At 42.3% G+C, this 71,604-nt stretch overlaps 4 protein-coding genes across 5 annotated transcripts; 2 read left to right on the top strand and 2 right to left on the bottom strand.

Annotated features, from left to right (window-relative positions):
* The first annotated feature begins 5,261 nt into the window (after nt 1-5,261).
* LOC144525014 (fibroblast growth factor 4-like) lies at nt 5,262-14,113 on the top strand. The gene is made up of 3 exons (XM_078261514.1): nt 5,262-5,547; nt 7,884-7,987; nt 13,937-14,113. The coding sequence occupies exons 1-3, from the start codon at nt 5,262-5,264 to the stop codon at nt 14,111-14,113; spliced, it is 567 nt and encodes a 188-aa protein (XP_078117640.1).
* Nucleotides 14,114-18,756: 4,643 nt separating this feature from the next.
* ugl (ureidoglycolate lyase) lies at nt 18,757-37,675 on the bottom strand. Its single transcript, XM_078260414.1, has 15 exons — nt 37,670-37,675; nt 35,717-35,845; nt 35,412-35,630; nt 33,479-33,569; nt 33,066-33,142; nt 28,928-29,038; nt 28,437-28,496; nt 25,473-25,629; nt 24,506-24,704; nt 23,847-23,925; nt 23,670-23,762; nt 22,120-22,192; nt 21,974-22,041; nt 21,148-21,272; nt 18,757-18,928 (listed from the first exon to the last, which is right to left on the bottom strand). Exons 1-15 carry the CDS (start codon nt 37,673-37,675, stop codon nt 18,757-18,759), a joined length of 1,659 nt encoding a protein of 552 aa, XP_078116540.1.
* A 935-nt stretch (nt 37,676-38,610) lies between these two features.
* Nucleotides 38,611-55,420, top strand: hars (histidyl-tRNA synthetase). Of its 2 annotated transcripts, XM_078261012.1 has the most exons (14): nt 38,688-38,779; nt 40,923-41,288; nt 42,708-42,797; nt 45,179-45,298; nt 47,698-47,793; nt 48,230-48,355; nt 48,475-48,582; nt 48,681-48,779; nt 49,800-49,893; nt 52,272-52,399; nt 52,496-52,768; nt 52,949-53,065; nt 53,473-53,619; nt 54,859-55,420. In XM_078261012.1, exons 2-14 carry the CDS (start codon nt 41,184-41,186, stop codon nt 54,916-54,918), a joined length of 1,563 nt encoding a protein of 520 aa, XP_078117138.1. In that variant the 5' UTR covers nt 38,688-38,779; nt 40,923-41,183; the 3' UTR covers nt 54,919-55,420. The 2 variants fall into 2 exon arrangements, with proteins under 2 accessions (XP_078117139.1, XP_078117138.1); XM_078261013.1 differs by lacking the exon at nt 40,923-41,288 and having other exon boundaries at nt 38,611-38,779.
* A 2,721-nt stretch (nt 55,421-58,141) lies between these two features.
* Nucleotides 58,142-66,181, bottom strand: dnd1 (DND microRNA-mediated repression inhibitor 1). Its single transcript, XM_078261014.1, has 5 exons — nt 66,158-66,181; nt 63,306-63,411; nt 60,853-61,178; nt 59,270-59,402; nt 58,142-58,680 (listed from the first exon to the last, which is right to left on the bottom strand). The coding sequence occupies exons 1-5, from the start codon at nt 66,176-66,178 to the stop codon at nt 58,142-58,144; spliced, it is 1,125 nt and encodes a 374-aa protein (XP_078117140.1). The 5' UTR covers nt 66,179-66,181.
* Between the last annotated feature and the right edge of the window lie 5,423 nt (nt 66,182-71,604).

Genomic DNA, 71,604 nt, shown 5'->3' with positions numbered 1-71,604 from the left:
GGTAAAAACTAATATAAAATGATTAAACCATCATCATTCAGTATATATGTTTCAAATATAGTAATACATTTAATTATCTATTTGTTTTTACTTGTTTTTGGCAGTAAAAGTTAAATATCCCCATTGACCAAAAAGTAAACATCCATATTGACCGACCACCCCCCTGTATCTGCATGAAATGGTTTGGTCCTGCCTTAGAGCACTCAGTGACGGTGTTAAGTTGCAGTCAGTAGATGCGCCAGAACTACAGTGACCACAATGTTGCCAAGTAACGTTAAATCAAAATCTGGTTTTCAAAAAAGGAAAGAGAGGAAAGACAAAGGAAAGTGTGTCAAACTGTCAAACTGTAACCCAGTTTTTCACCAAGAAAGGTGGGTAGTCTATAGTCTGTGAGTGGTATTACCCTGTTGGCTTAATGTCCATAGTGAAATAAGCTAGCTAGCTACAGACTAGTGTTAGCCTACATTTAATCACCATTTAATCAGTGCAGGGAAACGTTTAGCAAGATATTCATATTAAATCATTGTCCCTGCCCCTTTAACAGACTTAACAACAGATGAGTCAGCAGCACCCCAGTCTCCCCCTATCTGTGCCCCTCCCTGTCCCAGTGAAGAAGGTGACCAACATTGTGTCCAATGACATGCCAGTTAGCATCATAGCAGGGGATTTTCTCTGTCTCTCTTGCTATTTTTACCATTACAAAAAAGAAAATAGTTATTAATGACAGAAATTCATACACATTAATAACAATTATTTTCTCCTCTTACCTGAGCCTGCATGTAAGATAATGACAAAATTAACTGTATTGAACTACAAGAAGCAAGACATTTGCAAGCCTTTAATTAGAGTTATGTAAAGCTTTTGATGGGACAGTTAGGTCCTAGAGATGTGGTGACAACAGCTGGGGGGCCCAATTAGATTTTTTGTCATGGGGCCCAAAATTCCTGGCGGCGCCACTGCCTCCACCCACCACCAGTTGTTTCATATCACTGTAGGATTCGTATTATCAAGCAAAGTCTGCTGCAAGCCATCTACATGTTTGTATTACCCTGACTTTAAATCCACTGCTCGTTCATTTGGTATCTTCATGGTCTGGGAAGCACATAATGCAGCAGTGATAAAAAGGCATAATTAGATGGGAGTATATACGGTAGTAGGCGTCTGAGAGATCTGCTTTTAATGTCTAGATGAGAGTGAGTTATATAGTTAAAAATATCACAGGGTTTTGTGGAATAAAGGAAGTGATAAAATACTGTAATTTGAATGGGGCACAGCATTTATCATTCATTTCTATATCTCTATAATATCTATGATACATTCTACTTTTCCAGTAGAAGGCTCTCACTCTATGCTAGTTCTGCCGCTGCTGGGCATCGCACAAATAACTCAAGCATAAAGACACATTGTAAACAACAATGTGATTCATACCAACAAATGTTGGCCTATTTAGTCTGCACATACGCACATTAATACAGCAGCAGTGGAGGGCTGATGTCATGTGACACGTGGTGCGTCATAGCACTGCTCATGTAGGGCTTATGCATGGCCCAGAGATAGAGAGACAGTGGCAAATGATAGATCATGTGTGTACACATGTGAAGGACTAGCCCCCCCACCGGGAGAAAACACCATAGTAGCTGTGACGCGGGTAAACATTTATCAACATTTGCTCTGACATCAAACCTCGTCAACAGAGATCCCCCGAGCTATGTGGGAGAAACTGTGACTCTGGCAGGCCTGAGAAACCTGCTGATCTGGGTTCATGGATGGAACAGTGGATAACGTAGTTTTCCTTGGAATTAATTAACAGTTTTTCTCATTCTCTCCATCTTCGTCTTTTCCTTCTGAACAAGGCAGTAACCCTAATAGCGAGGCAAACTACCTCCCTTTCCGGTGGACCAACATGGGACCATTTCTGAAAAAATATGTACTGTACTGAACAGAGAGGGACAAATAATGAATTGAGCCATGAATTATATTGTTCATCAATTTAAAATAATTTTGCAAGTCAAGAAAGTATAGAGTATAGTTGCACTTTCTACCGTGATAAATCTGCAATAAAGGCTTCTAAACCAAAAACTCCAAAATCAAACATGTTGCAACAGAAATTTTATCCGCATTTGGGGAGAAAATGATTGGGAAAAAACATTGACAACCAAGAATGTATGTTTAATATATAAACTGCAGTAACCTCTGTTGAATGCATGGATGTACGGTGTTGAAGCCAACAGTTGACCAGGAAAACAGAGTACTCAACTTGAATGTATGTTGCTTAAAAGTTATAAGTAAGTTGATAAAATGTTATGTTTGCTATTGCCAACCATTCCGGTTTCTGGGGGTGTTTCCACAGGTTGCAGAGAGAGTAGTCTCACATTGCCAGACCTTCCTCCACAGCGCTGTGGAGGAAGGTCTGGCTAGTCCACACAGCATTCCGGGAAATGAGAAAAACGTGCTCTGGTTTCTTTAAACCAATCACAATCGTCTTGGACGGGGCTAAGCGCCAGACGGAGCAAAATAGCCTCGTGAAGGAACTTGTTTTGGTGGAACGTTCAAAAGTTGTTTTAGTCGTGCAACAGAAAACTCAGATTGGACAGATAGTCTAGCTAGCTGTCTGGATTTACCCTGCAGAGATATGAGGAGCAGTTAACCATAGTCCTCGTAAATCCACCAGAGTTTAGAACGCCAACACAAAGAGAGAGGAGTTTGACGGACATCCGGCCGAAAAGAGATCTCACATCTGGCGGATTTTCCGGCGGCACCGGAGCAATCCCGGAAGTAGAATGTCGTGGATATAGAATACAGAGAGAGTGGTAAAAGCTACCTGCATCCTCCGTAACTTTTGGGAGACGAAGAGAGACGGTGACGTTGCCCCCCTCTCCGCTGTCGAACAGCGTGGCGTCCAGCATCTGGAACGTGTTGGGAGGGAAATCTTTATAACCTATTTCTCCTTCAAGACAGCATCATTCACACATCACTCATGAGCTTTAAAGTGAGGCTTCTGTTTTCTGTTTTTCTTTTTTTTTCTTTTTGTTGTTGATGAAAATATTAATCAAATTGAGAATGTAAATTGCCATTCATAGTCTTCCAAACGTGAAGCACACACGTTGGTGACTTCACGGACCACGGAAACGAAAGCGCTAGAAGAGAAGTCATCGGACTCAAAGTCAATAGTTGCATCCTTAAATGACTTGAGGAACACAACCACTGTTTCCAAAGTGCAAGAATCAGAAAGGAATTCGTTGCCACAGTAGTTATACTACGTGGAATTTGCCTTGGTGATTGGTGCATACATACACAAACAAACACTAATTAAACATTAATAAGATTAAATAATAAATACAGAAACAGAGACAAATATATACATGGTACATTATATTCTGCATGGTCCCGATACTTAGCTAGTCTCTTACATCTGTGGCCGCCATCGCTGTGTCCTGTGTTTCACTGAGCATCCAACATGTAGCTACTGGTTAGATACTAAAACATTCTTATTCTTCTTTGTTTTTCACATAACAGCTATTGGATACAAATAGAGCTCAACGGTGCGTTTTTAACAACTCTGGTTCTGGAAGTGTTTTTCCCCATTGATTTGTTCCACTGACATTTCAAAAATTGCTTAGGGACCGTTCGGTATTTATGGAATGGACCACCAGAGGAAAATAGGGGAGGGTCATGTGTTTTTATTCTTTGTTAAAAAAAATTTTTTTTAGTCTAGGGGTCACCCAACTTCTGTATTCATGAGAAAAGCAAAATTTCAAAGTGGCTTGTTTGGTGTGTATTTATCCATGTAGCTCCATGTAGCTCTCTCAGTCTCGGCTCTTATCGCTAGCAGATGGGTCCCTCCCTGTTTAGTCAGCCAGACCTGTAGCTTAGAGACCGTGGAATTTCCCAAACTGAATAAATCCCGCTTGCACATATAAGCACAAAACTGCTTTGCTAGCTCAATCGTGTTGTACTAAGACATCTGATGAAAAAATACTTGTATTCCTTAGCATGATTGCCATACTGTTTAGTTCAAAAACATCCAAAACACCGTACAAAAACATAGCTGACCAGACGCAAGCTTTTATTTTGAAAAGCCGAATCTCGCGCCGCGGACAGCACCAGCCAGCAGCCGAGAAGGCATGAGATGGGAGGTATATCCATTTTGGAGGGTCATCCAAAATGTATTGCTGGTGAAGGGAGGGTTAGGTCTATTTTGACTAAAGGTCCCAAAACTCCTCCGGTGGCCCCTTAAATAAATAACGAACAGTCTCTTATATAAAAAGTTTTAAGCCTGGAAACAAGCCAACCAGCTATAAGAGGAATCGTGACCATAACACATTTGAGTTGGCGCAAAAAAAACGTTTTCAAAATGTCAAAAAAGTAAAAAGTATAACACTGTGTACAATAACTTCATATACTTCAATGGTAGAAGCTCGCTGTAGTAGGTCGGGGTTTCGCGCATACGGAAAAATGCTAAACCTTTTCATGGTAACAGCGAGATGGACCAATCAGAGATGTTGCTGTTACGCTTAGGATTGTGGGTAGTGTATGTATCTCCATAAGATCGCAAATAAAACATGCCAGAACTTTTCCCAGATCAGCAACTTTGACCATAATTGCCTTATTTAAATTTTCCATTGGCTGTTCATTATCTTAACCTTAAATAATTGTAAATGACTTGTTATATTAAACAGTCATATTTTTATACCTATTGTAGAGATCCATGTCCTCCCTACCTAAGATGTCAGCCTTGGTTGCAACATGTTTTTTTTTCCCTTTGTTTTTTAAGGTTTACAGATGTGCCTACAACTCTAAAACACCTTTCATGGATGCTGATACTTCACTGCTCTGTGTTTCTGTGTACTTGCGTGTTCCCTTTTGTTTTCTGTCACTATGTGTTTTATGTATTTCTCAGTTTGTGTGCTTCTACAGCATCTGTGACTCACAGACAAACAGGACAGCAGGTGGTGTGTGATGTAATATGGGGCACATATAAGTCTGCTGTCTGTCTGCTGGATCTACCTGAGGAGGAAACTGGAGACAACTCACTGGCAAACTGGACCCCTAATGGGTTCAGCTTTTAGAGATGTCTAAATATGCACAATGAAACTTTTCTCTTGGCTTTAAAGAGTGCAGAAGTTGAGACCTTTTCTTCATGGGTTTTCTCTGAGAGACTGAAGCCACAACGATTTTTATGACCAATTTTGTTCAAAGTGAACATTTGATTGGTCTTAGTAATACCCAACAGTAGTGTATCTGCGATTAGTGAGCAGAGGATGTCATCGCCAGGATCCAAGCTCCCTCTGCTGCTCTATGGCATCCTCCTGTGCAGCTCCTTTGCTCCGCTGCCAGTCATCAGCAGTAAGAGACGGAGCATAGGGAGTGGCGGGCCAGTGGCTCGGGATGGCTCCTGGGACAAGAGGGAGGAGACAGCTAGAGACGGAGAATACCTGCTGGGGATAAAGAGACTGAGAAGGCTTTACTGTAACGTGGGCATTGGCTTCCACATTCAGGTCTTACCGAACGGCAAGATCAAAGGCGTGCATAATGAAAACAGATACAGTAAGTCATTTTGCCTTTCAAATAAATGTACAAATGTAACCAAGACTTGAGTAAGTAGATTGGGGCCATTGGGTCCAGTGGTTCCTGTACGGATTGTTCAAATGCTTTTTCATTAGCAAATATGTGCTTATTTTAACAATTAAATGCAAAGCATGTCCAATAATATCTGGTCAGTTTATGTGAATAGATAATATGGAATTTACTTGGGCATTACTGGAAAATGTGGAGCAACGATTCCTAAATGTAAAATATCCTGTGTGTGTGTGTGTGTGTGTGTGTGTGTGTGTGTGTGTGTGTGTGTGTGTGTGTGTGTGTGTGTGTGTGTGTGTGTATGTGTGTGTGTGTGTGTGTGTGTTGGACTTCTGTCCAACTTGATGCCGGCTTGCTGTGATGTCATATATAACTTCACAAGATAGAGGCAGCGGCAGTTTTTGGGCATGATGGGAAACGTCTGGATTTCTAGCTCATTAGCTCAGCTGTTTAGCCGGAAACATGACAATAGAATCTTCTTCATGTTCTGTTTCTTTGAAAATATTTAGATATACTCTGTGAACAGATCGTATATTCTGTGCTAGATAACTTGTATGACCTTGTGGAGGCTGATTACATTCATTCCAAATGTAGCCTTTGATAACAGAACCTGAAGGATTTTACTCTTGTAACATAATAACACAAAATATCTGCTAACAGGTACATGAGGAGTTAGAAAATAACCTCTTTATGGACACTCTAACTGTACCTGACCGAAGGAATGAATGATGAAATATATTTTACTTCATTTTACCTAAATCTGCATTATTATTTTTATAAGACTCTTATATTTCCCTCCCATTCTGAGTGACTTCCTGCCAGAGACCCAGCGCTCTGGTTACACCGATGATGTGATTACGACTTGTGATAAGTGATGCATTTCTTCTAATTACAATTCAAGCAATTATTCAGTTGGAATGCTGACATGATAAGCCAACAACTCATCCCTGCTGACTATAATCAGCCACTCTACACAGCATTTCAAATCCAGACTAGAGGTCGGACAGAAGCTATACATTGATGTTAAGCAATTTCAGATCAATGTTTTCAGACTAAGTCCCGGACTCACACAGACTACCTTTATCTGTGGGAAGGCCAGCTGCTGGCCGTGACTAGCCCTAACATCTCTGCTTTCTCTGTTCTTGGGGATCAATCCAGTCTTACCTCTGTTTGGCTGCCTGTCAGCAGCTAAAAACTGTAGCGGTGTAACTAGTCTGACATTGCCAGACCTTCCTCCACAACGCTGCGGAGGAGGTTCTGGCTAGTGCACACAGCACTCCGGTATAGGATACAAACGTGCTCTGGTTTATTGGCATTTCTTTAAACCAATCACAATCATCTTGGGCGGCACTACGCGCCAGACGGAGCCACGGTGCCTCTGCAAAATAGCCTCGGGGAAGGAACTTGTTTTTGGTGGAACGTGTATGTTCAAAGGTTGTTTTAGTCGTGCAACGGAAAACTCAGATTGGACAGATAGTCTAGCTAGCTGTCTGGATTTACCCTGCAGAGATCTGAGGAGCAGTTAACCATAGTCCTCAGAAATCCACCGGAGTTTAGAACGCCAACACAAAGAAAGAGAAAGAAATGAGTGACATCAGGCGGAATTTCCGGCGCCATCAAAGCAATCCCGGAAGAGGACCGTCGCGTATATAGACTGCGGTGTAGCAGTCAGAGTTTAGTAATGTGGTTCTACTGTAATACCAGATAGAGCCACATGGTGGTGTCCTCTGTTTTTCATGTGACTAAAGCTAAGAGCTGTGGCCTTCAGTGTAAACTAACTCCTAGGACTTCTAGCTCTCTGCACCTGCAGCAGCCTAGACATCTGTCTTCAGTTCATAGCGACACATAAAGCCTTGATCAATCATTACAGATATAGCCTACCATTAATGGGTTCATGACATATAATGTGTGATTTCAACAGCAGCTGTCTGTTGAGAATATGCTTCCCTAAGCTAGCCAGAAGAAGTTAGTGTGTTACATTTGATGAAATGGAAGCGTGTCTGTCAAGAGAAGCTTCTCAGAACTCTTTCCATGTGGATTGGCCTTTAGTGTGTAAATGTGTTCTGTTTAGTTCAAAGTGCAACACATGAATCAGCCACCGTCTGTTGCCTGCATGTTGCCTGCATGCCAACATGCCTGCAGTTTAAATACCTGAAAGATAAATGTGCTTTAAAACAAAAACATGAAGTGCATCACTTATGCAATCTGAGGATACATGAACATTATTCAGGGGTTCAGGGGTTATTCAGTCCCATTTAGTTTGAATTTCCCTTTATGCTGCTGATCATTTCCATGTTTCATCCCAGGCCTTCTAGAAATGTCCCCCGTGGAGAGAGGAGTGCTGACTCTTTTTGGAGTGAGAAGCGGCCTCTTCATCGCCATGAGCGACAAAGGGAAACTCTACGGCTCGGTAAGAAGGGATCAGGCCTCGTTCATTTGTTACAAGATGTGTGACCTGAACTGAAAGTGGCAGCATTCTTTGCACAGATGTCTTCCATAAGCAGTGTATTGATATGGTGTAAAGTCAAACAGCATCATCTCCATGCTGGGATGTGTGAGGGTCTCTGGTTTCTACACATCTGAATGCTGTAACCTGGATGTTAACTGAGGTTTGGAAAGATTCCTTAAGGTAGTTGAGTCCCCTGTCTGCGAACAAAGTAAAAAAAGCTCATCTCGGACCTGAGCTTCAACTAGCTGAACCTAAGGGCTTGATTCTGTTAGTGGCACTGTAAGTAGTAATGGGGGATGATGTGGACCAGAAGCTAAACTAACAACCTGCATGCACAGGTATAGACCTTTTTCACGGCAGACATGTTGACATGTGATAGCAGGAAAAGCACAGGTGTATTCAAAACCATTAATGATCGCTGCATTCCACTTAGCAGAGGCCCTGGTATTGTGCATGCTGACTCACTGAGATATCTTACTGGGACACTTGATGGAATTGAGCCATCGTTAAGATTATCAATCTCAGCTGTGCTTTTCCTACTATGACAAGTCAAAATGTCTGCTGTGAAAAAGGTCCAATACAAAATAATGTTTAAAAATGTAAATAAAGCATTTTAATCAGACACTTCAACCAGGAATTAAAGAAAATCTGTCTGTACTGATCTATTAATGAAAGAGTGATTCTTCTCACTTAATGTCCACAGCTGCTTTACGTGTGTGTGTGTGTGTGTGTGTGTGTGTGTGTGTGTGTGTGTGTGTGTGTGTGTGTGTGTGTGTGTGTGCGTGTGCGTGTGAGAAAACCTCTCTCAGTTCATGAAATCCCTGCAGCTACGTGAAGCATCAGCTTAGACACATCTGTCCACTGTGTGTATCAGGATTAAAACATCAGATTACACTATTCTGTTGCTCATGTGGGAGATATTGCATTATGATGGGAGATATGACCTCCATTCAAACCTTTCTGGCAATAATGATAACGTTTTGTGGCTTTTTATGGCCTTTAATTGACAGGATAGCTTTAAGGACAGGAAAGGGGAGAGAGAGGGGGTATGATAGGCAGCAAAGGGCCGCGGGTTGGACTTGAACCCATGGCCACGGCAAAGGACTACTGGGTGAGCTAGAGGTCGCCTCACAAAAGTTAAGTTACGATGCAAACTTTGCAATGTCACATTAATTACAATATGATGCCATCCGATTCAATATGAGATCAAGTAGAATTGTGACTTATAAAATGTCATCTAAAATAGCAAAGAAAAGAGTATTGTTGCTAAAGTAAAGCATAATTGTTACTGTTACACTTATTCAGCCTCTTTTTCATCTTATCACTATTATTAATACACTTCCCTAAATGTATCCAGATCTCAGAAGCCCCTCCAGCAGCACACTTGGCAGATAGGTTCAAAGTCTCACTCACTTGTCAGACAAGAACTGCATGCCACAGAAACTAAACAGATCAGACAATTCTGATCACAAGATTTGCCGCCAATTTATGTTATGATGCGGCTTATTTTCTGAAAATCTTCAGAAATCAAGTTTGCTATACTGTAATCAAATGTGATGTATATGTTGCTCAGGGATCCACAAGTTCAAAGAGTTTACATCTCATACTAAAGATCTGTTTCTGATTTAAAATGCTTTACATTGATATCGTACCGCAGCATCCTCCAGCTTGTCACACTGGGAAACACCTGACGAGATGTCTCAATGAGCAGTAACAGTATTATTAAGGTGTCCGTTAGTGATGGTGTGATTTGAATACACTGTTACCTGTGTAGACATGCAAGTGTAGATGTGAGGTGTCAGAGATCTGTGCACGGCGCCTTGACGATACAGAACAGACCAACAACTTTGGCAAGGCGCAACATGAGCCGTCGTCCAACAGTCATCTAACGATTACACGCCTAATGTGAACACTTTGAAACAGCCTCACGCAGCCGTCTGCCTCGTACATCCAGAATCCAGAACATCTAGACCACATGTCTCAAACTCAAGGCCCGGGGGCCGAAACCAGCCCTTCGCAGACTCTGATTTGGCCCGTGTTACAATGTAGGTTCGCAATAAATGTTGGCCCCCTTGTTGTTCACCAAACCAAACAGACAGGAAACTGTTTTCAGACTGTTATTATGCGACACTCAGAGCAGAATTTGGCAGATTTGCCGACTTTGAGAACCAAAGAGATTGCATATTCAGTCTGTGAAACACGTAAAAAAATTTAATCATCATTTTGCTTGATTTGCTAAACTCTATGATAGCTAAGGAACTCTTTGGTGACTTTTTAGGGCTTTATGTCAACCGAAGTGTGACAAAAGTCAAAAAGAATGGAAAAAAAGCAACAAAAAGTTGCAAAAACAACAAATTAATAAAAATAAAAAAAATCACAAAAACGTCTGAGAAAGCCACAAAAAAGTCGGAAAAAGCTACAAAAATGACGACAACATGCAGTATACAGTCAAAGATATTTTACTTTTTTCGATGTCTGCATGTCAATAAACCACACAGAATATTTGTCTTTTTTTCCGGAGTTTATCATAAGACTCTCTCTCCTGACAGAGAATTCGCCCTTTTTGGATGGTCAGAGGACTCTTTAATCTTGCCTCTACGCATTCAAACAGCTTTACTGATGGGCATGGTTCTGGCAAAAAAAACAATTCATTCTTAAGGACTGGAAAACATCAAATCCACCATTCAGAAACTGGCCACCTGAACTTGTTTCAGTGATCCACCTGGAGAAACTGCGTTCTAAGTATTCAAAACATTAGCATAAATGGGAAGAATCCTTACTTATGCAAGTAAGTATGCACTGATTTGGTCTGTGCCGGTCTTTGTTTGTTTTTTGTATGCATACTACTGGACATCTTTGGGTTTTGGTTTCTTTGGCTTGGAGTTAAGATGAGTTGGGCATACTTGTACCTCTCCCCCCCTTGTGTTTATCTGTGTCTGTCGGGACCCGACGGTACCCAACGGGCCAGGTTCGGCCAGATATTTAGAAATGATGTTGGGGTTCGGGTCAGGCTCGGTCACATCAGCGCGATAAGGCATTGAACATTTTAAATTTATAAAAGCTTATTATGTAGGTGCGCCCCTGTGTTAACGTGCGCTTGTTCCCCCGTGTGCGCTGATACGCTCATCTGTTGACATTTCTGAATGCCTTCCTACAGTTGCTTAATAAAAGCGGGCTTTCCACACAAAGCGTTTGTACATGTGTATTAGTATGAGAAAAAAAATGAGATTTTAACGGTGTCAGGCTCAGGCCAGGCTCGGACAGAAAAATGCGGCCCGTTCCGCACTCTAGTCTGTACGCGTGTATGTGAGTGTGCTTTTTTGTTTCGTTTGTATTTTGGGTGTTTTTTGGATTTTTATATATTTTGTTCATATGTTGTCCTTATGATCAGATTATAGACACTGAACTGTTTATGTGTTATATCTAACACACCCTTACTCCACATCACAGAGAACATTTTAAAATAACTGTTGTTTTGTTTTTTTATTTGCTTGGAAATAAACAACCCATAACTGTTCAAATTAATTTCAAATAACTAATAACAATAACAAATAATTAAACTGAGATGAAACTAATAATAATTCAAATACAATGCTCAGAAATGGGACCTAAAAGTATGAGAACTATTAATATCCAGATGACGCAGATCCCCGGTGTCCGCTGCTTCTGTCTGATTTTATTCCATGTCTCAGTGATGGTACGTGGTTTCCTCTGGCCCCGAGCCACAGGTGTAATGTTTTATTTGGTAACATTGGAGTGATCAGCTCCAGTTAAAGTTGTTGTGAATGCTACCTGAGGCTAATGCAGTCATAATCCAAACACCAGCTAGTCATCCAACAGTTAGTCATCCACTTACTCATCTAACAGCAGGCCTGTAGGTAGGTGGTTGGTTAGGGGGGGGGGATAAATTGACCTTTGGCTGAAGCTGCTCACAGACCTCTGTGAGGGAGCCTGCCAAGCCACTGCGGGGTTTTTCCCTCCTTATATTAGTATATACTAGTATTATAAGTAGAGAATGTCCGATACCATTTTTTGCTTCCCCATACCGAGTACCGATCCAATACCAGTGTGTCACATATTTTATTATGTTTTAACAGCTGTATATTACTATCCCTGTATGGATGTGATATGATTGCCTGGCTCAGGTTAAACTCTTTGTGAAACATGAACAAACACAAACAATGAATGCCATAGAACTTTCTTTTATAATCCAGTTTAACAGTCAGTGATAACAGAAAAAACCCAATAAATAAACAAATTTAAAGTAGATCTTCTTCAGTATGAAACGGTTAGTTCTTGTTGGACAATGTATGGGTTACACTATTGTGTTGTGGCTGCTGTAATATGTTTTCTTTATTCTTTATTTTGTGCAGAGTAGAGTATGTTGTGTGTGGACATTGAGAGCGGAAGCTGTGGATGAAATAACTTTTGTATTGGTGTCATGTAATTCTGTGTGGGATGGGGCCACTTGACGTGGCATGACACGTAATTAAAAAAATCTTAACATGGCAAAATTTCGTTGTATCGGATCGGTGCATTAGCTCGGTGCATATCGATACCGATACCAGCATTTCAGGCAGTATCAGAGGGTTTTCAGATACTGGTATCAGTATAGGAACAACTCTAAGTATAAGTATCTATGGTGAGGGTGACACAACGAGGACAGCTCCTAACCCTGATGCCATTTGTCCACAAAGCTAAGATAGCTGACTGTGTGTAGAACTGAAATGCTTCTCCGTAGGACAGGGTGGCCTGCTGTCGCCTTCTCTAACCTGCATGTGTCCGCTTACAGCTGCTGCAACCATGAGACAAACTCCTGATTTTAACAAGATCCCTTTCCTTTTTTTTTTTTTTTTAATCTTTTTCATGTCATGAAGTCCTTTTCTCTTTATTACTACAAACATGATTTAGTTTAAACAAGGAAATGGAAACTGAGAAAATTGGACAATTGGGGGGAAAAAAACATCTAATTTTAACAAGAAACTAGTAATATTTGTCATGGTGGATGCACCACCTACACAATACCACAACAGTGTCCATATCGTCTGGTGTAGGCGGGTACATTGTATTGTCTGTTGCAACCCTTAAATATATGGGGGGGTGGGGGGGGTCATGGGCATATTATTGTAGCAATATTATTTCCAAATGTGTGTGTCAATCTGTACTCAGATCAATATATGCACTAAAAAAACTGAATGTAAATGGCCTTTTATTATAGCTGGAAAAACAGATGTTGATGAAGGAAAAACTGCCACGTGCCTTAAAGGATCAGTGTTTGTGAATTATGATTCTGATGTGTCATCAGGAAAGGTGGAAGTTGTTGTCTTACAAACCATCCCAAACAATGGCCACATTCCAGAAACTGAAACAATGATTAGTATTGAGTTGATAAACGATCATTTTGTTTTATGAATTAAAATATGTAGAAAAGGTCCAGAGAAGAGCTACTGAATTAATCCCAGGAATGAAACATATGTTGTATGAAGAAAGATTGAGAAAACTAAGCTTACCGACTCTTGTATACAGAAGATACAGAGATACAGAGGATGATTTTAGGTTAGGATGATTTAGGATGATTGAGGTGTATAAGCTTATATATATATATATATATATATATATGAGCTTCCAGAAGAAGTTGTGCGTCAGTTAACTCTTTCAAGAATAGGGTGTATACATAGTGTCTTTTAAAAGAAAAAAAGATGTAATGTACAATTATAAAGCTGGTTTGTAATTTATGTAACTTATTTATGAAATGTAAGTCATTTTTAATCATGAACGGAATGTGCTTTCAAATTTGTTGATAGCATTTTTGGTTTTGTGTTGATTGAGTCTGGAACAGAGGATTTTATATCCTGTACCAGAAAATGTTCAATACATTTCAATACATTTTCCTCGTCTTCCTCTCCTCAGGGCCACTACAACGATGAATGCAAGTTCAAGGAGAATCTCTTGGCCAACAACTATAACGCGTATGAATCAGCTGCCTACCCCGGCATGTACATCGGCCTCAGCAAGACCGGCAAGACCAAAAGAGGCAACCGGGTCACACCCACCATGACCATGACACACTTCCTTCCCAGGATATGAATTTTAAGATCAAAACTCTCAGCAGTACAGAAGAAAGCCAAGGCCACGGTGTTCTCCTTCTACAACTAACACAACGCAACACAAACTGCTGCACTTTCAAACGATTTTGCCCAATCACGAGCTAACCGACGCTGTAGGCAACGTTTGCACCGACCACAGAACAGTCATGTGGCTTCAACATGGCTGTGAATGAAGACTCCAATGGCCAGAATACAAATCAGTATGAGTGTTAACATTGTTATCAGTAAAAATAGACTCTATACAAATATTCAGGGGGCAGCACATGGAGTTTGGGACGGTTCCAGGAAATGTGGATTCATGCTGCAGGTGCTCGACTGAAATAATCAGAGCCCAAATCATTATTATCGTATTTGAGTTGTTTCCATTACCTGTCTCAGGTAGCTGAGGTGGTAGCCATATAAAGCACCCAGCAAGCAGGGAACGTTCCCACCACATTGGCTAACGTTACCCACAAGTGCTAATAACGTTTTAAAGGAAACGTTGTAATCTAATGTTCAGAGAACGTTTAAAGACCAGTTCAGACCAAAGATTCGCGACAGGACGAAACTGTTTAGAACGTTGCAGGGAAAAGTTGCAGCGGTCTGAACCGGCCCATCTCAAATCGACTCAAGCCAGCTGATAGTGTCGCTGCGACTCAGCTGGTCGAGTCTCCAGCGGCTGGTTTTAGAACATAAGAGACGTCAATAGCCAATAGAGAAGTCAGATGGTAAAATCAGCTATAAAGTATAGAAATTAAATGATCCATAATCCATTTTATTTTAATGTTACAAACAGCTGGGCGACATTGTAGAGTTTTAGACGGAGCCTCATCGACCGCCCGAATGCACGGTAACGTTATATTGTCAAGCGAGATAGAGAGTGACTGAAGAACGTTAGAACAAAGCCGTGAATCAGAGAAATAAAACGTCTCTTGTAGTAAGCGTCTCAATATCACTAACGTTATCCACATTCATATTTAGACAAAACAAATGATATATGCAGCTACAAGTCGAAAGTTAGAACGGAAATAGGAAGAGTCGTTGCTATGGAGATGTCTCTTCTTGTCTCATTGGTGTGAACTGGCAGGTTTCAGAACACTGCAGACGGGCTCGTTGCAAGTAGTTGCAAGTTTCAACTCGTTTCGTCGCAAATCTTTGGTCTGTACTGGCCTTAAAGGATGTTAGGCATTAACATTTTAAAAAAGTTTTCACCAAACATTTTTAGAATGTTTTTATAGAATGTTATCCTACCTTTAAAAAAAAGAAGATTCTGGGAACCAAAAGAAAACTTCCCACTAAAAACATTACGAGAACAGTGCATGATAACATTCTCAGAACGTTCTTGGAACAAAACAATTCTAGCTGGCCATTTAACTATCAGGTTAGTAAGTAAGTATTATTTTATTTGCACAGATCATTTAGAGCTAATGGTGAGACTCTTTATGAGACATTATCTTTATTCATCACCACCTTTATACATTAATAAACCTACACAGCCCTATTTATCAGCTGTCTATCTCACATGTGTCTGACTGAACCAATATGGTTGTTATTTAGCTGGATACCCAGGTGGGATCATGGGCTCATGTTCACTTGCATTTCATGTGTGTAACTGCAACCAGAAGTCTTTTTTAGGCTTAAAACTTAAAGTTATTGTGTTCTGGGCTTTGAGCACTGCCAAACCACTGCTGACCCTACAACAGCACTGATTAACAGGCTCAATGCATCCAACGTAGACGCTAACAAACTAGCCAGTCTTAATTACTCTCTGAGCTAATGAGACAATACCTTCACAGTATTTATTCAAGAGAGTTATTTTTAGCATTGACTCCCGACAGCCGACACCTGACATGTGTTCTGATGTTGGCTGTCCAGTTATAATGTTGGTTATTAGAAAGTTGGTATGATATTCTTTTTTAATGAAGGGACATTGTATAATGGATTTTTCATTTCATTTTCATTTCAAGGAAATACCATTAAAAAGATGGGAAAATACCAATATATATATATATGTGGAAAAGCATTGGTCAAATAAAATTATTCTCCTTTATTTGTTTAAAGTGAATGGATGCAGAGTTATAAAATACATAAAGGCCAGGAGGACATGCTGATATACAACTCAAACACATGATACTGATGTCAGGGAATAGGCTTTTACTGCGATACTGCTGTCTAAAATTATATTTTTGCCTAAATTCTGTCTCCTATTCCCAGGAGCAGAAATGAACAGGCTAACATATTTTATCTTATATCACATATTTTAATTGGCTGTTTGTCTGTGCCTTCAGCTCCTCTTGCCCTGGATATTGTAATTCAGCAGCAAGGCTTCTGCTGAACACCAAACGCAGAGATATCTCTCCATCCCCCGGGCTCCCCCTCATTTGGCTATGAAATCAAATGTGTGATAATTTAACACCAAGGCCCATCAGCTCTGACAACCACACACTGTTTAAAGTTCCACATCCAGCCATTTTTATCATTTAGGATATTTCTTTCATTGTTTTATGTTGTAATTTATTTTGTTTTAACTCTCAGTGCTTTGGTTGGATTGATAATTGACGGCTCTAAATAAACCATTGTTGAAATTGCTTTGCTTCGATTATTTTCAGGTTAGACACATTTTGGATGTATTTAGTATTTGACTCCAAAACCTCGCTGCCCACGTCACACCATATTCTGATATTCTGCCAGACAGCGGCTGCGTTTAGACGAAAAAGTACTAAAGTAAAAGTACTCTATTGCCGCTTTCCGACCAGAAGGATTTTTGCAGTTCCTAGAACACAACGTTCCTAGAATCCTTTTTTACTCCTGTTCTGACTGGACCAATTTGGGGATTATTAAGTTCCTCTGGCCACAGTTCCTGTAACTCTTTCAGCTCCTACTTCAGGGCAGGGTCTTTTCCCTTTTCCGCATAGTGGTAGTTAGATGGCTGTGACTATAATAAAAGGTCAGTTCCTATGGCCACTTGGCCAGTGTGAATGCAAATGGTAAAAACGGTTTTGGGGGAGAGTAGTTAGTCGAACTGTTTAGAAGTGGACTGTTCCTATAACTACGTTCCTGTAACTACTTGGTCGGAAAGAGGCTTATATGCAGAATAATATACAGTATATTATATGACTGAATAATAATTAGTGATGCATTCATGTGTTAATCACATTAATGTTGCAGCTGGTAAAGCTGGGACTTAATTATGTTATACTGCTGGGTAGTTTAATCTATAATAATACAATATCATTTATAAGTGGATTATATTTTGTTTTAATAATCTAAATCTGCAAATTAACTAGAGCTGACAAAGTGCAGTAAAGAGTACAATATTTGCCTCTGAGATGTAGAGGAGTAGAAGTATAAAGTAGCAGAAAATAGAAATTCTAAGTAAAGTACAAGTACTCTGCAACTATGCAGTCTGCATGGACTGCTGCTCGGGTGTGTAGAGTGTCCCTCCGGAGCTCTCCAGTTTGGGAATCCTGGTGTACTAAGGTTGGTCTTGACCACCTCAGTTTCCTCCAACCTTTAAAGTACAAGTACCTCAGAAGTCTATAGTGCAGTACTTGAGTATATGTACTTAGTTACATTCCACCACGTGTCAGAATGTTTGCGGGCGGGAGTAGAACACACCCACAGATGAAGAAAGCGAGACCGGAGATGTTACATTTTAGCAAGCTCAAACATTTCATTTCATTGGTGATGAACCCTTTTGTTCCAGGAAATAGCATGGTCCCAAATAGCTAGCTGTTAGCACATTGATGTGTATAGTCTAGCATTGGTAGGGGACGCTGCTATGTGATGGCCTGGCATCTCAGGACCAGAGGAAGCGCAGCAACGAGTATGAAGTTGTTCGAGAAGAAAGCTGCACGCAGCAACACCACAGGCCCAACAATCGGCCGTTCCCAATAGGCACGTTTCAACAGGCACATTTTCAATTTTAGTGTGTATACAATTGTGAAAGACTGCATAGTCACACAGAAGTGGTGGTTTGAACTTTGTGCCCACACTTCTTCATTTTCAGAAGACGTTGACCATGGTGCACCTATAATGGTTTGGGTTAGGGTTAGTATTTACATAAACTGCTGTACCTGGTCTTGGCATATGATAAACCTTCACACTCAAACTGTATTTCCAACCCGTTCTCACTCCCAACTCTTGGTCAGTCTCTCAGCGTCAGATACCGACGCAAAAATCACCCTTCAGCATCTGTATGGAACGCAGATACAAGTTGATAACAAGTGCCGAAGGTACCTGACCAAGCTTTGCTTTTTGACGCGATGGGAGTGAGAATATGTTAATATTTCATGTATCACTGGTACCCAAAGCGACCACCCCCCCCACAACCACCACTGTTTTTTGGACTGAACACTTGCTCAGACTGTGTCTACCTCCAGTCCATCAGTACTTTGATGCTGCTTTCATGTTGTGTATGCATCATTATCCCAACTTTTAAACTTGTATTAGTCTTACTATAACTGTGCTATTGGTGTCATATCTAATGACTGATTGATATTGTATTTCAGAGTTTGGGTCCTGACTCCTGATTTATGATGTAACAAGTCATGGCTTTCCAGAAACCAAACTTAGCAGGGTGGCATGCATTTAATTCTTCAGCTATAAAACAAGGCAAGCTTTTTTATTCAGCTGCCGTGACCATCACAGTTTGGGCCGGGGCATGTCTGTGGCCAGAGCCTCTGTCCGTCCACTGCTCTGGGAGCTGAGGAAGGTGTGCTCCTGATTCAAGTAGGTGGTGATGAACTCTGGGAAATCTCGCTTCAAAACCACCTCCAGGAACATGTCTGCTGCTGTGAGTAGCCTCTGTTTATCCCTGAAGGTGACAGAGAAACAGAAGACATCCAGTGAGACAAAGAACCACAGAAACCCACTCCCAACTGGAAAAGACAAAAAGTTTCGGAAAGATAAATGTCATGTTAAGTCAGAGTTATGATTTTCCAACATTTGTCTTTCTCACTATCCAAATTTTGACTTACTGTGTCGCACAGTAAGTACTGTGGCGAAAAGAGAGCTGAGCCAGAAGGCAAAGCTCTCGATCTACCGGTCAGTTTTCCTTCCTACCCTCACCTATGGTCATGAACCGAAAGAACGAGATCCAGGATACAAGCGGCCAAAATGGGTTTCCTCAGGAGGGTGGCTGACGTCTCCCTTAGAGACAGGGTGAGAAGCTCAGTCAACCGCAAGGAGCTCGGAGTAGAGCCACTGTTCCTTTGCGTCGAATGGAGCCAGTTGAGGTAGTTCAGCATCTAAACTTAGAACAAAAAGTAAGGAAATTTGTGTTTGGTAGATTATTTCTCTGTGGTAACAATGCTTTTTGGCAATAAACTCATACCGTTGGAAAGTGAAGAAAGAAAATGTATATGGTCCATTTGTAAGGAACATGCATTTGTGGGATGAGCAGCAGCGCTGAGTATGTGGCTTTGCGCCCATGAAAAATTTGCCAAATCTTCTCTGCCAAGCTTATTCTGCCATTGACTCATTTGGTGTTTGGTGGATTGGATGATTGAAGTTTGAAGAAAGAAGACATATTGGCAATTGAACAATTTATTCATTTGACAAACAGGAGCCTCAGTAGCGTGTGGAAGAACTATACACAGCCTGGCACCTCCTTCTCATGCTGGTCACCAGCCTGGTCACACACTGCTGTGGGATGGCATCCCATTCTTCAACCAGCATTTGTCACAGGTCAGCCAACGTGGTTGTGTTGGTCTGGCACGAACAGCACGCCCAAGCTGATCCCACAAGTGTTCAATGGGGTTGAGGTCAGGACTGCTGGCAGGCCATTCCATCCTCTCCACTCCCACATTCTGGAGGTAGTCTCTGATAAACCCCGCCCGGTGGGGGAGAGCGTTGTCATCTTGGAGGATAGGGTTCGGTCCCAGACTGTGGAGATATGAGATTGCCACTGGTTGCAGAATCTCATCTCTATATCTCTCTGCATTGAGATTGCCTCCAATGATGACAAGCCTCGTTTTTCCAGTGAGGGAGATGCCGCCCCACATCATCACACTGCCTCCACCAAAAGGTGTTACTCTATCGGTGCACCAATCAGCATAGCATCCGCGTCTTCTCCACACTTTCACCCCACGATCCAACTGCTGTAGGCAGAATCATTCAATCCACCAAACACCAAACGAGTCAATGGCAGAATAAGCAGTTTAGCGTTGGCAGAGAAAATTTGGCAAATTTTTCATGGGCGCAAGCCCCATACTCAGCGCTACTGCTCATCCCACAAATGCATGTTCCTTACAAATGGGGCACCATTTGAAAGGGAACTAAACAGGCTTTCCAACGGTATAAGATTTATTGCCAAAAAGCATTGTTACCACAGAAAAATAATCTACCAAACACAAATTTCCTTACTTTTTGTGCTAAGTGTAGTATTGATGCCCCCTGGGCACCTCCCTAGGGAAAGGTTCTATGCACGTCCAGCTTGGAGGGGGCCTCAGGGAAGACCCAGGACGTGGAGTGATTATATTTCCACCTTGGCCTGGGAACACCTCGGGATCCCCCAGTCAGAGCTGCTTAATGTGGCTCGGGAAAGGGAAGTTTGGATTCCTCTGCTGGAGCTGCTGCCCCCGTGACCCGACCCCGGATAAGCGGAAGAAGATGGATGGATGGATGTCATCATGCTAACGTTGACCTGTTTTTTTGTAATCCCATTTTAAAAATTTACATTTTAACATTTTAACGGTTCTGTTTTTTTTTCTCAGGGCAGTGCCACACAGACAGAACTAAAGTGGCTCATGGTTCAAAGTCTGACTCTTTTGTGTTGGGTTGCTGTTTGTCAGTGTCAAAGTCAGCTTATGATACAACTGTGATGGTTACTTTGCAAACCGGTTGAAAGTGAAACTATGTGATATAGAGATAGCTAAAGAACAGCAGCAGTCTGACTGGTGTCTGCGCAGATAAAAATATGAAATACTTATTTCTCAAAAGAGAGCATGGGCCGTATAGTTTACAGAGCAGGGATATAAACAATTTAAAGTCAATGGAGCCCATGATTACAATGGACACATGTCCTCATCTTACCTCCGAGAGGGACGGAGAGCACTGAGCTCCACCAGGAGCTGCTCGGTGAGCTCCGTCACCAGCCGCCGGCTCACTACCCGGCCGTCGTCCTCCAGACGAGTCTGATGACAGATCCACTGCCACACCTGACACACACACACACACACACACACACACACACACACACACACACACACACACACACACACACACACACACACTCACAGACACACACACACACACTCACAGACACACACAGACACACACACACAAAAATGTTTTTTTTGTACTTTATACATCTATTACATACACAAAAAAACTATATAACACACTAAAGACAGGAAGAAAAACAACAAAAAGCATAATAGGGGGTCTTTAAACATTTTCTAATAATGAAAATATCTATTTATAGGATTTAGGAGGCCTTCACTCTGTTTGAGTTTAGTTTATTTATGGTAGGGGACAGCGCAAATTAATAAAATACATGACACGTTAAAAAAGCCAGAATTAGCCAAAAGGCTATTTTTCATCTGTAGTCCCCTGCCTTCGATGTTAAAAAAGGCTTTTTAAAATACAAAAAAACAACACAAGCAAAACAAAACTTAGCATAAAGCGTCACAGAGACAGAAAAACAGAAAGATATACAACAAGGCATAACAACACGGTATAAAGTGAAAAAAATATAAATTAGAACAGACACAGCCATTACGAACAATAAAAGCAGTATTAAACTAGGTAAAGACAATAAGTAAAATTCATATAGTAGTACGTTCTACTCTGTCTTTGCAGTAAGTTATGCCCCTCAGGGACGGGTGCTAAGGGGTGGGTCATGTGATCCGAAACCCACCTGTGATCTAGAAATCTCAGCTGTGGCTGAATCTTCCACCTGGCCTCTGTAGAAAAAGTGGCCTTCACCTGGGAAGCCGAGCATGCTAACTGTTAACAGTCCACACAGTAATGATGAGCAGAACCAGAATATGTGCACGTACATACCTGAGAGCCAAGCATTAATAAAGAGCACACCAACTGCAATGTTGTACTTCAAACCATAAAGAGTGACTCCTCCCTGAGGAAAAACAAAATATACCTGATTATTAGAGGCTAAGACAGGATATCCACTCATTTACATAAAGCAATGAAGGTCAGTATTACATCATACATACTGTATTCATCTATCTGAGTTCATTCATTTTTTTTCCTCGCCGCTGTGGCACCAAATGTTTGCTGTTGGGGGAATTGTCTCTATCTGTAATGTGTCCTATGAGAACTTCTTTTAAAGGTACTCTAAGCGATGTTGGGTGACGTTACGTCTTGTTGACGTTCAAAGTATTGTCAAACAAAACAGAGGCTAGCTCGCCCCTCCCTCCTCCTCATCCCGTCCCCTCCCCCTCCCTTCCGTGCTTCCTGAAAGACACATTGTGAAAGTCGCCTACGTGCTAACGCTGCTGCGGTGATGGTTCGACCAACTCCTTCTTGTCGGTTATTGGCTGGAACACTGTTTGTTATGTTTGGTGGTGCAGGTTGATGCAGTTTGTTTTTGTTGCCGTTTGTGGAGCCTGGGCTATCTACAGAGACCGCGTTTTTTTTTTACAGTGTGTTCAGGGGACAGGCAGCTAGCAGATAGTGAGGAGATGTTTGCTGTATGTGACAAAACATTTGTATCGCTTAGAGCACCTTTAATATTTGACACAATATATAAAATTGAATTAAATGCATCAAAAAGGAACACCTAAAGGGAGATTTTGGACAGTGGATTTTCTTTATTTAGAATGAATGAATGCATTTTTATTGTCACTATACACATGTACAATGAGATTAAAAGCAACTCCTTTCCCAGCGCCAACATTTACATAAAAAAATATAACAACATGAAATAAAATAAGTAGCGCAAAAAAAAAAAGGTGAGGGGCACAGTTGAGACACTATATGCATATGAAAACTGAGCCCAATAGATGGTGCTCTCTGTTAAACAAAGACTTAAAAGCACACTGAATTGATATTGAATTGTTCTTGGGGTTACATATTATGTCTAGTTTAGATGGGTTATTATTCGGTTTGATTTAACTGAAAAAAGAAAACAAAATGTGTATATGTGTGTGTGTATGCATGTGTATATGTGCCTACAAGTAGGAATATATGCATGTATGTGTACATAGATAAATTAGTGAATAATTAAATTGTTTGTATATAACTAAAGCAGAAAAGTAGAAAAAAGGGGGTAGGACTAGAAAAGTATTTTTTAAGTTCTTCCAACTCCTTTTCCTTTTTTCAAATATTGAACTTGCTGAGTATTTTGTTTTTGTTGGTTTTCTTGCTTGTACCGAAATGTACATTGTCAAAATAAACTTAAACTTAATCAAAACCATTCCTTGAGCCTTTTTCTGTAAACCAAGAGTGCCATCTAATGGTCAACAATTAATAATAATCAATTAATTTAGGGAAGGGAAGGGACTGTGTCAAGTCCTCCCAATAATATGTGCAGTTAGTAAAGCAGCACCATATTCGTGCACGGGGCTCTAAGCGTGTAGAGTGCAGCGACTGACCGAAGGCATGGACAGTAGGTCATCAGGAGTCACGGTGACGTCATGGCGAAGCTGGTTAAGCTGGTTATCACCTTCAGTGTTGAGCCGGAAGAGCTGGAAGAGGTGAAGAATTGCGAGTCATTATTCTCCACTCTGTGTTGGTAGAAAGTTCTGCGTGGCTCACGATCCAGTGCTTACTTTCTGCATGGGCTCGATCAAGCTCAGATCATACACCATGAAGCCGTCCACACCTGCCTGGATCTCCAGCAGCTTCAGTCTGACGAGTGGGAGAAGACAGTAATATTTCAGTTTAAAAATGCCGGCACCATGATGTCTATGTCTGCAACTTGACATTTCCGGGATTGTTCAGCTGCCGCCGGAAATTCCGCCGGATGTCCCCTTTCTCTTTCTTTGTGTTGGCGTTCTAAACTCTGGTGGATTTCTGAGGACTATGGTTAGCTGCTCCTCAGATCTCTGCAGGGTAAATCCAGACAGCTAGCTAGACTATCTGTCCAATCTGAGTTTGCTGTTGCACGACTAAAACAACTTTTGAACGTACACATGTTCCACCAAAACGAGTTCCTTCCCGAGGCTATTTTGCAGAGGGACCGTGATTGACCGTGACATTGCGATTGGTTTAAAGAAATGCCAATAAACCAGAGCATGTTGTTCTTCCATCCCAGAAAGCTGTGTGAACTAGCCAGACCTTTCTCAGCAGCGCTGTGGAGGAAGGTCTGGCGATGCGAGACTAGTGCCTGGATAACCAGAGAGACTGTTGATGGGGATGATGGCTCTGCTTCTGAAATGCAATGCTTTTCTCACTCAGTCTCATGAACATGTGTGTGTGATGTTCCTACCTGCTGACAGCAGCCAGCACTCTCCTATGGGAGTCACTGAGTGGGTCCGGAGGCAGCAGCAGGGCAGCCATGCCTCCTGTGGCCAGCGCTCCCCTCCGATGACACGTCTGAACCAGCAGCTCCATGTAGCTGCGCAGGAAACGCTTCTCCATGTTGACATATTTACTGCGGTCGGGCAGCAGGAAGGCCTGGCGGTGGCCTGCAGCAGAAATACATGACCTCTTGACTTCAATATTTTTTTTACCGTTCATTTTTACAAATTGCTTATTGTAAAAACATATTCATAATAATAAAAACACTCCAGCATACATATTCTATGAACCCTAATTGTGATCGGCCCTGGACCTTCTGTGAACAATCAATCAATCAGACTTTATTTATATAGCACTTTTCATACATGTACATGTAGCACAAAGTGCTTCATGCAATACCCCCCACACACACACACACACAGATATACACACATAACACAGTATCCCTCCCCCCAGCCCCATACACTCCCCCCACCCCCAACATCAACAATTATGAATTCATTACTGTAAAAACAGGAACCGAGCTGAGGAAAACGTCATCATAAGTGAGGAAACACCAGAGGCAAGACACTTAAAAACCAAAAGATACTTAAATATATAAATAAATAAATACAAGTTCTAAACAGTGGCTAATAACTACATGAACTGTAGATTGTTAAAAACAATCCATAAAATACAGACATATAAATAAGTAGAATAAAAAAGTACAAAACTAACTAAAACACACTGCATATGAATAAATAAATAGACCATAACACAAGCAGAAACTTAATAAATAAGTTGTTTATTAAAACACCTGACTAAAAAAAGGTAGATTTTAAGTTTGCCTTTAAAAACATCACCACTCTCTGCAACCCTAACTCTAACCCTAACCCAATGACTGGCTCCAGAGGCTCAGTGTCAAACGTGGGCTTCGTAGGGAAGGTTTGGCTCACCAAACTTGTTGACAAAGGAGGCTGAATAATCCCAGATGCCGCAGTTGAGTCCCGCTGAATGCTCTCGCAGCTCGTAGAGAATCTCCTCCATCTCAAACGCTGCTAACACATTTTCAATCAGCACTGTCGCCTTGATGCTGCCCAGTGGAAGGCCCAGCTACACACACACACACACACACACACACGCACACGCACGCGCATGTGCACACGCACGCACACACATTCATACATGCACACACATACACGCACACAGGCACACGTGCACACGCACGCACACATGAACACACGCACGCAGGCACACACACATACACACACACGCACACATGCAAACGCATGCACACAGACACACAAACACACACACGCGCATAAACACACACATACACACATACATGCACACACAGGCACACATGCGCACGCACACACGCAGGCACACACACACACACACACACACATGCACATGCATGCACACACGCGCGCGCACACACACACACACACACACACACACACACACACACAACACACACATTCACTAAGACACAACTACACACATAGGAGGCATTATTTCTGTACTACTCACAATAATCAGGGCATTCATAAATGTTAAAAAAATGCCAAAAGGATTTCATGAAATAGCCATTTGAAATTGGAAAGTCAAATTGCTGCAATAAACAAAGCTTAAGCAGAAATTCTCAAAGTGAAACTTTAAGAAAAACATCTATTATAGAACAGGAACATCTTGGCTTCTCTGTAAGGGTGTAATGAGCCGGTGTGGCATACAGGGTGTCTGATGGCCTCGAAATAATTTGGTGTGCAGAAAATAAGCTTATGAACAGCAGGGGATGTGCTTGCTGAGTGTAAACTGTGACTAAGGCCGGCTGCACACTGGCTGCGTGGTGTGAGCGTGTCAGCAGAAATAGGACCGACTCCTATTTTTCACGCGACACGCAAGCGTGTTGGAAGCGTTTCCAGGCAAAATAGAATACAAAACGATTTTTAGATGTCATTTTGACACGAATACATTTAATAAATGACATTTTGATGTTTGAAAGTCTCTAGGTTTTGACATAAATGCAGATATAAATGTAATAAAAAATAAAATAAGAATAATTATCATTTTTCAAATATTGCACCTGTCAATACAGAACGAAATATTCTGTAGCCTATTAAATCAGTATATATTTATGTTTAACATGAAGTATACTACTGATTGAGTGTATAAAATGTGTACAGACAAGGCTAGCAGCAGTAGCGCCGCGTCAGACACGTTTCTGGTGTGCAAAGACATAGAAAACGGCACACAGCCGCCACGCAACTGACACGCAACAGAAACGCCACACTCACGCCACACTCACGCCACGCTCACGCCACGCATCCAGTGTGTAGCCGGCTTAAGTTCAGGTATCAGGGACACAAAAGTTGATGTGAGAATCTGAGAATACAGCTGTAATTGCACAGAACAACATGGTGCATGATGTTATGATTGGATTGGGATTACATGTGTTTTATATTTTCACAGTTGCTCGGTTACATGCATAAGGCCTGTGTTTGTGTCCAAATGAAGCTTCATGACGCTTCATGAAGCATTTTCTTTATTTTCTGAGCCAACTAGATGGCAACAAATACATCGAAAAAAGCGACAAAAAACGTCAGAAAAAGTGACAAAAACATCAAAACTCCATGTTCAACAAAGGGTTGAAGGCACACTGAATTGCCATTCTTTGAGCCTTTTTCTTCGCTGTCTAGTGAGCTCAGAAAATAAAGAAAAGCATGCATGCTGTATTACACCTATGTGTCCCCCCTATTCCATAGAGCCTGTGGGGTCCATTTGGACCTGTACCACACTCCCAAACAGGGCTATGTGTCTGTTTCTATGAGTTACTGACATGCACTCAATGCCACTACAACAGTTACAGTAACTCTAGTCTATATCCACGACGTTCCACTCCCGAGATTGCTCCGGTGCCACCGGAATTTCCACCGGATGTCACTCTTTTCGGCCGGATGTCCGTTACCTTCCTCTTTCTTTGTGTTGGCGTTCTAAACTCTGGTGGATTTCTGAGGACTATGGTTAACTGCTCCTCAGATCTCTGCAGGGTAAATCCAGACAGCTAGCTAGACTATCTGTCCAATCTGAGTTTTCCGTTGCACGACTAAAACAACCTTTGAACGTACACATGTTCCACCAAAACAAGTTCCTTCCTGAGGCTATTTTGCAGAGGCACCGCTGCATAGGCACCTTGCGGAGCTTAGCGCCACCCAAGACGATTGTGATTGGTTTAAAGAAATGCCAATAAACCAGAGCACATTTTTCTTCCATCCAGGAATGCTGTGTGGACTAGCCAGACTCTCCTCCACAGTGCTGTGAAAGAAGGTCTGGCTATGCGAGACTAGAGTAACTCTTTTCATTTCCAGAGTCATAAAGCCCACCGGGCTCCAATTATTTTCTCTTGCCATGAAGTTGTGTTGCGATCTCAGTCCTGCTGCCAGTGCCTTGCTTTCATTTCATTTCCCTATCCCAAACTCTCTGATAATAAGGTGCTTATTGTTACAGTAAAACTTTTAACTTCAGCTGGCAGAACGCTCTCACCTGTTTACTACTTCTTCACGTTTTCTTCTCCTAATAGTAAAATTTGATTCTCAAAATATTGTGACTTTTTATTCTCCTCAAAATCTCCGATATTGTTTTTCTTCTGAACAGTGGCCCATTGAACCTACAGTGCGTATAGATTATAATCAGCAATGAACTGACTTTTGTGTTTTCTCCTCACTTCATAGAGGCCTCCTAGTCTGCCTGTCCTCACAGCTACAGGACCAGTTTACCGGTCTGCTGGCAGCCCTACTGTAGTTTCATCTGCTCACTTCAAACAAAAGATTTTGCTGAAAACTGATTAAAATCACAATGATCAGGTTCAAACATCATCAGAAAAAGATATGATTGATATAAACAGTCACAGACGTGCAGACCTTCTGTTGACACCAGACAAATATCTTGTTCCATAGTCTGGCCTCCATGAAGCTCTCCACCTGGAACACAAGAGAAACCTATTATCATCTGTGTGTGTGTGTGTGTGTGTGTGTGTGTGTGTGTGTGTGTGTGTGTGTGTGTGTGTGTGTGTGTGTGTGTGTGTGTGTGTGTGTGTGTGTGTGTGTGTGTGTGTGTGTGTGTGTGTGTGTGTGTGCTTGTGTGTGTGCGTGTGTGTGTGCGTGTGTGTGTGTGTGTGTGTGTGTGTGCGCGCGTGCATGTGTGCGTGCGTACGTGCTCCTGTTTGCGTGTGTGTGTGTGTGTGCGTACTTGCTCCTGTGTGTGTGTGTGTGTGTGTGTGTGTGTGTGTGTGTTTGTGTGCTTGTGTGCTTGTGTATGTGCGTGTGTGCTGGCATGCATGCGTGTGTGTGTATTTGTGTGCGTGCGTGTGTGTGCGTGCGTGTGTGTGTGTGTGTGTGTGTGTGTGTGTTACTTTTGAGAGGTAGAAAAAGGGTCCACTCTGGTTTGTAGAAAGTGTCTGTCCACAGTGAAACATGAGGAGTCCAAAGTCAAAGAGAGGACCAGGAACCTCCCTCCCCTCTACCTGCCAAACACACATAAAGTCTTTATTTATTTTCTTTTTGATAATTCATATACTAATGTAGCGGATAACACATCAAAACTAATGACAAATACCCATAACATGTTATCACAGCCCCAAGTTGATTTTGTTAAACTGCTTATTTTGACTGACGCTATAGGAAAAATGTCAGCAGTTAGAACCAGTATATGTTTGGTATTTTTACTGAAAAAAAAAAGAACTTCATCATAAGTAAACATATCAGTTCCCATAAATTATACCAACATTTCTTGGACCAGCAAACTAGCGTGAATATTCTGTTGGAAGTTCAACTGAAAGCCAAAACTTTATAAACTCTGAGATCAACAACTAATCTCCCACCAACCACACAACATCCAACACCAACCAAAACAGGCTTTTACATTTTATTATTGATGGTTATTATTAAATATTCTATTTACTCGGGTGATCATTACATTAAATGTTCAGTAAACTGCATTTAGAGTCAGCCGTCTCCACACTGCCACAGATGAAACAATTGCTGAAGCCTTTTGCTTATGAAAGAGCTGTCAAATCTTAACATATGTTGTATGAAAATATTATAATCATCTTATGTAACAAGATGGGTATGTTTTTAATTATAGGATGGATTAAGCTTCAAGTGGCTAAACCATAGAAATAAAATATAAATATTAGGGCTGTCAGCGTTAACGCGTTAATCGATTAACCTAACAGGCTACTATTTTGACCCTTTGCAGCACCGTTACTTATCATCAAGCTGCCACTTCCTCGTAACCCATCTTGCTGCTGCAGGCTGCAGGCATGATGGAGAAAGACAGCAGCAATGAAATCCTGAATGGAGCTTTTTATTTTCCAAAACTCCCGGACAGCTCGTAGACTTGTCGAAAGCCATATGCACTTTGTGTAAAGCCGAATTAAAATATCACCGAAGCACGTCAAGCTTGAGCTACCACCTACGGAGCTAAGCATAGTAGTACAGTTAACGTTGATGCTAGCCGCTAGCATGCTACCTACTCAGGCAAAGCAGTACTTTGGAGAGTGCTACTTGGCGACATGTGGATGAAACCAAATCCCAAAAAATTACTACAGCTCTTGCGAAACGGGTGTCAACTAAGTGGAGACCTGTCAGCATCGTAGAGGACTCGGGTCTTAAAGACGTATTATGGTTGGCATGTTCTGACCCGTTTCATTGCCGTCGAGGGGGACAGCAGCCCCACACACAGCCTGTACTGCTACAAACGCTGTCTCATTAACCGGTGATCACTGGACGTCAGTGAGTAATCAACATTATTTAGGAGTTACTAAACACTATATTGACTCTAGTAAGGATAGGGATTTTTAGTTTTTTAGTTAGGTACTTCAGTGCAATAATGACAGATTCACACATTTTTCTTTTGTTTACAGTAAATAAATAATTACAAATCTTAAAATCAAGTTCATAAAGTAACTTGCTTGCATTCATTTGATTCCCAATCAAGATACACTGGTAAAAAATGCTTTCCATTGTTAATATGTACTTAAAAACTGTTCTGAAATGCAAAATAATATAATTTTAATCATGTGATAAAATATGCGATTAATCGCGATTAACTATAGAAATTCAGCAATTAATCGCGATTAAAAAATAAATAATTGTTTGACAGCCCTAATAAATATGTAAAACAAAAATATTTCTATGGGCGAAACCTCCATATTCACAGATTACAGCACTTCTAAAGGCCCTGACACACCAACTCGACGGCCGACCGTCGGCAGAAAAGGCAGTCCGACTGATCAGTTGGCTCCCCGAGGTCCAAAAAGTACCTCCAAACACAACCGAAGCAACGCCGACTTGAGCGTACGTTCTGCGCATGCCGTAATACGTCTCCATAACAGCAGGTGGCGCTAATCTGTATTGTCGCCCAAAAAATTACGAATAACGAACGTGGGTCTGGCTTCTCCAAATGGCCGCTTGTTCGAAATACGATCTCGTATTTTACAAAAATAGTTCACCGAAACGTGTTTCTGACAACATTTTAAGCGAGAAATAGGGCATGCAGTTGCTGAATCTGTCTTCATTTCAGATCGACAAAGGTCAGTTGAAAAGATTTTCGTCAGATTTTGAGAGGCGTTCGTCACTCATCCCGCTCGTCATTTCCGGGTTAGCACTCCACCAATCAGATTGGTCATTGAGTCCGACTGCCCGCCCTCCGACCCAGCAAGTCAGGTCGGCCAAAATGAAGGCCAACAGCCCCTCCGACGGACGACGGCACGGAACACACCAAACAGGCTCAAGTCACCGACCTCGCCAGACTGTCTGACGGCCGATAATCGGGTTGGTGTGTCAGGGCCTTTAGTTCAATCAGTGTACTTTTATTAAAATCTACCGGTTTGTTTTGACAGCTTCTATTTTATAACTTATTTATGTCTTAATGAAAAAAAAACTTATTCCAACTTCCAAAGAAATTTGCACTTCACTTTACTATTTTGTTCTTTAATATATATATTTGATTTGATTTGGAGTTTTATACATAATGAACATTATCACTACTGTTATTGTTCATCTGTTTTGTTGAAGTTGAAGAGAACACCCATCATAATTATTCCCTCTCTGTCCGTTGCATCTTGTCTCTGTGTTGCAGTGTCTCCGATAATTGTACCTTTTTTTTCTAAAGTGGGTATTTGGTTTTAAATATTATAAATAAATTGATGGCAGTGATTGGGCAGTGGTGGCCTAAAGGTTAGAGACGCAAGCTTGTGATCGGGAGGTCGTCGGGTCAATCTCCAGACCGACAGGATAAAATCTGGGTGGGGAAAGTGAAAGAGCAGCGCTTGTCCCTCCCTCATTACCACCACTGAGGTGCCCTTGAGCAAGGCCCTTAACCTCCAACGGCTCCAGTGGAGCTGCTCAGTGGCCAGCAGATCAGACTGTGGTTGTACTGGGCAGCTTCCGGTTATGAATGTGTAACTGTGTGAAGGTGATCAGGGCGTTCCTGCAAAAGAGAGGCTGCCTCTCAGTGAACTTTCCCTGAATAAATAAAGGTTAAATAAATTAAAAAATATATATATATAAATATTCTAAGAGCAGATGTTTTGTCAGTTTTCCGACACATTGTCTTCTTTGATACTACCACCAGGAGTCGCCAAATCACATCCCAGCTCTACAGTCTTTCTTAGTGTAGTTTTATTTCCATTTAACCACTTCAACTGCACCGGCTACATAAAATGCAGATGTTATAATTCTACTGTTGTTTTGTTGTTTGAATCCTATCATCTACCGGCTTGACCCTCGGTGAGTCGATTCTGGAAGCAGTGGCGAGATCTCGGAGAACAAAGTGACGCCAAGCAGGGTTCAGTTCACAATGTTCTAAAGGTTTAATGAGACACACAAGGGTATACATATTCTCTAACAATCGCTCCATTCATTTACAGTTTATGGCAGATTTTTATTTTTAAAGGCCAGTTATTTCATGGATCCAGGATACTATGCATCCTGATGAAGTTCCCTTGGCCTTTGGAATTAAAATAGCCCCACATCATCACATACCCTTCACCATACCTAGAGATTGGCATGGTTTTATTTCAGTTAGCCTAATAGCTGGTTTGATTTGCATTGAGAGATGATCTTATGGAAAGTACCCCACTCTAGGTATGGTGAAGGGTATGTGATGATGTGGGGCTATTTAAAATAAAAATCTGCCTGCCTCTATGGGAATTTAACATAGGGGTGTACTTACTTATGTCCCCTGCATTTTAAGGAAGAACATTTATTTATTTACGATACATTATTCATTCACAAATAAAATTGGTGTCCTTAAAGGTTGGATTTTACCTAACTAAGGCATTAAGATCAATTTCCAAAAGATGACAACTTTAGCACTTATGCTGAACACTGTAGATGATGTGTAGTAAGATAGGAAAGAGTCAGGATGGGCAGAAGGATTGTCCCAAGGTTTGTTCAGATAGGAAACAGCGTTGCCATTTAGGAAATAATTGGAACAGAGTTCTCACAGAATGGAATGTGGAATGTAACATTATTCACAACACCTACCATCATGTTGTGCTCCAGCATGTTCCAGGCGCGAGGACGAAGCATCAGCACCGGAGCCTGAGATATGGGTGGAACATCTGCCAACACGTTAGATTAGATAGACTTTTATGATCCCAAATTGGGAAATTTCAGTGCTACAGCGGCAAAATATCAGACACACAGCACACGCACAGAATATACAAGAAATAATAAATAGGATAGAATATAAGAACAAATATTTAAAAAAAATACAAAGCAAAGAATGTACAAACATATATACAAGTTGGGAATAAAACTACTTAAATACTGTAGTATTTATTAAGATGTAAGTAAAACCTACGTTTTGGTACAGGACAGGACAGTGACCTGCCTGACATATGTGCAGCCGCACACATATTCCTGTAATGAGTATCAATATAAAGTAAAGCACTTACTGGGGAACTGGTTGTAAACCGCCTTCAAAATGTTATGAATGCCTTTGATCTGGTTGTGATATGTCGGGCAGTTCCCGTCGTCAAAGTCAACCTGAAAGCAAAGAGAGGACACAATGGCTCTGTGAGGCTGTGCTAAATGCTAAGCTTGTTAGCTTGGTAACACGCTCACAGTGACAATGCCAACATGTTGATATTTAGCAAGTAAACCTACGTTCAACATCTTGGTCCAGAATGTTAGCACGCTAACACTCTCTGTTATTTATTTACTTGTATGGACAATGTATGGGTTACACTATGGTGTTGTGGTTGCTGTAATATGTTTTCTTTATTCTTTATTTTGTGCAGAGTACAGTATTTTGTGTGTGGACATTGGGACCGGAAGCTGTGGATGAAATTACTTTTGTATTGGTGTCACATAATTTGGTGTGGGATGGGGCCACTTAGTGGCATGACAAGTAAATAAAACATAATTTATTCTGTGGCAGGGTTGGTTCAGTGGTTAGAGCCAGTGCACATATACTGAAAGGTTTATTCCTTGACGCAGAGGTCCAGGGTTCGAATCCAAACGATTTCCTGCATGTCTTCCCCCCCCTTTCTCACCTAGCTGTCCTGTCAAAATGAAAGGTGGAAAAGCCCAACAAAATAATCTTAAAAAAATAATTACCAAGTGATCAAAATGAATGCAGCTTTTGTATTTCCTTCATGTTACAATGTAGTCCTGCTCAAACACTTTGCAAAGGTGTCAGCATCAAACATTGGCAGCTCAGCTTAAACTACGCATTTGAAGAAAGGCTCAGTCTTTGTAGCCTGCCTCTGGTAGCTATTACCCAAAATGTATAAAATAATATTAATTTCAAATAAAAATACTGATAATCCCTGGATCCCGCAGTCATGTCAATTAGCAGCCTGCCACAGTGGTTCTTAGCAAATGTTATGCAAACGCATAACATTTGGTGGGGACTATTTTCAGCGGTGGATGTATCCTCATTAGTGAGTATTTCTGGCTGCAGAAGGTGTGTGTGCGATTGAGTCAAAATCAAAACTGCAGTGTTATTTTTTTGTTATGTAGAGTTTTGTGGTGTCACTCAGTATGTATATCTCAATATTATATTGATATGTTGAGATTCATCAAGATCATATGATAATCATATGATAAGACAATCATGCTGTGTAATTCTGACAACGCCACATGCTCACTGGAATCAAAGGACATCGCATCTGCATTTGAGTGTGCTCCCGATGTAAATGATTAGCAATTACAATAAGGCATTACATGGGGTTCCTGGATAGCTCGCATGGTAGAGCGTGTACAAAGGCCTTTTTAAGTCCATGTTGCAGCAGCCGCAGGTTCAACTCCGACATGTAGCCTTTTGCTGCATGTCATTCCCCCTCTCTCTCCCCTTTTACATATTCAGCTTAAAATGCTTAAAATGCCCCGAATAATCTTAAAAATAAAAAAAAATTAGGGATTTCATGACCAAACTACGGAGTCCCTAAGGGGACATGACTTGACTTTCTTGTGTGCACGAGAAACTTTCTGGTGCGCACGCAAAAGTATCTCATGCTTACAAGAAACCAATCTAAGGCTAGCAAAATGATGCTAACAAAGTACTGCTAACATTATTTGGCTAAACTTAATATTTCACATTCACGGCATGAAATCAGTTAACAGTTGCCTTATCAGCTTTAAGTTTGTTCGTGACACTATCAGGTACATTCCATCGCGTTTTCATGAAGATAAATACCTCCTCCTCGGCAGCCATTCCGACTACTATTCAGATTGGTTTCTCGTTCGCACCAGAAAGTATCTTGTGCACATCAGAAAAAATAAATTCCCATGTCCCTTTAGGGGCTCCGTACCAAAATGTAGAGCAAACATATACAGTTGTTGTGTCGGTCTGGTGTGGTCACAGGTGATTAACAGAGGCGGTACCTGTATGCCTTGTGCTGGTGACTGGAGAGCTTTAATAAAGCGCTGCGTATCGCAGGGAGCCAAGTCCCCAATGTCCACATGTCTTCTCTGGAGCCTTGGGGGGACAGGGAGCACCCTCCAGGTCGGGTCTGTCCTGATATGGCTGGTATTTTCCAGAAAGCTCGGCAGGTCACCTGAAAGGTCCAAATGGGCCTTTCTGGACACTCGTAACCGCAGGACCTGAAGAGAGTATCACAGATTCCTCATCCTGAGTTCAACACGTCCTCCATGCACTGAATAGAAAAACGCTTTTTCTGCAGTCTCACCTGATCCACCTCCTCATTAAATGTGGAGACCAGCTCATGGAGGAAGAGGAGGGAGTCTGCGGTGAAAAGTGTCTCATATTCTGCTTCTAGACCTGAGGGAGGGGGGGACAGCTCCATGCTGACTGGACCCTGTGGGCGAGAAGACGAGAAGAGTCTTAGAGTTTATTAAGGTCAACATCCATACTGCAGAAAGGGGGTTCTTTGCAGCTGCTGCAGTCATCCTGCTCCACGCCCGCTACGCCCTGCACTGCTACTACTATAATTTCTAATCATAGTTCTCTTATCTTTATTGTTACTGTAATTGCCACTGTACGTCATACGAACAGCTATAATTAATATGAATCATATTTCTCTATATCTGTATGAGTGTCTCTGGGTCCCAACCAGCAGAGGCAGATGGCCGCCCACCAAGAGCCTGGGTCTGTCCGAGGTTTCTGTCTGTTTAAGGACGTTTTTCCTCGCCACTGTAGCACCAAATGCTTGGTCTTGGGGGAAATAGTCGTGTCTCTGTAAATGATAGTGTGGTCTAGAACTACTCTATCAGTAAAGGCCCTGACACACTAACCCAATTATCGGCCGTCGGACAGTCTGGCGAGGTCAGTGACTCAAGTCTGTTCGGTGTGTTCCGTGCCGTCGTCAGTAGGAGAAGCCGTCGGAATTCATTTGGGCCGATTTGACATGTTGAATCGGAAGGCGGGCAGTCGGACTCAATGACCAATCTGATTGGTGGAGTGCTAACCCGGAAATGATGAGCGGGATGAGTGTGACTAGAGTCTCTCAAAATCTGACGATATCTTTTAAACAGATTCAGCAACTGTATGGCCTATTTTAAGTTTGTTCGTCCAATCATTTTTTGGGCGACAATACAGATTAGCGGCGCCTGCTGTTATGGAGACATATTACGTCTTGTGCACGCGCAGAACGTACGCTCAAGTCGGAGTCGCTTCAGTGTGTTCCGAGGCACTTTTTTGACCAACTCAGGGAGGCAGTCAGTCCGACAGAGCCTTAAAGTGTATTGAGATGTGGCCGGGTTGGTTCAGTGGGTAGAGCGGGTGCACATATACTTGGAGCTTTATGCCTCAACGCAGAGATCCAGGGTTCGACTCTGACCTGTGACGATTTCCTGCATGTCTTCCCCCTCTCTCTCTCCTTTCTCACCTGTCCTGTCCATTAAAGTCAGAAAAGCCCAAAAAGTGTATTGAGATAACTCCTGTTGTGATTTGACACTATAAATACAATTGAATTGAAATTGAATTTACGTGGCCCTGAATAGAGACAGGACCCTTAAAAGTTCCAAAAGGTATATCACTGACACGTATGGACTTGTTGTGAATACAACTTTAACAGAAACGCCTGTGCTGGATATCAACACTCAAAGAATAAGCGGTACGCGATGGAGGAGTTGAAAAAGTGAAAACGTTATGCTCTCTGTATTGCATTACAGAGAGAAATAATGTACTTTTTACTCCACTACATTCATCTGACAGCTTTAGTTACTAGTTACTTTACACATTAGGATTTCTGCACACAAAACACATGTAGTTTATGAAATGTGATGTTTTATTTTAAATGAAACTAGCCAACAATATAACGGCCTACAAGTCCAGCTGAAATGATTAGACCATTAAACACACACCTGTTTGGATCCTTTACACTTTCCAAAATGGGAAGATTTTTCTACAATACACCGTTTCATTTCATTATTTACTTTCATGCACAAGAAATTCCTAAGGCTTGTCAAAGCACCAACACGTCTGAAACAGCACTTTAACTATCACTACCCTAACACTAAGTCTCATGAAACTGCTCTGAAGTTCAAAGTCCATCTTGCCACACACACCCTAACGCCTCCTCACATAGTCGTTCCTTACCATCACCCATAATGTGGCCGTCTCTACTGTCCTTAATGTCCTTAATTTTTGCTGCACAATAAAGAAATATGCTGATACTCACAGGCATGCTGATGGCAGGGCTCTGTTCCCTCTGCAGTGGACTTTGGTTATGGTCTTCCTTTGCTCACTGTTTGAACAGGAAGGTGTTTGTGTGTATGCAGAGTTTAAAGTCCTAAACTGTCTGCGTATGTTCTGTACATCGACATGTGAGGCTATTTAAACACTGTGTGCCTTATAATAGCAATCTGGTCAAAATAGTGATTTATTTATCATTTTATTTTATTGGAAATTACTAGATGTAATATGAAATGACCTGAACTGAACTGACTGAAACTTGGATCCACCATTCCTCAATATACTTTTATCGTTCTACAACGGTCCAGTTCTAACCCTTGTTAGCCTGAGCAAACCCCCTGCTTTAATCTTATAGCAGAGGCAACCTAGAAACTAAACGTGCCTTCTCCAAGTGTTCTCAGCAATGTTCAAATGTATGTTGGCTCTCCTTCCGTGTCTTTGGATATCTGAATATCTGTCTCTGTAGCCTACTGTAGATGCCTTAAATCAGAAACACACTGCCTAAAGATACTTTACAATTTTGTTTTGGCAGTTTCTTTGTTTGGCAGTTTTTCATTGCTCAAGGTACCAGGCTTTTGCTGCTCCTGCAGTATCTTAGAGCGGAGGTTCCCAGCCTGTAACCCTAACCCTAAGTGTAACATAGGTTGTAAGATTTTTCTGTATTAAATTAGTCTAATTTTAATTATTTTTAGTGGCCGAAGTGAGAGTTCCCAGTATTTTACAAGAACATATCAAAATTTGAGAAATGTAAATGAAACAATGATAATTGTTTGCTGACAATACCAATGAATGTTTAGTAAGGATCATATTTTTAGTCTATGGTAAGGATACACTGCTCTGTACACATCTTCATGTTCACTAGAAACATTGCATTTGTAACTTTTATTTAGAAAATATGAACCGGATGTCGTACGTGTTTCCGTATCCGCTTTAGGCCACCACAGTCGTGACAGCTACAGGGTTGCCGCCGGTGTGATTAACGGCGCAAATACATTAATGAAAAGCCATGGAAGACAAGGCACAGATACAAGAGGCGATTAAAATCCAAGGTGAAGTCGTTCGGAAGTTAAAGTCAGAGAAGGCGAGCAAAGAGCAGGTTAGTACTCTCTTTAATGGTAATGTTAAGATTTTCACATGCGGGTAACAGCATGTCCATTTGGCATTTAACAGAACTGGGTTGCTAGCTAGCCATACTGCATAGCTAACGTACCAAACCTCGTTTAACTTTCCGTCAAAGTAGTGTGGCCTTTAGTACATAATGTTGTCCAAAGCTGAATCACTGCTGTCTGATCTATTATGAGTCACTTATTTATTCGGCACACATTATGTCCACTAACGCTTACGTATTAAAATTAAACTCCCATTATAAAATATAAACTTATTCTAAAAGAAATCCTCTGCTATTTATAAGCCGAATTAATTGGGAGATGACAATGATTTGGGAAACACAACTCGTTAGTTTGTACGGTGCATATGTGTTCAGTGATAAGTGAGTCAACATTAAAATAGCTCTAAGTTATGGTAACTTAGCTAGGTATAACAGCCTGCTAGCTCTACGCACTGGGGCCACTAGCTATTTGGCCTGCTACCACATCATGCGTCAGGTAGCAAAGACTGCTTGTCACCAAAGATACGGCTGTAACAAACGGCTCAAAACCAGATATAGCGTTAGTACATTTTATTTGCAAAGGGACGTTTTAGACGACTGCGTCCCGATGCGTCCAAACGTTAACTTTAAATGTTTAAGGATATAACGTTAGCTGATGCAATAACTTCCCTTATTAACACATGCAGATGCTATCAAAAATGTGAAAGAGCCTGTGGCAATTTAAAGTATGTAACGCTAGCCGACGTCTTCAGGTGCCAGGTTAATGTCTGTGGTCTGAAACACCTATCTGACAGGGTAATGTTGTCTTTATCATCAGCCAGCACACAGATTATGACTATGTGCCAGTCAGCTGTTCTGGACTACAGGATGATGTTCATTGTCCTCTTCCTCTGTCATGCAACGTAGAGGATGTTGCAGCAGGTGGACGGTTTTGAAGTATTGTGGGAAATGAACGTTTCTTAACAAAAGTTTTAAGCCCTTAATGCAATGAGCGATAGAGTGCCAGCTGTTTCTCAGTGTACATGTCTAGCTGAAGAGTCCACAGATATATATATATATATATATATATATATATATATATATATATATATATGTATGTGTATGTGTGTGTGTGTGTGTAAGCTTTGTCTCCTCCTTTATTTGTGTTGTTTGGTCTGAAATCTCTGCTGTTATGTCAGGGACTGTTGAGACCCGCCTTTTCCCACCATGACATCACCAGGGGCCGCGTCTATACAGTCACACATGGTGCAGTAGTTATTGGAAGTGACAGTGGAGAGTTCAGTAGTCTTTTTCACAGGAGACATCATCATAGTAGGAAAAGCACACAGGTGTTATTAATAAGATAAACAGTGACTCTGTTCTATTCAAGTGAGCTGTGCCAGTGAGCCAGCATGCACAATAACACTTAAAAACATCTTAAACACAAGTCGCTAGCGCTAAACCCACCAGACTCCATTTCAAAAAGCAATACTTTTAACGTGTATAGAGCCAACATATTTTCCCATCTAAATCTGTAAACTGTGTTTATTTCGACCAAAACTAGAGTTGTGATGGTTGGAAAAGTGGAAAGACGACCCAAAACGGCTTTTCATTGTTTTATTTTGTTTCTGTCGGCTTTGAATGAAGTGTATGTTACGATGCTAAAATTACTGTTTATTTATATGGAGTCTGGTGGGTTTAGCGAACGCAATTTCCCGGATGTTTTTATGTTTAAAAAAAAAAAAAAAATGGTTCTTACTCTTTAACAGAAAAGTCGACCTCCTTAGAAATCCTTTCCATAATGTTGTCAGACACGTAGAATATTAATCTGAGCCTGTCAGTGGCAAAACGAAATACTGGACCAATGTCAAAGATTGTTCCTATCAGTCAGTTAGACACAAAAACATAGGAAAATCAGGTTGAAAAAACGGTAGTTACCCTTTAAGCAAGGATTTTATTGTGAGGAGTTTTAAAATGCTGGAAACACAGATTTGATACTTGGGTCAGAGCAGGACTGTGCGTGCGTGCGTGCGTGTGTGTGTGTGTGTTGCGTTGGGCTGGCGTCTTTGATTGACTTTGGTCTTGTGTGATCTCATGTCCTGCCCTCCACCCTGTGATGATGATGCGTCATGCACCCCCCCACCCCCCCTAGTGACAGGGTTGCTTACCACTTTTCTCCTGTTCTTCCTGCCTGGCCCTGGTGGATGACCCTTCATCATCTACCTCACTGTCTCCTGGACATCTTTGCTCAACTCACTTCCTGGTTCCGCTGCTACTGGCTGTTGTGATTGGCTGCTGTGGCTGGCCCTGTACAACTCCACTGGACATTGCTGTACCCGTAATGCACTCCTGAACTTTTAACCGGTCGGATTTCTGGACTTATTGTTCTTCTTGTCCGTGCTGTGGGACCAACATGCTGACCGTGTTCTGTGTTCGTGCGTGCTCTGGTCTGGCGGGCTTTCGGACTGCAACACGGGTCCGATCTATGCATTCGCTACCTGGGATTACTGTTGCGCAGGTAGGCCTCTGGAGGGGGGAGGGGTGTGTGTGTGTGTGTGTGTGTGTGTGTGTGTGTGTGTGTGTGTGTGTGTGTGCGCGCGCTTGTTTTACCATATTCGTGGGGTCCAAAAACCGGGGAATACAGTATACTTGTGGGGTCTGCACAGCCTTGTGGGGCCAAAATGCTGGACCCCACAAGATTAAAGGGCTGTTTGAGGGTTAAGACTTGGTTTCAGGATTAGGGTTAGAATTAGGTTAGGGTGAGGTTAAGGTTAGGCATTTAGTTGTGATGGTTAAGGTTAGGGTAAGGGGCTAGGGAATGCATTATGTCAATGACGGGTCCCCACAAAGATAGTGAAACGTGTGTGTGTGTGTGTGTGCGAAATCTCCTGTCACTACTAGGGATGCAACGATTATAGATTTTGTTGATACGATTATAGTCTGAAAAATAATCACGGTTTCACGATTATTATGCATTAATTCATTTCACTGCTAACGTATGAAATCACATAAACACTCTAGATTTGAATGTGTTATGTATTGCTGCCTTTTGAAGTAAGGGTTAACTTCGGCGGAGGACGGTTCACGCCTCGCCGTCGTCCATTAATACCTGACAATGGACACCTCGGCGGCCATTAACCCGCTTATACCATGGTCACTTGCCAAATAACACATTTTTAAAACTTAAAAAATTAGTTTATATTTTAATTTGTTTTACAATCGAAATCTAAAGTTTTTACAAACAACTCCTGGTTACGCCTGATGGTTGGACTAATACCTGGAACAATCATTCCCATCCTATAAGGTTCTTATGCAATGCAAACGTTCACTCCTCCAGGAAATAGGAAGGACCTTGGATACGACTTGCCTCCCGTAGCAACGGGAGATATTTGTAGTCAGCTCAGCTACGAGCCAGAAAGCTAACGCTATGCTAGCAAGATCCAAAGTCAATAACATTGTGTACAGTTGGCAAACAGTAAAAATAATTTGACGGTGTGTTGAACAACAAGACAAACTAGCTATCCTGCCATGTCATTGTCCCCAAAACAATATAACGACTTTCACGAACAATTTTATCCGCGATGTGTAACGTTACTGTCGGCCGCAGCCTGAAGTAGCGACCTGAACAGTGAACGGGATGTGAGATGACGTTATTTGCTGTGAAACAAAGTCAGTCCAGAGGGGCACTAAAACGTAACGTTTATATTGTCAAGGAGGTTTAATAAGAACTGCACGCATTGCTACACATACCTTGCAGTCAGTTAACACTCGGTGTAGCAGAGCCTTAATAATTACAATGAATTAACTGTGACGTTTTAAAGCGCGGTTAATAGTGAAATCGGGTAACCGCTGCATCCCTAGTCACTACATGTCATCTGTAGTTGTTCAAGTTTCTCGTTGACGTGTGTACGTGTCTGTGTGTGTGTGTCTCTTGCAGATTGATGAAGAGGTAGCCAAACTGCTGCAGCTGAAGGCTCAGATAGGAGGAGACGATGGCAAACATCAGTTTGTCCTCAAGACGGCAAAGGTAAGACCCTCATGCTCCTGTATTCAAACACATGCATTTAATTCGCAATAGGAAATAAAAAATGATTACTGTTGGGCTAACCTGGTGTGAAAATACGATCCGTATCTTGGATGCAATCCAATGCAGATAGAATCTGGCTCTCACTGTGATGATGACATCCATTCAGCTTGAACACACTCATAACAAAATATATGCTAACGTCACGCCTTCTGCTCTCTCAACCTGCCTGTCCCACAGCTGTAGACGGCAGGGACGAGGTGGGCTTGTGGTTAAGCTGCACACCATACGCTGTGCTTCTTTCAGCAGCACCTCATCCATGTAATTAAAATGTCTTTTAATGCAGAAACAAGCCAAATAAAGACTTCTAGATTCCAATCTCCCTCCCAAACGTGATATGCCCCAATGAATATTCATGCAAACATGACTTCTGGTTGATCACATAAAAAGAATCCTGTAAATATACAAGTCGCTAACCGTCTATCACAGCTGAACTTTCCCACCAATGTGTGCAGTGCCTATCAAAAGACATCAGCGGCTGTTTTAGGAATGTCTGAAGAGGACAAAGCTCCGACACAGAGTCACTGCAGTAACTGTACTGCAATGTTTAAGACTGAGATATACCCATGAAACCACACAAACGGGGAATAATAATAACGGTGGTCGTCTGACAGTAGACATGCTGGGTAGCTTAGCCTGCTAGTGCTAGCGTGGCAGACCTGCTAGCTTTCCAGACCGTGGCCTTGCAGGTCCTAGTGGCCCCCTGCACCTGGAATGCAACGTGTTTGTTGACAAGTTGACCAGCTCTGCCCATCCGATCACAAAGCGGCAGAGTCAATCAAAATGTCCATTGATACGGGTTGTTCAACCTACATTGTGTAAGTTTTTGAGTTGATTCTTAGAAAAAACCCTTTGTTCTTTCACAAATATATGCTCATTCATGGGTAATTACTTCCACCAACTAATCAAAGTATTCTCGTAAGCGTAGAATCTGCCATTCAGAATCATTCAGAATACATACGGGCGAGTCGCTCGAATTGCGGCAGCCATGTTGCGCCTCCATCGTTAAAATAAATTAGCCAAAGAGGGACATACCTCCGCCTTTCACGCTTTTACACTCGGTGGCACCGTGACGAATGCGAGCCGGGAGATTACTCGCAACTGCCGGCAGATTTGAAAGTCTGTTGAAGATGGAGGATCACACCTATTCTCGAGGACATGTGACGGAGTCGCCAAGGAAGCAAAAAAAGAGAATTAAAACGACAACGCGACAGGCAAAGCAACAAGACCAAAGTTAATATTGGAGTGGGTTTTCCAAGATGGAAAGAGGAGCAAGGATTTTAAAAAGGACGTCAAAGTCGCCTGCTTTCTTCTCGACAGGTAATTTAGCCTATTTGTGTAAATTCAAAGTTTTATAGTTGCCCGGCTAACTATAGCATGGTTGCGCATTACGTCGCGATTTCCCTGGCAGACAACTCGCGTCATGCAGTTGTAACACAGACTAGGCTACAGCCAGAACGGCTGCGTGTAAACGATGGCGATACTAAGAGCTAATTTCGGGTTCGGCCACCGTAGGAGTTAAAACGCGCTCGGAAGGGGAAGGGCTAGAAAGTAATATTCAGTTGGTTGTCGTGTAAAATTTCACCGCTAGATGGCAGAAATTCTTACACAACGTAGCTTTGATGATGTCATTATTCAGATAATGTATCACGTCAGTGTTGAGTTGTCCCTGTTGTAGCTCACTGTGGATCTTGTATGACCATAACTCGGGACATCAGGATATTTCCAAAATACATTTTCCTCTTCAGTCAACATGACACATGAGAAGCAGTAACTGACAGCAAGTAACAGATTTGTTTTGCAGAACAATACATTCTTAAAACTAATTTTTCACTCTCACTCAGCCAGTTAATTCACTACAATTCACATATTCCAGGGTGTTCCCTGCCATTTATAAGTCTTGGGTGCAGCACCGAGCCTAAGCTGAATGAATGTGAAATGCAGCAAAAACAACAACTTTGAAAAAAGCATTAAACTAACTAAAAGCCTTTTTCTCAGGTCTAATGATTGTAGTTGGACTTTTATTTAGCAAGCTTTGTCTTTAAGCATTTTAAATTGCGTTATTTATTTATTATCTGCTCTAGCTTTTCCAAAGTTTTAGACACAGGTATGGTGTGAATAACAGTCCAAAATGACGTCAAATTGCATTAAAAATTTTATTATTGAAAAACGTTGACTTTTTCTTGAGGAAAGACCCTTTAACCCCGCCGCCAAATTCGCGCACCCAAGTCTTCGATGAACCCAGGGAAAACACTGTAGTCCTCTGAAAGCTTTCACCTGACGGTCCGACTGAGAGGCAGCGAATGTTTCTCTCTCTCCCCCAGGGAACGAGGGACTACAACCCCAAGCAGATGGCCATCAGAGAGAGAGTCTTCAACACCATCATCAGCTGCTTCAAACGCCACGGAGCAGAGACCATCGACACACCCGTATTTGAACTCAAGGTAGATTTGCACACAACACAATTGAACACATTCACCGCTCAGTGCTAGGGCTGCTCAATATGAGGAAAACTTGCAATATTGTTGTTAGGGTTGGGTATCGTTTGGATCTTTACAATTCCGATTAGTGATAGACCGATTTTATCGGCCGATATTTGCGTTTTGACTGCTGCGTTCGCCGATAGTTTTTTCCTGGCATTATTTACAGATAGGCATCCACAGGCAGCTCTGTGTTGCTGGAGACGCTGCAGTTCACGTGCAGACCATGCACTGCCCCTCCCCCTCTAGCCAGGCTTCCAGCACCATGGCAGTCTTAAATTACAAATCAAGCACTTTATTTCAATGGCTACTTTTCAGGTTTATTGTTTTCTTAAATTATTTAAATGTGTTGACAAAGGACCTTTTGTGATGACTTGATTATATCTGTCTTATAATATGTCAGCAAGCAGTGCATCATCAAGGCTGTGTTGTAGATGTTGATGAAAGTCTTTTACCCTTGCACAGTTAACCATATGCAGTGCACCCATCCATATGATGCACATTGCACACATAATTTGGGTGATATGAATGTAAGATGATTGCAGAAGTGACACTGATCTGTGTTTTTGTTTATTATTTTGAAAGAAATGGCAGAACAGATTCTGAAAACAAATCCAGTGTGGCTCAAGAAAATCGGCAGCCCGTATCGGTCATCGGCTAAGGCTGATGAAAAAAAAATCTGCATCGGCACTAAAAAAATCCAAATCGGTCGATCCCTAATTCCGATGCCGATTCTGATTCCTAAACCAATTCTTGAAAAACTGAAAAATTACATCAAAGAGAGGCTCTTTTATAGATGTAGCCGTAATATGCTTTTACATCTGTTTTGGCGAGCCCAGAGGGAAAATATGGCATTTTAAATTTAGCCTACATTTACGGTAGCTAGCTAACGGTAGACTACAGAGTATATTTTTTATAGCGGCAGAGGGAAAATATTTCAGTCGACACATTAAGTGGAGCCGAAATGAGGAACCGAAATTTGCGTTCTAATCCGGTCCGATGCCTACCTAGGAACCCAACCCTAATCGTTGCGATAACTAAACAGATATTAACAGGGCTCAACGCTAACTTTTTAAAGTGGCTGCTGGCTTGGCGACCAGGCATCAGCTTTTGGTTGCCGAAATTGACAATACGGTTGCCATGTTTTAAACTGCCTATATTTGGAGCACTTCATTTCTTGTGTAACTATACCACATATTTTAATAATGAAACAATGAGATAATGGCCTGCAATATAATTTCCCATCCCTCTCAAATATGGGTGCAACGGATCACAAAACTCACTGATCGCATTGCAGTTTTGAGTCACGGATCGGATCAATTTTCGGATCAGCACAAAATTTAAATGATTATTGAAGATGGAATAACTAACTTTTAACAGTAATTACTTCTTTCACCAGTAAATTGCTGTTAAAAGGAAAAAAAACTGATGAGAAAAGGGTATTTTACAATAACTTTGAATGCACCATGATGTTTACCAGTAAACGCAACATTTTGTCCCGTCTGTTTTGTTTTTCAGACAACAGCAGTGACCAGTGCTAGTTTGTGTCTGTTAGCTCATAGCTTTAGCGGCAGATTACAGTCTCACTTTTACACCGGTTAGCTGTCAGCATTTTAACCGTGTTTATTCTAGTTACTACTGTAGCTAACGGTAGGCTAACGCTACCTGCTGTGTAACGTGTTATTAGTGTTTACTAGGGTGACATGCAGCGATGTTTCTGTAGCCTCTAACGTGGGTTTCGGAGCATCAGAGGTGCAGCGCAGACATTTAAGCGGCACCATAATGAGGCGCCAAAATCCGCGTTGCTATTCCGTCCGGTAGATACCGGGCACCGGTGCCATAGTAGCACCGGATTTTAACACACGGCGTTAACGTGAACAGAAAGTTGCGTTGCCGGTATCTTTTCACGGCAAACGCTCGTGTGTGGAAAGCGGTCGCACAGCTGAAATGTTGTGTTGCGCACAAACGTAGTGTTTAAACTTTACGGAGACAACTAAGCTAAGAAAATATTCTACTTATAATATATATATATATTAAATATAATACTTCTTTTTAAATACATTTTCCAATTTTGTAAGTTTTGATTTGGTTTTTGCCAATGGCAACCGTTACTGTCGAGCCCTGATTAAGGTGTTCTCAGTTCTGCATTTCTGCTGCTTCAGTACTCTGCCAAAATTCGACAAATGTCTTTCGCAATATGTCGCAGCCTTTCGCGACGTGTTTATTCGCTGCAGTTGATATCGCAATGACAATTAAAAAAAACAAAACAAAAGAGTGATTTATTGTGCAGCCCTACTCTGTGCATATGTGCCAAGCATCTCCCATTCCCCGCTGTGACGTCGTGTCCTCTGTGTTGTGTGCAGGAGACGCTGACAGGGAAATATGGAGAAGATTCCAAGCTCATCTACGACCTCAAAGACCAGGGAGGAGAGCTGCTGTCCCTCAGATATGACCTCACTGTATCCTTACAACACACAGCAGGGCTTTTTCCTGACTCAAAGTGGGCCTGGGGGGGGGGGGGGGGAATACGCACAACAGCTAGCATGATCGGTTTGCGTGCAGTGAAAGCAATGAGCCTGTGTTTCCTTATTTAACAGAAATCTATACATTTGTCCTGTTGAAAAAAAACAACCTTTTCTTAACAGTAATTTTTATTTGTCTGTCGTGACATCATCCTTAAGTTTCTATTCATTGAAGAAATACGGAATTACGTTTCGTCATAGTTCTCTCTTCTTTGATTTGGAAAGGTTGTTTATTCATTTTAGTCTGGTTTTCGTGGTGAAAAAAAGATTGTTAATGAATATTTTTTCTATCTTAGTTTTTGTTTGTGGAATCAAAGGACATTAAGCATCATAAGCTGTGTGTGTGTGTGTTCCTTGACCTGCCCTCTCTCAGGTGCCCTTTGCCCGCTACCTGGCCATGAACAAGATAACCAACATCAAGCGCTACCACATCGCTAAGGTGTACCGCCGTGACAACCCGGCCATGACCCGCGGACGCTACCGCGAGTTCTACCAATGTGTGAGACTTCCTCCGATACATTTTCACTCCTGCCAGGGACACAGAGCCACTGTCTGGCTGAACGGTTAGATCTTTTGGAAACGGACCGGGTTTAATTTGTGTCTGTGTGTGTGTTTCAGGATTTTGACATCGCAGGGCAGTACGACGGCATGATTCCAGATGCTGAGTGTCTGAAGATTGTCCATGAAATCCTCAGTGAGCTGGACCTCGGAGACTTCCGTATCAAGGTTTGTCACATTTGTCCAGCGCGATTTCATCTCAATAACTGAAACGGTCGGACTTTGATCAGCAGTGTGATCTCTGTGACCACGTCCTCCATGTCCAGGTCAACGACAGACGCATCCTCGACGGGATGTTTGCTGTGTGCGGCGTCCCGGACGACAAGTTCCGCTCCATCTGTTCAACAGTGGATAAACTGGACAAGGTGAGTGCATGCACTGAGCTTTTATTGTTTTTTAATTCTGCAAACCTGATTCCCGTTAGGAACCCCTGTTCATTTACAGAAGGGTTAAACGTGATACGTTAAGACTCGTAGGCAGTGCTCTACAAAGTCAGCTGTTGTTCTGAAAGAAGGCCTCAGACACTCAGTCTGATGTAGTCTATATCAACGACGTTTCATTTTCGGGATTGTTCAGGTGCCGCCTGAAATTCCGCCGGATGTCCCTCCTTTTTGTTAACTGCTCCTCAGATCTCTGCAGGGTAAATCCAGACAGCTAGCTAGACTATCTGTCCAGTCTGAGTTTTCTGTTGCACGACTAAAACAACTTTTGAACGTACACGTTCCACCAAAACAAGTTCCTTCCAGAGCCCATTTGGCAGAGGCAAAGTGGCTCCATCCGGCGCTTAGCACCGCCCAAGACGATTGTGATTGGTTTATAGAAATGCCAATACACCAGAGCACGTTTTTCTCCCGTCCAGGAATGCTGTGTGGACTAGCCAGACCTTCCTCCGCAGCACTGTGGAGGAAGGTCTGGCATTGTGAGACTGATGAGAACGCCTTCCACATGCCTCCGTTCTTTTCTCTTCTCTCTGTTATCGATCAGTGTCTGGTAGGAATGTCACGATGCATTGTGGATCAGTTAAAAATCGATTGATTTAAGTGTGTATACAGCAGGTACCAGATAGCTAGTAACGTTAGCTGGCTTAAACACGGTTAAAATGCTGACAGTTAAACGGTGTAAAGTGTGGCTGTTTTTCACTGTTGAGGATTCCAACAGCGGGACATACAACAGCTGTTGCATGTCCGAAAATACTGTTCGGTTGCACTTTTGATAAGAGGACACATCTGCTGTTTTGGACAGTTTATGTAAATAAAGGAATATTTTTCAGTCATTGAATTCTGTTCAAGTCAAGAATCGTATCGTGAATCATGAGTTGAGTATACGTTCCATCCCTAGTATCTGTCTTTGAGTCGTGTCCTTGTGTCTTCCCCCCCCTCCCCAAGATGCCCTGGGAGGACGTGAAGAAGGAGATGGTGAATGAGAAGGGCCTATCAGAGGAGGCTGCCGACCGGATCGGAGAGTACGTCAGTTTGCAGGGTGAGACGTCCCCCAAACTCACACAAGATGAGACATCTGTCCTCAGAAAGGCTGTCCAATCAGCTGGCAGCTGGTCCAAGCTCCTCCAATGGGATCTGTTGCTGGTTTTGTTAGTCTTCTAGAGCAGGGGTCTTCAATGTTTTTTTTTAAGCCAAGGACCCCTTAACAGAGACTTAGCAGGGACCCCCTACTACATATATTGTATAAACTGGGCCTACAATAACGTGTGGGTGGCCTAAAGCCTTCATACATACCTTTTTAGTGCATACATTACTAAGCTATTAAAATAATTGTTGGCATGATTTTATAAATCATCTTTTAATGTTACACATATATGTGGAACAGTATAATATTAATATTTACAGTCTATGGGATGAACTGTATCTGTGGATGGCTACCTTGGTGACTACCTTACCTACAGGCCAGTAAGCCTATCGTCAGTGGTTGTTTTTTTCACAAATAGGTTGCATTATATTTGCTAATAATATGCTGGATTCATGTTAAGACAATTACATTTTTGAAAAAGATTAACAATAATTTGGTGGCCCCACTGCAGTAACTCTAAGGCCCCCTTAAGGGTCCCGAACCACCTGTTGAAGATCTCTGGTCTGGTTTGGTTTAGGGGCAAAACAGTTGGAAATTGTGAATGCCATTGTTCTAGAGCTGCAGCGTAACAGGATCTTTTCATTTTAAGGTTATTCTTTGGACATTTCAGGCCTTTTATGAGATAGGACAGCTGAAGACATGCAAGGGGGAATGACATGCAGCTTCGGCCACAGGTTGGAGTCAAACCTGCGGCCGAAGCTGCAAAGATGAATCTATTAGTTGTCAACAACAAAACATACTTTGATGAATCGATTAATTGGTTTGAGTCATTTTTTTTCTGAACAAAAAGTCAAACTTGTGTGATGTCAGCTTGTTAAATGTGAGTATTTTCTAGTTTCTTCTCTCCTCTGTGACAGTAAACTGAATATCTCTGAGTTGTGGACAAAACAAGACATTTGAGGACGTCATCTTGGGCTTTGGCAAACACTGCTCCACATTTTTCACCATTTTCTGACATTTTAGAGACCAACCCACTAATCCATTCATCCAGGAAACAATCGGCAATGAAAATTAATCGTTAGTTTAAGCCCTACATTGTACACTATTTTTTTTTTTTTTTTTTTTAAGATACATTTTTTATTGCCTTTTTATATTTTAAACATACAGAACAGAAAAACACAATTGAACAAGAACAAAAACCCTCTCCCACCCACCACCCTCTGCGTTCTCGGGGAAAGTTGAGCCGGCTGGCCAAATCTTCCTCTGTCTCCCGAGCAGGTGTAATTTAGAGTCGTCATTAAGTAACAAAACAATCGGGTCAGCAGGAATACGACATCCTATCACATCAGATATTATTGATGTTGTTTTATTCCAGAACTCATGCACCTGTTCACACTCCCAGACCATGTGCAGGAAAGTTCCAGTTTGTTCAGGTTGATAGAACGTGCAGTAGGGAGTGGGAATGACTTCAGAGTCATATCTCTTCTGAGGAGTCCAATATGACAGTACACAATTTTTGGGATATTTTAAATTCCAAACAATAAATCAATAAATAATAGGCAGCTTTGTCACAGAGCTCTGCTGTAGAGGACTGCACAAAATCTCGTGGGAGCGGGCGTTTTAACGGGGGCTGCGGCTGGGAGCGGGCGCTCCAAAAAATAGACAGCGGGTCGCGGGATTTAGGAGCGCTGCTCCTGATCAGCGCTGTAACCGACCATTAGGGTCGCCTCGCTTGGTTTCATTAGAAAATCAACGCAAATCGGCACGCGATGCATCCAGTTAAACACCAGCCAAACGCTTCATTAACACTCCTCTACTCCCTCCCTCTCACTTCTTTCCCGGGGCACTGAGGGATCCAATCGACAGGGACTTTTAACACGAAATCTGTTAGATTGCGTTAAAAGACAGCGAAGTGAAGAAAAACAAACCCAACAACACGTCCTAAAATAAGTGAAAGAAATAAATGAATGTCACTTTGCCCTCACTTCACTAGAATAACCAACTATTGCACTTGCGTGAACGTACTAACGCACTAGAACATCATTTCGCTACTTCTGGCCAACAGGTAGGCTTATTTATTACTACACAGTAAAATAACTAGTTTCCCCGCAGGAGGGGAGACGACACAAAATCAATGGTCAATCTAATGTTCGCCGTGCGGGCGGGACCCAACACACCATGTGGCGGGAGCGGGCGGTAATGGTCAGAAATCCACGGGGAGCGAGCAGGAGCGGGATTAAGAAAGCGGTCCCGCGCAGGGCTCTACTCTGCAGCCTGTGTGCGCTCCTGTGGCTCAGTGTGCGCTGCTTGTGAAACAGCTGTTGGTATTGCAGGTGGAATGGACTTGGCGGAGCGCCTCCTGCAGGACCACCGGATGTCTCAGAGTAAGCAGGCGTGCGCCGGCCTGTCGGACATCAAGCTGCTCTTCAGCTACCTGCAGCTCTTCCAGGTCACAGACAAGGTACTGCTGTTTTACTTCAGTCATCCGAATGTTTGTTTTTCGGCACTTTTATTCTTTTCTTTTTGTTAGTTCACACCTTGTCCCTCTCCCCTGCAGGTGGTGTTTGACCTGAGTCTGGCCCGCGGTCTGGACTACTACACAGGAATCATTTACGAGGCGGTGCTGACTCAGGCCGGGGCGGCCCCGGCGCCCGCTGAGGCCCAGAACGGGGCGCCTGCAGAGGAGAGTGTCAGCGTGGGCAGCGTGGCGGGCGGCGGGCGCTACGACGGCCTGGTGGGCATGTTTGATCCCAAAGGCAGGAAAGTGCCGTGTGTCGGTGTCAGCATCGGCATCGAGAGGATCTTCTCCATCATGGAGCACAAGGCTGAGGTGTGTGTAGACTGTAATTGTGTGTGTGTGTGTGTGTGTGTGCGTGCGTGCGTGCGTGCCCGTAGACTGTGTGTGTTGTTCAGTGTGTGTGGGTGCAGACTGTAACTGTGTGTTGTTTAGTGTGTGCAGACTGTAATAGTGTGTGTGTGCAGACTGTAACAGTGTGTGTGTGTTGTTCAGGTGTCAGCAGAGAAGGTCCGGACCACGGAGGTTCAGGTGATGGTGGCGTCGGCTCAGAAGAACCTGCTGGAGGAGAAACTCCGACTCATCACGGAGCTCTGGGACGCTGGCATTAAGGTAGGTGTAGGTGTGTGTGTGTGTGTGTGTGTGTGTGTGTGTGGACTCTAGAGTCATATGGCGTTTTTCCATTACATGGTACCTGCTCGACTCTACTCGCCTTTTTTTGTTTTCTATTATGAAAATGCAACGCCTGAGCGACACACGTTGCTGTGACGTGTACTTACATTTTTTGAGAGGTGACGTCGGGCTACGACGTAGGATCGGTATCTCCACGTACCTACGTATGTAGCCACGGCGTCGATTTAACGCAGAGGCATAAGTCACGCTTTAAGGGAGGTACAGGATCTTTTGTGACTGCCATATTTCTATTTTTTTTTTTTTTTTTCATCAAATTCACACAGAATTTGGTTTGGATGTGTTTTTTTCGTTGTTTTGGATTGAATGCTGTGCGTGTTTGTTTCCAGGCGGAGGTGATGTATAAGAAGAACCCCAAACTGCTGAGTCAGCTGCAGCACTGCGAGGAGTCGGGGATCCCGCTGGTGGCCATCCTGGGAGAACAGGAGCTGAAAGATGGAGTGGTCAAACTCCGCGTCGTGGCCACCAGAGAGGAGGTGCCATGGACACACACACACACACACACACACACACACAGTGATTAATTAATCAAAATTAATCGCATACATAATTAACGGTGCCTGAACCGATACTTTTTAAGAAAGTAAGAAAAGGAAGAAAAAAAAAGGGTACTAAACAACAGTTGGTGACATTAAAGAACGGCTTGTTTATTGCTAAGGCCATATGGTCAAAAATGAATGATTTAATAATAATGTATAACAATAACTTATTTCACTAGTAAATTGCTGTTGAATGACAAAAACAACCACCAGATGGGAAAAGGACATTTACAATAACTTCAAATGCACCACGAGGCTGTAGTTTACCAGTTTCATTGAACGCACCGTCTGTTTCTCCGTTACATCCCGGTGTTGAATCCTCTACAGTAAAACACAGTCAAACTTTACACCGTTTAGCGTTAGCTGTCAGCATGTTAACCGTGTTTAATCCAGCTACTAGCTAGCGGTAGGCTAACGTTAGCTGCTGTCGAGTATAGTGTTAACTAGCTAGCGGTAGGCTAACGTTAGCTGCTGTCGAGTATAGTGTTAACTAGCGTCACGTGCAGCGGGGTTTGTGTTGCCTGTATCATCTGTTTCAGAGCATCAGAGAGAAGCGCAGACATATCAGTGGCACCAGATTTCGGTAGCCAGGGTTGGCAGGAAGAAGATTTTTACAAGTAAATGTTCCAATCAATGATCCAGGCAGAACATTCTCGTCTCCCTCCATTTTACAGTCCAATGGTGGCTAGAACGGCTCCAGATCAAACGTCAATATGGAATGGATTAATCTGCGTTATTTTTTTATTTTGACAGCCCTAATAAATACACAGACAGACACAGACTCAACAAATTCCTGATTTAAAGCACAGAACTTTAGCCGTCTTCTACAAGTGTGCTGAGTTTACGTCATATAAGGAAGAAACTAAAACATCACAGTGAAAGGTAAACAGAACATGATGGTAAGAAGAGTAAACTGGTGGAGTATTATCTATCTCCCAAATGTGCTGTTGTTATTATGTCCATATCCCAATATAGGATGACATGCACTAAACGACGTGAATATAGCATGATAGAGGATCATTCATCATTATCACCCTCCCAGCCAGCCTCGATACAGATCTGGACACACTCTTTCTGCCTAAATAAACCAGTGTCGGACTGACACAGCGTTTGAGTTTACGGTGGTTAGAAGCTGGTTGCAGGACTAACCTCCCCCATCCTGTTTCCTCTCCTCAGGTTGATATTTCCAGAGCAGATCTTATAGCTGAGATCAGGAAGAGGACCTCCGAGGCCTAGCCAACCGCCAACCCGATCACTTCAAACACAGACGCTCTGCACAACGACAAGTCACGTCACACACTGCAACACAGCACGCCAAAAGCAATGCCGCTAACTGGAGGTGTGACTGGAGAACACCACCTAGACTCAAAGTTGCAGCCAACACGGAATGTGATATGTTTTGGATTGTGTGTTACCGTTGTTTAATAGCGTGCTCTGAGGGAAAAAAAAACAAATCATTGATGTTATCTGTTCGAGCCCAAGAAGTCAAAGTTTCTTCTCCTCCATAAAAGCTGCTGGAGATCAGTTTGGTCTTCATCACATTAATGAGCTGAATCGGTTTTCAGAAACACATTATCTGTCCAGGACCAAGGCCGGCCGCTGTCCTACCTGAACCCGTCTCATGATTTACTGCAGTGCAACGTATAGCTTCAACTCATTTCTACCTTTATCAAACATGGCTGTACTGTCAAGTGTCTGAAATAAAAAGCATTCATCATTCTGCTCAATACTACAAACAGCTGCTGTGTTGACTGATAGAAGTGTGTGCGTGCGTAGTTATAGTGAAAAGGCTGTCACCCCTTTTTTCCCCAGCAGGTGCGTCTGCGTTCCTGAGGTGCTGCGGCCCCCCCCTCCCCCCCCCGTGAGCAATCACGGCCATTCAAGTCAATGTTTGATATTCCAGCTGCGCCTTGCCCTGAAGCATGTGCGAAGCGGCTCTCCGCTCCGCTAAAGATGCGCCCCAGGGGGGCTCATTTATAAAACTGTGCGTAGGATCCTTACTATAAGTGTACGTACGCCCAAAAGCCCAAAATGGCGTACGCCGAAAAAAAAGTCAGATTTATAAAACCGTGTGTACGCACACCTGTAAGCAATGTTCCCTTTATAAATCAGAGATTACCTACAAGTGTGCGTACGGGGATCAGCCTCTTATCCCGCCCTGTACGCACCCATTTTTAACCATAAATAGTCAACGCAAGGCACCTCATGAATGCTGATCAGTGTATGAATGACACTGGCGGTTGTTACACCGAATCATGACTGGCGGAGAAAAAGCTAAAAACTTCTCAGACGTTCAGGAATTGCTGCAAATTGAATTATAATTTTGGCCTGTTCTCGCACAGTGTAGGGAAACCTGATCTATAACTACATGTATTAATAATACGTCCAAGACGGCAGGCATTACGGCACTCAGGGACAGCTTCGATATACCAGACGTACTGTATATAAGATTTAACAGAACTATATATTATATCCAAACAAGCCTTAATGATAAAGTTGAAGATTATATGTAATATTTATTTAAAAAAAAAAAAAAAAACACTTAGCTGTCTGACATTTCCCTCTGGAAACAGCCGGTTGCCCCCTGAGTGGCGATGGACCGGGATGGCACGGTTCCGGCGCGTTGCCCTCTCTACTGGACCCAATTCAGTACATGGATCCAAGAGCTCAGCTTTAGGGAATCTAAATCGCCATATTAGCCAGTCATCGTCATGGTCCCTGAAGTCTCTTTCTCTCCTGATTCTTCCATTGGGGGTTAGTCCTCCTGCAGGGCCAGCAGTGCCATCATGCACGGGTTTACCGCAGTATTTATATATGTTTACAACAATTTGTGATTGTTAACACCTTACCAACACAGCATCAACTGGTGGTATCCCCCACCCCGAGACACAATTTGAAAACGAAAGAAAGTCTAATAGGCAAACACACTTTTCTTCATGCAGGTTTTGTCACAAACGGTATTTAAGTTCGGACTGATAACGAGGACATTAAGGGTAACAATTGCGCGAGAGCTTAACGACTGTATTTCCATACTTTGACATTTGATGATATATGCGCAGTATTAAAGACATATTTAGTTATTTACACTGTTCTGCCGTTATCTAATGGTAGGGTATTTGATACTATCCTGTATTCCATGCAGTCGGGTCATCTCCTGCGCTCCGTAGCGGACAACGTGACGGCGAGACAGCGCTGATCAAACATTAAAAACACATTTTTAATTAAGATTTGAGTTGGAGGTGTTTATGGAACAATTATCACTCAGTACAAGCGCAAATAAGACTGCTGGATTTAATCTTCATGGTAACGTGGATGATATGGAGTGAAGAAATGTGCGTGAGGCATTAATACTTGAAAATACTAAGAGTAATCTTTATTCCCACATTTCAGTCTGACGTCAGTTCACCACCTCACCATCTGCGTCGCCAATTCCCATTGTCTCCAAAATGTGCGTACGCATGGGTCAGAGTTTGCGTGGAGGACCGCACATTCTCCCGTCAAGTTTATTTTTTATAAATCACAACCTTTGCGTGGGAAGTGGCGTACGCACATTTTCAGCCCCGTTTTGTGCGTATGCCACGTTTATAAATGAGACGCCACGTCTGTTTTCACACGAGCCGTTCAGACCATAGACCGTATATAAACTGGACCAACAGATCCCGTTGCTCTGGACGGAGACCAGTGAAGGATATTAGAAGCACTTTTCCGGTGATGGCTGAGCGTTACTGCGCAGCCTCCAACTGAGAGAGACAACGTAAATGTGATGTGAGCAACCTGTCTGAAAGTTGGAAGTCTTCTGGTAGCTGTGCCAAGAGAAATCTCAATCATTCAGAATCTTACAGAGACGGAGAGCGTAGGTATATGTAAGGAGATAACATAGACACAGGCTAATTATTGCTAACTAAAATGCTAGTTAACATTAGTAATTAAACAGCTAACGTAAGTCGAATCTACCTGCGAGCTTCTCCTGTACTATACGGTAATTCCTCTACTGTGCGACAGTAAGTGGCGTGGTTATGACACAATCGTTAGCCTATTTTTACAAAACCGTCTGCTACGGAGCCATAACGTGAGGTACAAGGTAATGGAGCCTTTTATACATTGTCGTGTTTCTTTAGAAATAAACAATGGACAAATAAAGTCTTTAAATTTATCTTGAAACCAGGGGTTAGTCTTTCATTCCAGACTTGTACACAAAGCAACATCGCCATCCCATGTTCTTTTCAAAACTCATTTAATTAAAATGAGGAACCAATCCAACGCAATAAAAAACACAATAAAAAAACATGCAGAAAACAAACCACAGAAGATGAAACAAGACAAACTTCAAACTACTCTCATAAAAGCATGCAGAAATCAACAAACTACATAAGAAGATTAAACATTTTTTTTTTGGATATAACATAATAAAGCAAACTGTGCTGTATATATTCATACATGTGTGTATCTGCTGAGCGTGTCAGTGGGCCAACTCATTACTGTACATCCTGTGCAGAACCTGCTGGGCCGCGGCCCGCTGGGCCTCCTCCCACGTGCTTGACGCCGTGGGTCCCGGCAAGATCGGGACCAGCCCCCTGAAGGGCGTGTTCGTCCCGGGGACGCACACCTCGTAGGTAAAGTAGAGGAATCCATCCGGCCCAGCGTGGCTGTAGTAAATCTCATAGAGCGGCTGGCCGACGCCATTCGCCTCGCACAGCATACGCAGGAGCATCGCAGGGGGCGAGGCGGGTGCTGGAGACGCTGGGGGCCCCTGGAAGGTGGCGCTGGGGGGCGGGGGGGCAGTGGGTCCTCCCACTGCTCTGCAGAAACCCAGCGGGGTGGACTGAGGGCGGGCCAGGCGAGGAGGCGGGCCCGAGGGCTGAGCGGGCAGGATGTGGCGCGGCGGCTTCACGGGGGACGGCACGAGGCTCTTGGGAAGTTTGTGTTGCTCGTCCGGGCTAGGCTTCGCGGCCGACTGCCATTTGACTGAGATGTTAATCGCAAACTTCTTCTTGAATGCTGGAGACAAAAAGAAGATGCAACCGACCAATCAGAGGTTTGATAAGTCAGCGGCAGAAAAACTGCCAGGCGCAGGTCGTCACAAGTCCACAGATTTACGTACATATCGCTGTGATGAATCGCTTGGGTTTAAATTTGCGTTATAGCTAGGGCTGAACGATTTTGGGGAAGAAAAAAAAAACAAAAAAAAAACGGACAGCCAGACGATGCGGTTACGATTCGGGAATCTTGTTAGCTACACATTGCTTCTTCTACGATCATGTTAAATAAATAAAGTAATAACAAATAAATGAAAGATCCACTGAAGATACGATGTGTAACGTTATTTCAGCATGTATCTCATGAACAAAGAGTAAATGTAATCATGAAAAGAGGAATTAAAAAAAAAAATGTGTTAAATCACATTCTACACCAAACATTCAACTAAAACTATTTCACATTCCATTAATGGCGGTCCTCGCGATTAGCCAATCGCATTCTTTCAAATCTCGATTTGAACGCGATTAATTACGCCCTACTTATATCAACGGTTGACAACATGTTTACAGACACACACCGGTCCCGTGTATCAGTTCCGTCCCTCACATACCTTCCACCAGCCCCTTCTTGGCCATGGAGGCAGCGTGGTGGGACGAGAAGACGACTATAGCAGACACGCCCTCTATGCCAGGCCCCGCCTTCAGGGACAGCCTCTCCACCCCCTCTGCCAGAACACGCAGCACCTGGGAGAAAACGGTAGGTACAAAACAAAAAAATACGCCTTTAGTCACAAACGCATTTTCACTAAAGAGGGCCACACTGAAGAACAGAATCACATCAAGGGCCAGACATGCGTAGGCGCCGATACCGTTGGTGCTCGAGCTCCGGAGCACCCACGTGTGCCAGACTGCAATCATTTGAAATTAAACGTCGCAGTTGGTGCTAAGTGGAGCGTCTGTCGTAGTGTGATTGGTTATGTCGCTGTCAGTCCCCTGCTCCATATCCTATCCACCAATCACGGCGTCTCTCGGATGAAAACGCCTCTTTAGTGACCCTCCATCCCCCCCACTTCACAGTGTGTGCATGTGCATTAGGTAATCAGTGCAGAGAGTTCTACCAGTGCAGAGACAACGGAGCTGATCGCGGTTACGTGTCAGTTCAACTTTTCATCTCCGATCCTATCTGTATTTGTGAGAAGTGGCGCTGAGCTGAGCTGGAAGCCTACTTTACGGCTTTACGTATTATCGTAAAAGCCGTCTTAAAGATTTTTTTGGGGGGCTTTTCCCTTTATTAGATAGTGGATAGACAGGAAAGTGGAGAGAGAGAGAGAGAAAGAGAGAGAGAGAGAGAGAGCGAGAGAGAGAGAGAGGGAGGGGATGACACGCAGCAAAGGGCCGCAGGTTGGATTCGAACCCGGGCCGCTGCAAAGGACTCAGCCAACATGGTTGAGCTAGAGGCCGCCCCAAATGCAAACATTTTTTGACTACTTTTTTTTTTTTTTTTAAAAGGGCGTGCGCCCGTGAGCACCCACGGAGGAAAACACAAATCGGCGCCTATGCAGACATGTAGAGTTTATTGACATGCATACATCAAAAAAAAAAAAAAATATCTTTGACTGTATACTGCATGTCACTTTTTCGGTCATTTTTGTAGCTTTTTCTGACTTTTGTGTGGCTTTCTCAGACGATTTTGTCTTTTTTTTAAGATTGTCGGTTTTTCCAACGTTTTAACTATAATCTACTGAGGTGTATCTCTCCGTTAAAAGTAGGGCTGGGCGATATGGAGAAAATCAAATATCACGATATTTTTGACCAAATACCTCGATATCGACACCGCAACGTCATTGTAGTGTTGACTGTTGCCGCTTTCACAAAATGTTTACACAATGAGATTATTGATAAATAATCATCAGTAAGGTGGATATAATGACTGAGTGGGTAAAGGCAAATAACAGAACAGCTACAACAGTCTGGTAAGTTCAGAAAATGACATCACTGTTTTTTGACATTTGCTGTAATGCAGCCTCTAAAACCAGGAAACACTTGTGTCATACTACGGTATTACGATATCCAAAATCTAAGACGATATCTAGTCTCATATCACGATATCGATATAATATCGATATATTGCCCAGCCCTAGTTAAAAGCTAAGAAACATGGTTCTGAGCCAGCCGAGCCCCAGAGCCGTGGTACCTGCAGTAGTTCCTCCTGCTGGGTGGCGGCCGGCAGGTTTCCCATACAGAGGTGTCTCTTCTCGGTGCTGCGGCGGACGCTGAGACGGAAGCCGTGCTCCACCACGTACCCGTGCAGCAGATTGATGGCTTCGGTGGCGACAGCCGGCGAGCCGTATTTGCCGTAGGCGAAGCCGCGGTTCTGGCCGCTGAAGTTCATCATGAGCCGGAACTCCCAGAGGGGACCCACGGAGCTGAACAGGGGGATCAGCACATCCTCGTAGGTGTCCCGCGGGATCTGGCTGATGAAGACCTCGCAGCGGGCTCCTGGGGCCGGCCCCTCCCACACTGACGGAACAACGCAGAGGAGACGGGAGTTCAAATGGAAAATCTAACAATTTACAATCACTGGCTACTTTGTCTGCTGCAGTTATCAGTTCCAGACTCCAAAACAAAAAATAGGATTTTAACGTTGCTTTTTCACAAAATGCATAGCACAAATAATGAAAACACCTGGATTCATTTGAGTTTATCAGAGCACCCCAACATTGTTTACGTTCATCACTCAATTTTAATCATTGGTCTTTATCAAAACGGCAACTAATATAAACAGCAACCGATTATTGTTTTGGCAGTTTGCAGATTATCTGCATCTGTGTTTTATTTGCCTGATAACCGATAAAGTTAATGAATTAAAAAGTGGTCTACAGCTCCGTGTCTGTCCCTCTGCTTCGGTTCCACTCACCGCTGAGTCTGACTTCATGTCCCGCCCACAACACTATCTGACTCTCTGTTACTGGGCGTTATGTTGAAAGTTTCTCATTTATTGAAAACAAAGTAAAACAAGTAAACAAAGTTTTGTGTTGGACTTTGTAACATTCCAAAATCTTAATTTTCACTTTAAATGCACATCGGTTCCAAACACCAATTCTATTAACTACTAATAATATCAGTATCCGTATAGGCCTTGAAAAAAACAGTTACTGTTACTTATTTTCGTAACAATCAAGTACCAAAAACTGACGAGGACACACTGCTGGATGCTGACCTCGACAACCCGACTGCATTTTACCGCAAACTTGCGACTAGTTAACTTTCTAAAGCAGGCGCAATCGCTTGTTTGCCAAGAGTCGGGTCGGTGATTGTGTGATTGTGTAAAGGTGTTCACGAGAACTTGTGAATTTCGCAATTTTTGAAATATATATACATATATATATAAGTAAGTGGGATGGTCTGGAATCTGACAATATAATAACCATTATGGTGGGATACACTGGCTAGGCAATTAACAAAAATGTCTGTGCTGACATAAATAGTTTACATGACAATACATTATAATGTTGGCCCTTTGGCTGAGTCTCTATCTGTCAGAGGAAGAGCAGGAGTGCGGTTGTGAAGAAGTTGGTAATTTCATGGCGCAGCTTAACACTTTTACATACACTATATCTGTGTCACATTCTCATTAGGGGCTGAGCCCCCCTAAAGGTCTGATCCTAGAATCGCCCCTGCTGCTACTTCATACTTGTACTCCACTACACCTCACAGGGAAATGTTGTAATGTTTACTGCACTACATTTATCTGACAGCTTTTGCTTTATTGCTTCACGCTGGGCTCATTGAGTGTCAGATACAATTAAAACTATTGAGGAACTATTTTCCTTTGACATTGGTCCAGTATTAAACGAGATCGCTGCAGTCGGCAACGGCGAAACAAGCTACAGTGTAAGTAAATAAAAGTGCTCGTTTTGCCACTGACAGACTCAGATTAATATTCTAAGTGTCTGACAACATTATGGAAAGGATTTCTAAGGAGGTTGATCTTTCTGTTAAAGGGTAAGATCCTTATTTAAAACATAAAAAGTCCACGAAATTACGTTAGCTAAACCCACCAAACTCCATGTAAATAAACAAGAATTTTAGCATCGTAAAATGGGCATTCTAGAACATCTGAGCTCTGAGGCTCGCTCTGGCTGTCTTGAGCCTGTGCGTGTAGGGTGCACGACTATTTCATTCCAATTTCGGGTCTGTCAGTCACAGTGAAAACCAGGGACATTTCTGGAGACAGCTCCAGCCGGGGATAGGTCACCGAAACCGGGGACGTCTGGTCACCCTAGCCTCGATTGTGATTGGTTAAAAGAAATACCAATAAACCAGAGCACGTTCTCCTCCCATCCAGGAAGGCTGTGTGGACTAGCCAGACCTTCCTCCGCGGGACTGTGGAGGAAGGTCTGGCTATGCGAGACTAGATTGATTGCAGTCTGGTGTAAAGGCAGAGTGTTTTGAGCCGAGCACCCTCTCTTAGTGATGTTCAAATGAAGCTTTGCGAACCACTGTCTTTATTTTCTGAGCTCACTAGATGGCGCTCTCTGTTCAAAGAAAAAAGGTTAAAGGAATGGCAATTCAGTGCGTTTTCAACTCAGAAAATAAAGACAGTGGTTCGCGAAGCTTCATTTGACCATCACTAGCCTCTCTCACCCTCCGGCGGTCCTCCATATTTCCTCTGGCCGTTGACTTGAGTCAGCTTGGTGCCGGTCGTTCTCAGCCAGGTTTCCAGCGCCTGCACCCGCTCCGCGTTCAGCACCTGACGGGGAAACAGAGTGGGAACAACTCCTCATCAACCTGTCCCTGTGCCTCAGCCCATTTATTTTAAATCAAATACACCTCAGTAGATTATGGCTAACAACTGCTTTTTGGTGGTTAGCTGCTAATGCTAGCTTTCGGGGCACTTGGTAAATCACTATTTTATACCATTAACAAGGCTCAAAATAGCACCACACTTAGCATAATGAGGGTTCCTACATGCAAACCGAAGCATTGGGAACTTTGTAAGTGTACAGACAGTTTATTAAAAGACAGATTATAAAGACAGTAGCGTTCGTGTTTACATTTGGGCGCCATCTTGGAAAACAAGTCATGAGCAGTTGAATCACGAACGCTGTGTTTGAGCTGTGGTACTGGTTACACGGCGTTCGTGGTTCAACTGCTCATGACTGTTTTCTAAAAAATGTTTAAATGTTTAATTCTATGAATCGATTTTGAATCGGTAGAGCTTGAATATGAATCGATTTTTTGGCACACCCCTAGAAACCATGTCCCAGAGACACACGTTATTAACCCCTAGGTTCATTTTGCGCCGGAATTGTCCTTTAACTGGGGTTTTATTAACTCAAGCATAATATACATTTTTGGTTATCAAATTGTCAGAAATAACAGGTAAATACATATAGATTTGTGTCAAATAAGGAAACTCATTCCCTTTACTGTCCGCGGACTGATCATGCTTACTGCCCTCCATAGGTCCCCCCCCAAAGGCCCATTCTAAGTCAGGACAAAACCCTGAATATCAGAATGTCATTAGACATCCCCCAGGTTTTTGGTCATATTATATTGTGAGTATGGCTGCACAATATATCGCTTTTTTACCACCATCGCGATATCAACTGGCGCAATAAACACATCGCACCGCCAGACACCGCCTACCAAGAGCCTGGGTCTGGCCGAGGTTTCTCCCTAAAAGGAGTTTTTCCTCGCCACTGTCGCACTAAATGCTTGCTCTTGGGGGAATTACTAGAACTGTTGGGACTTTATAAATTATAGAGTGTGGTCTAGACCTACTCTATCTGTAAAGTGTCTCGAGATAACTCTCGTTATGATTTGATACTATAAATATATTCCTATACTAAATATTTTCCTCATATCCGGCAGCCCTAATTGTGATACAGCCTAAATATAGTCTTTTCCAGGTCAATACTGATTCCATTTCCAGAACTTATCAAACTGTTACTGTACTGAGTGATATAGAGCAAACCGATGCCATTAGAAATCTGGTGAGCCCACCCATTCGCCCGTATGGATCAGAAACCCTTCCACATGGTACAGATTATGGCATTCATTGCATCATTTTCAGGACAAGACCCACCTGCTGCTGGTCATGATCTCAGGGGAATAGCGTTGAGAGAAAATCATTAGGGCCGCACAGGAATCCTTGTTTTTAATCGCCATCGCGATATCAACTCGCGCGACATCAACACATTGCGAAAGACACTTTTTTTTCTGCGCACTTGAACTTTAACATGTAGCAGTTATTCTTGTTTTAAATGGTGCATTTTGTGTTCAGTTCAATGATTCATTGGGTCAATAAAATAATGAAAACATTTTTTTAATTTAAAAAAAAACACTTTGTTGTACTTCAGCAGGATAGTTAAGGCATCAGAACTGAGTCCATTTTAATATCTGTTTATTTATTCAAGTACTATAGTTATCACGATATTCAACAACGTTAACGCATATTTTCCTCATATCATGCAGCCCTACAAATTCAATTTTATTTAAAGTGTCAAATCACAACAGGGGTTATCTCAGGACACTTTACAGATAGAATAGGTCTAGACCACACTCTAGAATTTACAGAGACCCAACAATTCCCCCCAATTTCCCAATCACAATCAATCCCAGATTGCATCAACAGTGAAACTGGCTTCTGTCCCGACAGAATAATTGTATTTATTATATCTCGTGACAATATTTATCCAAAAGACCCAACATCGTGTTGCATATGTTGAGTATTTCTATTTGTTCTGAAAAAGTGTTTTTAATGGTATAAAAATATGAATGTTATCTTCCCAAATGGAACAGACAGTGTGAGGGAAAGCAAGTAAGGCCTCTGCTCTACAAACTCAAATTAGAAGTGATTGTATTCATCTTTGTTTGGGAGAGCCATTGCTCACTGTGTTTTGCTGTGGTAATGGAAAAAGCAAAACGTGTATCAACTGTACCCAGTCAACCCAGGCACAACGGAATGTCAGTGTAAGCCCAGCAACAAAGTCACTGTTACAAATACCTGGATACAGAAAACTCCCAAGTGACAGAAACAGTTACCCAGAGGAGGTAATAATGGGCGGCAGCTGGGCCCCACGCGAGGACACACACAGCACACAGGGCTCCACAACGCGTGTTTATAAACAACTCGTGGAACGAGTGAGTCCAATGGCGCGCGACGTCACTGAGCAAACGCACTTTGTAAACTGCTACATTTAAGATTTATTTATTTTGATTAGGACAATGATTACATTAATCAACATTTCTGTAAATGCGCCAATGTTAGCCAGTCGGCTAATTTTCAACTGTAGTTACCTAGCATGCATGTCTTTTATGGTGGGAGGGAGGAAACCGGGGCATCCGGAGGAACAACAACGGGTAACGGGCAACGGGAGAGAACATGCAAACTCCACACAGAAAGGCCTGGATTCGAACCCAGAACCTTCTGGCTGTGAGGCAGCCACTGAGCCACCGTGCCACAATTTCAAAGAAGAACAAGCACAAGTTACCTGGCTCTGCTTGCTCTCCATCGTCTCCACCGTGTTGGTTGTTTTTCGTGCGGTCAGTGACGTCACCGCAGCTCGTGGTCGCACCTGGCTGCGGCCCCAATTGGCCAGCAGATTGCACCTGACACCACGCTACCTTCACGGTCGGCGCGTGCCGCGGCGTGGGCTGCATTCAGGGCAAGTTCGAGCAAAAATCAAGTCTGCAACAAAGTAGCCTTAAGGAGACTCATCAGTGGCCCTAGTTTAACCAACATATTTAACACTGCTGTAGGCTAATCAACAACCATCATAGAAACATGGTAACTTATTTCTTCTCAAAACACAAGTAGCCTAATAATGTCGTCTGAGAAAAAAGAAAACAACACAGATTAGCCTATTACTTTCGGAAAGTAATCGTTAATTTGCATATTGTGTCAAACGAAAATATGAAGCCTACTTTTCTTTAAAGTTAGAGGGTGAACGTCCGTTACATTAGGCTACATGGGTCATTACAGAATGTCCCACCTATGAAATTTAAAATAATCTAGTACAATATACAAAAAAAATGTGTAAATTGTGTAAGGCTTGTCCTGAGACTAAATATAAACAGACTTGAATATTTGTTTTTCAAAAATATTATTGAAAATAAAAAATAAGTCTCTAGCATCCACGTAAGTGCCATTTTTCTATTGTCCCACCATCTAGATGACCAAATTGAATGTTAAATGCAACCGTTAAAATACATTTTAAATATCCTTTTTTGTTTGTATATGCCTCTTTTAAATATTAAAACATTTTTTAAATGATAGAAATATTTCAAATAATAGACATTTTGCAATAAAGTTATGTCCCACAACATAAATGCAACCCTGTTACGAAGAAAAAAACAGTGAGTTACATGATTCGCAGGAAATGACAATACTAAGCAGTTTGCCGCCAGAATGGGTAGAACAAAGGTATGTTCTCTTTTCGATTTTTAGGGCCTGAGCACGAAAGTGTGAAGGAACCTATTGTTTTTCATCAGATTATTTTTCCGAGGCCTTCGTCGCATTTTTGAGGGGTTTAGAATGCACAAAAACTCACAAAAATGTGCACATATGCACATATATAACTCCCAAGCTGTACATCGCACATTCAAAAACCATATATCTTCGCGTTCCCTGAATCTCCTGATATAGGCCACGCCCATTTCCGCCTAGACTTTTATGCGTGAAAAATCACGATTTATCGAAAACCTACTTTGCCAAACTCCTAGATAGAGCGACCGATCTGCACGAAACTTGGCAGGTAGCATCTCCAGACGGCCCTGACAAAAAGTTAAAAAAAGATTTTTTATAGGATAAAAATTGCACATATTATGCACAAACAAATTTGTGTAGCTAAGTATGAAAACATACTTGCCATATTTCAACCAAAATTATTGCTATCAACGCAAAACTTAAGATTCTTGTTTGTCATGACCCTCTAGAGATGCCCCACACATTTTATGAAAATTGGCCACTAGAGGGCGCTACAAGTACATAAAGTTTATAGCTCATGAACGGCTCATCTGATTTTTACAAAATTTTAAGGGTACCATTTAGAGCCACTCATGAGGCCACCCCTACAGTAAGGTACTGATTGGTCAAAATGGGCGTAGCTTATGGGACCCTAATTGGTTTTAGCCATTGAGCACATTTTTGACGGCCTCAATATATACGAAAACTCACAAAAATTGGCGCCCACATAAACACCTGGGAGCTTTGCGAGACTGTACAGCGATTTGCCCCAAAACTGTAAGTGGGCTCCATAGCGCCCCCTAATGCCTGGAAGGCCTTAACTTGGACATAGTTGCTCCGATCTTCACCATATTTAATACCCATATTGGTCTAATCATTGCGGACATATTTCCCATTTACCTTCATTAGCTACGCCCAACCGAAAGGCGGCCATTTTTAATTATGCATTTTTCATGTGTTTTACACTCATGACAAAAAGATATCAAAAGAATTTTGATAGCTACCAACTACAGGACCAACTTCCTGTAGGGGGCTCTTACCAAGATTTATTCCGATTGACACCAAACATGACAAAGTTGTTCCGCATAGGGGCTTGAGCATCCATGCCACATTTAGAGTGAATCGGCCATTAGATGGCGCTGTTAGAATTTTTTTTATTAATTAGCCACGTCGCGGTATGTGGGAAACATACTTTGTGTAACTCCTCCTGGGCCGTGAGTCCAATCTGCATGAAAACTCACCTCCACAAAAAAACATTTTTCGAAAAGCCATAATGACTATAATGTTAATATAATGTTAATCATACCTGCAAACTCAGAAGGGCTGAAAAAGGTGACACGGCTCTTCTCTCTATCTCTATTTCTCTAGTCTGTGTTTTTCAGACAACGGCAGCTACAGTCTGGTGTTAAAATGCTCTACAGTGAAATACAGACACACTTTTACACTGTTGAGCTGTCAGCATTTTAACCGTTGTTGCTATTCGGTCCGGTAGATAATGGTCGTTAAAGCACTGGTGCCGTATTAGCACCAGGTCTGTGCAGGTGCGATGGATCGCGTACAAACCAATAGGGTGTCGGAATGGTATATGTTTATACTTCTCATCCAACCACAATCAAATTCACTCTCTCCAGATGGCGCGATTTATCTGGATAGGGTTTTTTTTTTGTGTGTTTTTTTTTGAACGATGACAAGCCGGAATGAAAACAAGCCGAACTGAAATAGGAGTAACGAGGCTATTTTTAAAATGTAAGGAGTAGAAAGTACAGATAATTGCGTGAAAATGTAAGGAGTAGAAGTAAAAAGTCTGCTGTAAAATAATTACTCCGGTAAAGTATAGATAGATACATTTCTACTTAAGTAAGGTAACAAAGTATTTGTACTTCGTTACTTGACACCTCTGCCGGCTAACAAGGTAGCGTTTGAGTTTTTCACACAATCATCATGGCTGAGCCGGCAAAAAAGAAGCAGAAAGCTAGGAAAGCATTGTCGGAGGAACAGAGAAAGAGGAAACGGCAGACTGACCGAGCGAGGAGTCAGACACGAGTAAACATAGGATAGGAGCTGCGTTTTCAGAATGGGGAGAACTGAGACAAACAGAAGCCTGCAAATCCGATGCTGACCTGGCGTTCTTGCTGTTGCACTTGTAAGTATCTTTGGGATAAACTCAGTTTAATCTTTGTATTTCTTGTTATTGTGACCTCAGGATGTTTGCTATTGTCTGTAAAGGTTCATGTTTAATTTATTATATGATCACTTTCTGTTACGGGCTTACTAGCTAGCTTACTAGCTGTCTACCTCAGTGGAGAGGGGGGGGAGAGTCGCCAACGAGTTTTTACAACAGTGTTGCCAAATATCTATTCCGAAGCTGTAGGGGGAGCTCTATAGAGAGACCTGCAGGCAAAAAGCGAGAAAACAGCGAAGAAATTGCCAAAACTGCATAGTGCCTCTTTAACACACGAGAGAAATCATTTTCATTGATATTAGCTAGTAAAAGTGGCAAGAAGCCTTAGTTATCGTGAACTGCTGTCTTAAAGTTTAAGAATCTCCGGTGAGTAGGCCTACAACAGGAGGGAAACTACTTTCTAGCATGCCATTTTAGTTTGATTAAAAACAGAAATATAAGCTATTATAATAATTCTATACTATGTGCATTTTATGTTACTGTTGCTATTCCTGTTATGTCCTTTGACAATTTAAAAAAACAGTCGGAGATGATTGATATGGTTATCTTTGCTTATCTACCGTTGCAATTTGTAACACCATTTTGTTGCACATGTGCGTTGTTAATCATGTTACGTGAATTCATGTATGTTTATTCAGCTACGAGGTTACTCTAACAGGCTGATGTTTTGAGGCTTACGCCGCCTTCCCACTGGCACTTGAAATCGGCTCCGATACGGCTGCGAAACGACCGGAAAAATGACCTATGGAGATTCGCAGACTGCATGCGAATGGGGTCCGAACGAGTGCGGTGCGAAAAAAATCCTGTCAGTTGGTCATCCGGATGCATTCAAAAAATTTAACTCTTGCGACAGGCTACAGACAGTTCCTATCCGCCAATTCCATAAAACAAGGCATTAGAAAGTTTGTAACTACACCGGAAGTATATTTAAATAACACTTGCCTGATGGAAACTCCTCTCGGCTGCTACCGCGTTATCTGCGCTATCGCGCAGTACTTACATACTACTACTACATACTTCTGGTGTAGTTACAAACTTTGTAATGCCTCGCTTTGTAAGTAGAGAAACTATTTGTACTACTGTTTGGTATCATTCCAGGGCATTATTAGTGGGGTAATTTACGAGATACAAACGTGGATCCATTAGCGTCTGCACTAAGCTAACCAGCTGACAACGCTAACTCGACCAACGTTATAACAAGGGAAAAAAGCTTATGGGGGGTTGTTTGGCTTGAGGTCAAGGTGCAAAGCAGCCTAGGGTGAAATTACTCCAAACAATCATTTTAATACATCCATGGGTGCCAGAGAGTTGATTGCAATATACGATCTCAACGCTAGATGGGAGAAATTCCTACACATTGGACCTTTAAAACAAGGCCTTTTACTCAACAAACCACACAGGAACTGAACTGAAACTGAACTGAGTTGAACATTGAACTAATTGACTGGACTGATTTTTCTTTTAAACTGACTTATTTTTATTGTTGTTTTCTATGTGTGATTCACAATCCTTGTGGAATGTTAAAATAAATCTTTTGATACGGCTTTTGCTATTCAAACAGTGGTCGTAGCCAATTCACTTCAAGAGCCGAACCTAATTCTGATTTCTAATGCTTAAATATATTTAATACAGGTTATTGTGATATTCTCATTGATGCCTTAAGTTACGTTAGTTACACGTATGACAAATCTTAACTTAGATTCATGACTATTTTACACTTTTTTTTAGCCCACAGAGTTAGCCACATCACTGAAAATATTCCTATCAGGGTCCAAGAAAAAATTAGCACTTCACACATCTATGGCTCACAACGTTAGCTACCTCACTTTTAATATCGTGGTCATTTTGTGTTTCAGTTTGTCAACTTATTGGCGAGCTACTGGAAACCTGCTACCGGTAACTCGCTAGCCACTTGTTGAAGATCCCTGGTCTAAACCATCCGAGGCAGACTGACCCCGAGCTGTGAGGTTGTGAAACAAAGGTCTCTGCTCCTGTGCACCAGACTGAAAAACATGTGATTTCACTATGAGTTCAAACAATTGAATATCCTCGTGGAGATTTCGGTTTGGCAAACACCCGTCCTCTGGGTGATATTCTGGGTCTGATCTGACGTTCAGTCCATGCAATGAATTGATCTGGCTCAAGGGTGTATAGGTTTTGTTTCAACGTTGGGGGCACATTATACCTGTGGGCTCTGTGGGTCCTCCCCCAGAAAAAGTTTAGCGTCAAACACTTTATTTCCTACAATCTAAGAAATAAAAACGTAAAATATAAAAAAGAAAACGTTCTGG

This window comes from Sander vitreus, chromosome 10, assembly GCF_031162955.1.
Source record: "Sander vitreus isolate 19-12246 chromosome 10, sanVit1, whole genome shotgun sequence".
Lineage (NCBI taxonomy): Eukaryota > Metazoa > Chordata > Actinopteri > Perciformes > Percidae > Sander > Sander vitreus.
This window is presented reverse-complemented; position numbering and strand designations above follow the sequence as displayed.

Bases quoted from the DNA above. Each gene is read 5' to 3' on its own strand.
- ugl (XM_078260414.1), bottom strand. The intron at 25,630-28,436 runs GTCTGCACGTCT...GTGTGTGTGTAG, and splicing joins TTGTCTGGTGTCAACAGAAG to CTGGGCCTTCCACTGGGCAG. The intron at 23,926-24,505 runs GTAGGAACATCA...CCCACTCGTCAG, and splicing joins GTGCTGGCTGCTGTCAGCAG to ACTGAAGCTGCTGGAGATCC.
- LOC144525014 (XM_078261514.1), top strand. From the start codon at position 5,262: ATGTCATCGCCAGGATCCAAGCTCCCTCTGCTGCTCTATGGCATCCTC. The intron at 5,548-7,883 runs GTAAGTCATTTT...GTTTCATCCCAG, and splicing joins GCATAATGAAAACAGATACA to GCCTTCTAGAAATGTCCCCC. The intron at 7,988-13,936 runs GTAAGAAGGGAT...TCCTCTCCTCAG, and splicing joins AAGGGAAACTCTACGGCTCG to GGCCACTACAACGATGAATG.
- dnd1 (XM_078261014.1), bottom strand. From the start codon at position 66,178: ATGGAGAGCAAGCAGAGCCAG. The intron at 61,179-63,305 runs GTGAGAGAGGCT...TTGTTCCGTCAG, and splicing joins ATATGGAGGACCGCCGGAGG to TGTGGGAGGGGCCGGCCCCA. The intron at 59,403-60,852 runs GTACCACGGCTC...GTTTTCTCCCAG, and splicing joins AGCAGGAGGAACTACTGCAG to GTGCTGCGTGTTCTGGCAGA.
- hars (XM_078261012.1), top strand. From the start codon at position 41,184: ATGCTGACCGTGTTCTGTGTTCGTGCGTGCTCTGGTCTGGCGGGCTTT. The intron at 42,798-45,178 runs GTAAGACCCTCA...TCTCTCCCCCAG, and splicing joins TTGTCCTCAAGACGGCAAAG to GGAACGAGGGACTACAACCC. The intron at 52,769-52,948 runs GTGTGTGTAGAC...TGTGTTGTTCAG, and splicing joins TCATGGAGCACAAGGCTGAG to GTGTCAGCAGAGAAGGTCCG.